This window comes from Ailuropoda melanoleuca, chromosome 7, assembly GCF_002007445.2.
Source record: "Ailuropoda melanoleuca isolate Jingjing chromosome 7, ASM200744v2, whole genome shotgun sequence".
In the NCBI taxonomy this organism is placed as follows: Eukaryota; Metazoa; Chordata; class Mammalia; order Carnivora; family Ursidae; genus Ailuropoda; species Ailuropoda melanoleuca.
The window spans coordinates 47900856-47971413 of record NC_048224.1 but is presented as its reverse complement, the minus strand read 5'-3'; the positions used below and the strand labels follow the sequence as shown (position 1 = coordinate 47971413).

At 55.8% G+C, this 70558-nt stretch overlaps 1 protein-coding gene across 1 annotated transcript; it reads right to left on the bottom strand.

Annotated features, from left to right (window-relative positions):
- Positions 1 to 20657: 20657 nt before the first annotated feature.
- On the bottom strand, positions 20658 to 63851 carry DAB2IP (DAB2 interacting protein). Its single transcript, XM_034664445.1, is given in 17 exon segments — positions 20658 to 21104; positions 21958 to 22045; positions 26714 to 26907; positions 29010 to 29162; positions 29869 to 30138; positions 30140 to 30274; positions 30276 to 30414; positions 30416 to 30640; positions 32456 to 32634; positions 34266 to 34467; positions 36045 to 36281; positions 38507 to 38651; positions 38738 to 38882; positions 41853 to 42407; positions 43212 to 43310; positions 44974 to 45127; positions 63392 to 63851. Coding segments are annotated over 17 exon segments (3258 nt in total). The 5' UTR covers positions 63562 to 63851; the 3' UTR covers positions 20658 to 20936.
- Between the last annotated feature and the right edge of the window lie 6707 nt (positions 63852 to 70558).

The following is a 70558-nucleotide window of genomic DNA, read 5'->3' as shown; positions in this document are numbered from 1 at the left end:
AGTGATGTGAGCTAACGCGTCCTCGGGGAGGGAATCTGAAGAGCAGAAGTCAGCGCCAGCCCAGGGGGCCCTCTAGGGCAGGGGCTTTGCGCCCAGAGTCCACAGTGCCGCTCAGCTCTGAGCCGCTTTATGGACGGAACTCGCAGGTAAGGAAAAAGCTTCACATGCCACCATCATCTCTTCCAACGTTTTTGCCCACGACAATGCTGGGGACCTTGGAGAAATAACTTGTTCAAAGTTACAACCACAGCAGCACCTCCATCACCACCCCCCGCCCTGCCACCTGACCAGCCGTGACCCCACCACCACCCCAGCCACTTGGACATGCGGAACATATGCGTGTCACACTGGCAGTGCTGCTTGGTCTCTGGGCTGGTTCGCACGATGGCCCCAGGGAGGTTCTGGGCTTCCCCGGATAGACCGGCTTCTCCCACCCACCCTAGAACGGTTTGGGGGTGGGGGGCCCTTGGAGGCCGGTGCTGGGCTCGTTTCTCACTTGGCTCTAATCATGAGACACTTGAGACGTGATCGGAAACACTCCATCTCAGTAGCCCTTGGCTGGTAGTTTAAATCCTTGCGCTATTCCTGGAGCCCGCTGCCGTGGCCTCGGTGGGTCGCCGGGGCTGTCGCTGGCCGTGCTGGGATAAAACACAGCCCAGACTTCGGCCGGATGTCTGCGGGTGTGACCCACAGAGCCCAGCGGGAGGCAGACACTTACTTGAAGCCTCGTGTTTTCGCTTTAAAAGTCCTGGAAGGACTACCTTCTGTGCCATATTGTACCCTGTTTTAGGGTAGGCTGGGCGGTGCCGAGCTAACAACGAATCCCCCCATCGCAGCGGTGGAAGCAGGCGGAGTGTGGGTCTTCTGCACGTGCGAATGTGACATGAGGCCGGAGGCTCTTCAGGAGGGCTCTCCTCCAGGCAGGATCCCGGCTGCCTCCTGCCTGGGCTCTTTCCTCTCGGCCACAGCTCGCGGGGTGTCTGCGAGAAGAGAAGACAGGAGGACTGCAGGGGTGGTGGTTCAGGGGGCGCTGACCTCAGCTCTGCGCACAAGCCCTTGGCTGGCCCCTGATCTCACGGCCCCAAGCTGACTGCATGGGACACTGGGAAGTGTGTTCTTGCTGCCCTCCCGGGTGGAAGAAATGAAATGGGACTCGGCCGGCGCACAGTATCTTTTTTGCTACAACTCACACTTGGTTTTCTTCCTCTAAATCTTCAAATAAAATGGCTGCTCCGAGAATGTCCCCGCCACCCGCACTTTCTGTCCCTTTGAGAAGCTCAGCACCATGGTGGGCGTGGATTTGCCAGACTCCGGAGCCACGGAGAGTATGAAGGACCCCATGTCTTCCCACCAAGAAACCCAGTCCCAAGCCCTGTCGTTTAGCCACAGCTTGCCTCCAAGCTCCTTGGGAAGCTCTCCCATCACCTGGAAGGTGCCGTCCTAAGCGGGTCAGCCCTGAGGTTTCCCCTTGAAGGGCTGGGGGCCGGGCCCGGCTCCAAGCTCAGCCGAGGGTCTCAGGCAGGGTAGCCCTTCCCAGGCTGGAGCCGCACACTCAGTCCAAGGCCCTGGGGCCCTCTGGCCTGGAGACAGGCGTCCAGCCAAGCCGGCTGCGGCCACCCCTGCACACGGGCCTGCTGAGGAGAGCCGGCCCCGCACGGAGCAGCCTTGGTACGGTGAATCGAATGTCCTCCCATGGCCAGCGGCAGCTGCACTACCGTGAGCACAGGGCGGGGGGGCTGGGGGTGCCAAGCGCATCCTCGATTCACTACACACACACTGGCCAGACCATGCCGGGCACACACTCTGTGTTCATTCATCTGAGAAACGAGCGCTGCAAATGGCCACTCCTATCATCAGCCCATTTCACAGTGGAAGAAACTGAGGTTCGAAACCGAGGTGAAGCGGCTCTCCCGAGGTGGCCCAGGTTGCAAATGTCAAAGCCGGTTGGGGCTCCCGGCCTCGTGGGGCTGGCGTTCCAAATGGTTCCTCTCTGTGCTGCCACCTCGGGGGGCTCCCCCTTCCCACAGGGCTGAGTCCTGCCAAGGAAGGTGTCCTAGAACGTGGAAGTGGGAGGTTCTGGGGGAGGCCTTGAGCAGTGCCACCTCCACAAACGTTTCTCTGAAAAGCCCTTGTGTGTAGTAAAGTCCTTGAGGAAAGGCCTCGCTGGTCTGTGCTTCCTGGAGGCCGCCCCAGTCCAGCCAAGTTTGCAGAGCAGGAGGCCTGGGGAATTGCTCGGCTTGGCAGCAAAGCCGCCGAAGAGGGGAACAGTGGGACGGAGGCCGGGGGCAAAAACGGTGACCATGCGTGGAGGCCCGGCTTCATCCCATGCACCAAAACCATGGCAGCCATGGTGGGGAGGCCAGCGGCCTCACTTTCCTTTTATAGCGAAGGAAACGGAGGTTCAGAGAAGCTTCACGCCTTGCGTAAGGCCACGGAAGGCAGCCTTTTCCAGGCCCACAAGGCCACATGAGAGGCTCTGAGGCGGGACAGCAGGGGGAGGGAAGCAGCTGCCCACACTCCTGCAGATCAGAATGTTCCAGGCCCCCTCCACCCAGGGCCCCCAGTGCGTGCGCACACATCATCACGGCATCCAGAACGTCTCCCCCGGAGCCCAGGGTCTGGCTCCACGGCCTGGAAAGAGGCCACTGACTTCGGGTCTGGAAATGATGGTCCCGTCTCAGTGCCCTCACCTGCTGCGGGTGAAGGGGCATTTGCGGAAAGGGGAAGGGGCCAGGGCCTCAGCAGAGAGGGGACTTTCAGTGCGGGGGGCAAAGAGCCCTTGGCTTGGGGGCCAGCCAGAAAACGTTTGCCCACATTCCACGTTCTTTACCTGAAAAAAAAATATGGAAGAACGTTGTACAATTTCCATAGGCTTCCTTTAAAAATGGTGCTTAAAGAGTTTCAATTCCTGTAATATATCTGGAAAATTTACTTTCAGGAAAATCCACTCCCCAAGGACACTAGGTAAAATGCAAACCCCACCACATGAGAAAGACACTCAACCCATCTGGGCTTCGTGTTTTCGTTAAAGGTTTTAAAAAATTACACAATAGAGATGTATATATTATATATATACACACACATAAATGCACATATGGCATGAATGCAGATATATGGTTAAAACAAACAAAACCAGCACAAAGGTATACAGTTGTATGCACTCTCCCTCCACCCCGTCCCTCAATTCTCCAGCCCATCCCCAGAGACAACTATGGTTCCCGGGTTTTGTACGTTCTTTCAAAGACGGAACGTGCCTACACAAGAATTCTTGGGCATGAGTGTGTCTACCCCTTTTCCTCTCTTTTATACACTGATCTGCACTCTGTTTCTACCCCTGGACGTTATTTCTTGGACACTGTTGTTTGACACCGACATGGAAGCGGGCCTCAGTTTCTTAACAGCGTCAGGAGATGCCTTTATACGACACACTAGAACTCCTTATAATACCGTGCTTTGCCGAACTGGTCCCCAGGTGAGGCGTTCCGACTGCTCCCATCTTTATGTACCCGTCTGCTCTACCTAAGAGGATGAAATACCAGGTCGAAGGAGACGTGCATTTTAAATCGCAATCGATAAATTGTCCAAGTGGCCTCCCAAGAAACCGGACCAACTTTCTGTCCGTCCCACCACCAGAGTGTGAGAGGGTCAGGTCCCCCAACCTCCCCAACAGAGCGTAGTATCAAAATGCCAACCTTTGCCAATGGATGGGCCAAAATCACGGCCTTGTCTGATCGTCTGACTATAGATCTCACTTCTGTTTCTCTCATCACGAATGAGGTTGAGAGTCGTCTTTTCCTTTTCCTTTTCAATGAACTCGTTGCTCATGTTCTTTGCCCATTTCTCTACTGGTCTTTTTCTTGTGAATTTGTAGCATCTCGTTGCAGATGAAAAGAATTGGCCTTTTGTCGTATTTTTGCAAAATATGTGCTCTCTATGGGCCATTTTCCGGCAGCCAACTCTCTCTCTGCCTCCAACGCATTCTCCGCAGGCTGCCAGAGTGGCCTTTCTGAAATGCCAATCTGATCACGTCACCCTCCTAGCTCAAGGTAGAAGACAGCTTCCCACCACCAGGATCCAGCTCAAAGTCTTCACCTGGTTTGGGAGGGTCTCTGTGTGGGGTGCAGCTTTCTCCAGCCCTGACCACAGGGCCACCATGTGCAACCATCAAGGTTGCGCCTGGCACAGGGGGCAAGGACACATGAAAGGGAACCCAGGGCGCCCCCTACAGGCGAACAAGGGGGCTGCCTGAGAGCCTGTACCTGACCTCAGCATTCACCAGATTTTTGCCATTCTCCACAGTCCCTGTGTACTTCCATTCCTCCCTGGCTTCATCCGTGCTCTTCCTTCTGCCCCTATGCCCTTCCTCCCCTGTGGGCCTGGGGAGCTTCCTCCTCCAGGTGCTGATGGTCACCGCCTCTGTCGCTAGGGGGCTCACCCTCCCCTGGGGCCCCACAGCACTTCCTTTACCCCTTTAACCCAGGTCAAGGCGAATCTCTCTCTAGCTCAGCGCTGTGCTTGTTGACATCTGAATTCCACGGCCAGCCAGGGCCCAGAAGAGGAAATGTGTGTGGAATGAATGCATGAGCGAATGAATGAACGAAGGCAGTCTCTGACTGCCAGACTCGGGGGCATGAAGCAGGGTGCAGGCCCAGGACCTCCTCAGCCTTTCAGCCTACTGTGAAGTCCTGCATCTACCCAATAGGTGGTTCTTTTGCATAAATATCCATTAAACACTTTGCAAAATGCAAATTTTTAAAAAATGCAGCAGACCAGTTCTTCCCAGGTAATTATAGTCTGCCCTGCATCTGCAGTGAAGGCCTTTCATTTAGTAGGTCTACTGCTCTTTTCGGATAATAAATGAAGGCCCATTCAGGAAGCATGTTCTCCTCCCTCCCCTAGTTTCCCCAAAGGGGCATCGTAGGCGGACGCAGGAGGCGCCGGCTGGGCACAGGGGAGGAGGTGGAGCACCAGGGACCCTTCTGGTCTGTCGTGGCCAGTGGGTGGGCCGTAGGTGCTCCAGCAGCTCCTTCTCCCCAGACCCCAAACACCTGCTCGGGGGCCCCATCCAGGCCAGCCCTCCTGCCAGTCCCTGCTCTGATGGGGAATGTGTCCCCAGCCCTGCCTCCGTCACCCCCTGGGCGCCTGCAGGGCCCCCTGCAGCTCTGCCCTCCATCTGCCAGCAGTCCTCCCCCTGTGTCCTGGGGGCCTTCAAAAACAGAAGTCGGTTACGGGTCCTCCCAGCTACACTTTCCTCCGTGGTCCCTGCCTGGCCCCTGGAGCCCCTCTGGCCCCCATGCCCTGCAGCTCGCGGTGTCTGTGCCTCTGGCAGCCCCACTGGGCCTGCTCAGCCGTCAGAGGCCAAGTCTCTCTGCTCCCTTTTCTTCCTGCCCCTACTCGGTGGCCACTGAGCACTTTCTGTGAGCTGACACACGCCGGGCCCTGGGGACACAGTGGCCACAGGAGCAAAACCAGACGCAGTAGCCTGCCTGCTGTGAAGGGCCAGACAGGAGGGAGCTAAATACAGACAGCTGGCGGTGGGGGGGCGGGGGAAGCAGGGGTAAGGAGGATGAGGCAGGGCAAGGCTGGCAGGGGGAGGCCAGGCTCCGCAGCCTCTGCTGGCCCATTGAAGATGTCTTCTTTGCCACCGAAGAGTGTTCAGACGGGCTTGTGTTTTCAAATAAGCAAGCGTCGAATTTGGTGGGTGGTGTGTGAGTGCGAGAGGCTGGCTGGGAGGGAGGCCGGCGTCCAGGCAGAGGGAACAGCAGCTGTAACCCGGCCATGGCTCTGGAGACACGGGGCACAGACTCCACGAAGCTTGTAGGAGGCAACACGGGTGGGACCTCCCATGGCAGGTGCTTAATGGCTGCCTTTCGTCCCTCTGAGAGGGCAGGGCCTGGGCCAACCTGCTGGCATGTCCCAGCACACAGCTCAGCACACAGCAGGTGGAATGTTCTGGGAATGAATGAATGAACGACAGGTGGGAGAGGAAATGCTGAACGAATGAAGGATTGAACACACAGGGAAACTGACACGCTAAGTCGAGGGCTGGGGTGTCACCTGGGGGAGCCGGTGACCACCCCGGGCTGGGCCAGACCCTGCTGCAGGGCCAGGAGGGAGGCCACAGGCTGTGTGCCCAGGCCCTGGGGCCGCGTGGAAACCCCGGCTCCTCCCACCTGCTCACAAGGACTGGTCCTCTCCCCGCTCACCCACAGGTGGGAACATGCACGGTCCCAGTAAATAAATCTGGGCCACTTTTCAGCATCGTTTACTGTCCCCGGGAAGGTTGGGTCATGTGGCATCCAGCAGCAGCCCATTAGCTGACAGGCTGAAGCATATCATATTGAATTCCACGGCCCGCAGAGCCCACGAGACCCCGTGCTGCTCTGAAATCTGGAACGCAAGTGTGCTGCTTATTTCCCGTCATGAACACGAGCCCCCTCCTCTTGCCAGGACCCGTTTTCCAAACTTCCCCCCCGCCACCCCGAGAAGCAGGTGGGGGAGGGTCTGGAACTCACTCCTTGTCTACAAGGTTGAAAACAAGAGGGTCCGACATGCAGGGGAGCGTGTGGGGGGCAGGCACGGGGCTCTGGGGGCTGAACTTGGGTGCCGCTCGCATGGAGATGATCTCCAGGGATTGTGCTGTCCTCCCGTCTTGCCCTCTGCCTGCTGCCCTGGGTCTGTCTGCTCGTCGCCCTGTCCCTGGCTTTCCTGGCCCTCGCCCACTGCCATAGAAGGACCTAGAGGCAGGCCAGCCAGGGGCTCAGCCCCCCGAGCTCACAACCTGGCCATAGTCCAGTATGCATGCCTGTACCGCACCTCCAGGGGACCGAGGGCCTGGGCTGCTGCCTTCAGCACCTGCCAAACACAGGCCACAGTTCTGCACCTGCTAAGATGGGGGATACAGCCACGTGGGCGTGCCAGCCACACCTGGACAGAACCACACATGGAAACACACCCTCAGATACCCGCTCCCATCCCAGCGTGTGCGATACACTTAGCCCGCAGCGACACACAGCACACCCCTCACAGCCGATATACCCGATATTCACACACTCACACACACACAGTCACATACACACCTATCGTACATTTTTGATTTTGAAGCAGCAAATAAACTTTGCTTTTTATTGGAGGATAATTGACATACACTATCCTATTAGTCTCAGGTGTACATCACAGCGATTCGATATTTTTATAGAATATGAAATGATCCCCTGGATAAGGCTAATTACCATCTGTCACCATACAAAGTTATTACAATACTATTGACTATATTCCCCATGTTGTACATTACATCCCCAAAAACCTTTGTTATTAATTCCTACTTTAGTTGCTCTGTGGTCAAGAAATAGGACTCTTCCTTTTTTGAACCTACTCTGTGCCAAGCACTATGCCAGGTGCTAATTATACAAACTTGAATAAATGTGGACTCCAGAGCCTAATAATGGAGAAGACAAATCCACACGGGCAATTTGATGCATGTACGGCAGAGGGAATGCCAGGACATGTCTTTTCTTTAATATATCATATTTTTTTTTCTACGTAGCTTGATTCCTTTTTTTGTTAATTACCTAACCACCTCTAGGCAAAAGAAAAAAAATAGACATTTCAGTACCACACCCATTTGCTTTTCTTGAATCATTAGCATCGATCCCATATTCCATATTCTCATTTACTGCCATTTGTATTCCTTCTTTGCAGCCTGCTATTTCATATCTTTGCCTGTTTTTCTGCTGGGATAATCGTTTAATTCTTCAAATTTCCAGTTATTTGTCTTTTGCAATATTCCTAGATAACACTCGTAGCCGATATTTTGGGATGAAGCATGACTTTGACTTCCAAGCACACGCGTTCTGGGTTTTGCTCTTGGCAATGATACTCTTTACCCCCAAGTTTTTGTCTTCAAGCTGCTCCTACCCCTTGGCGGCACAATGCTGGGGATCGATGAAGCATTATGTGAATTAGCTGAGTGTTCATTCCGGACGGCTGGGGCACTTGCTCAAACCTGACACGCTAAGGCTTGGGGCACTGTGGGGAGCAAAGCAGGACTCGCCCTTGCCCTGGGGAGAGGACAGTCTGCAAGAGAATCTCCCTGAGAATCTGCATTCCAGGTTGGCAGGCTCAGCCAGTCCCTCCACGAGGTCCTTGCCTGTGCCCCCCTCCCACTGGGGGGCTGGGATGAGGAGCAGCCCCTCCTCCCTCCTGCAGGTGTCTTTCTCTTCTGCTCAGCCTGCCTGCTGGATGCAGGAGCCCCCAGGGCCCTGCTAAACTTCAGATTCCATGAAATCACAGGCATACATGCCAACTCCTGATACCTGAAAGGCGGATAGGTATGTCTGTGTGCACATGATGAATGTATATTTGCACTGTGAGTGTATGTGTATACATATACACATATTTATATACACACACAGAATCACATTTATTCATCTGTTTCCTGGTTCTGCCTGCTGAAAAGGTAAGACAGAAAGGGTGTCCTAGTAGCGCTCAGATCTCGGTCTGTAACTCCAGTCCCCAGACTTACTCCGTCGCTGGAGTAAGTAAGAGTAGGTACAAGGTAAACCTGCACCTCTTATGATGCTAGAAATTAGGAAACGGTCAGAAAAGACATTGACGGTGTCACCAGGACGTGGGCCCCTGTGTGAAGGGGCTCCCTGTGGCCAAATCTGGGACAGTTTGAGCACCAAAATAATTAAGTAATGAATTATAAACCCTGAAAAATAGGACTTTGTGTGTCCAGATACTGATAATAAATAAATACCCGAGGAGAAGGGAACTCCTTGTTAGCAGCAAAATTCTGAGAGTCACCTGGTAAGGGAAGAGGGTGCTAGAATTAGAAAATCATCTTTTGCCACCGTGCTAGTAAAGGCTGAATCCATCAAGAATCATTAATGGTTGCTAAATCGAGGGGGACATTCTGAGGAATAGCAGGATATTTGCATGGTCCCAAAATGTCTTCCCATAGACCACTTAATTGCAACCAAGACAGAAAAAAAAAAAACCCAGTAATTATACGATGGAGAAATAGGACCACACCTTGATTAGATGATCAAAATTAACATCACCAGTGAGGGACAGATGAGTACTGTGTGCCCTCAGATGGGTTACACTGAGAAGGACACAATATGCTTCCTGCAGTATTTTGGCCCAGAATAAATAACCAGAAACTAGTCACAAGGAAACATCAGACAAATTGCAACATTATATTTCTATTAAAGAAAGGGGGGGCAATAGTTGGCTGCAGTCTTCCAAAACTCAATGCCGTAAGATAGAGAAAAGCCATAGAAATATTCCAGATTAACAGAGGTTGAAGAGACGTGACCCCTAAATGCAGTCTCTGACCTCGACTGGATCCTGTGCTGGACGGAAAAATACTGTAAAAGAACATTGCTGGTTCAACAGAGAAGATGGGAATGTGATGTCGGATTCCAGCTTGGACCAACGTGAAATTGACTGGGGTTGGTAACTACCCTGTGATTACTCAACAGAGGATTTCTAATCTTAGTGAATGCACGCTGACGTTCTTAGGGGTAAAGGACCATGACGTATGTCACTTATCTTCAAAGAGTTCAGAAAAAACATTGTGGGGGCGTGGGGGGAGGAGAGAGAGACCAAATGATAAGGCAAATGGGTAACAGCGTTAATAGGAGAACCTGGGTGTTTTTTGCACTGTTGATTTTAGCAAATTCACTGTAAGTGTGAATTCTTTCCAAATCGGAAGGTTTAAAAAAAAAAAAAAAAGAACTGCAGATGCCAGGGCTTGAAATTGTAGATAATGTGCAAGCATAATCATTAAAAAGCAAAAAGAAAGAAAAGACGGAAGGAAGGAAGGAAGGAAGGAAGGAAGGAAGGAAGGAAGGAAGGAAGGAAGGGACAGCTTAAAAAAAGAATTACATCTGTTGTGAATTGGTGTCCATGATATACTGATGCGTGAGAAAAGCAAACTGTCCATCGGTAGGTAGCGTGATTGCATTTTTGTCTTAAAAATGTTAGTTTGTATGCACAGGAGTAAAATCCATCAGAGACCTCGATCAACCGTTCACAAAAGATTTCCAGAGAGAGGGGGATTTGTGAAGGAGGGAATCCCTTTTAACTTTATATGTTTCTGTCGTTGTTTTTCACAGGTGTCAGGAAAATTTGTGAAAGATTTTCAAAATAGGGAACAAGGATTACCAGGGCTCCTGGACCCAGAAACTGCTTTTCATTGTCCTTGAGTTACTTTACAGCTCCGTGAATCACAAAACCCTGATTAAAAGGCACGTGATTTGGGGGCCTGGGTGGGTCTGTGAGTTAAGTGTCTGCCTCTGGCTCAGGTCATGATCCTGGGGTCCTGAGATCGAGCCCTGCATTGGGATCCCTACTCTGTGGGGAGCCTGCTTCTCCCTCTGTCTCTCTCTCTCTCTGTCTTTCATGAATAAATAAATAAAATCTTTTTTTAAGAAAAGGCATGTGATTCTTATCCCTATTTGTAGAAGTACAAATAAGTCGTGTCCAGTGGAATGCACTGTGGATAGACTAGTTTCACACCTATTTGTAACATTTGTTCAGCATTTGTGATTTCCTGTATAAATGTGGCTCTTTGAATTCTCCGAGTGGGTTGTGACAACTGGCAGGTTTCCTCATTAATTAATGAGTTAAAAAATGCTAAACATAACATTCATTTTATATTTGTGTGAGAGCCACGGTTTCCTCATTTTAATAAAACGTATCTTTTAACACAAGCATTTGTTACTTTCATCACTAAAGGTAAAATCTAGAAACATTTTAAAAGAAAAGCAGTCCAGGATTCTCCAGAGAGCTAAATCAGAATCATGGGGAGAGCCCCCCCCTTCCAGCTGCAGGGCTGAATTACCCGAGGGGCAGGAAGCCCAACTTCATGTACCAGCAAAGTGTGAACACCACCAAGTATGGGCCCCCTGGGACCCCACCCAGCCTTCCCCAGGGATCCTGGTGAGTGGGGCTCTCGGCCCCCTCGTTGTCACTGACCCAGAGTCACTGGCTAACGGGGATTGCGTGGCCCAAGTCAGACCACTATCCTCTGGGAAAGGGATTCTTTCTGTTTCTGACCGGCTGGGCCTCTCAGAGAACGAGACATCCTGGTTAATTTGTGTTCTGGACGTTTCAAGGATATATAAAAACAAAGAAATGCCAAAAGAGAGTCATAAAAATAGCAATAAATTTTAAGCATTTATGTTGCATACATGAATGTTTTAATACAAATTTAATAAAGAGTGCCGCATAATTGTGCTGTTCATCAGATAGTAAGTCCGGGAGCTGGTGCACTGGGGGGTCTGTTCTGGGGACAGGACCTCTTCCCCTTGCCGGGGTCTGGTCACGGCCCAGACTGTGGGGACAACCTCACTGGGAAGTCCAGGTGTGAGCTTCCCTGCCACCTGCCTCTCCCGGAAGCCACGGGCCCTCTCTGTTCACAGGCCCCAACGGGTGTCCGGAGAAGGAGTTTCAATGTTGTCTATTTATTGCGTATGTAGACACTTGACTGAATTGTGATCATTTTTTGGCTGATTTCCAGTGAAATTCTAAGACAGCCCCACCTTCCGCCTCCTCTTGCCCAGTGGTTAGAGCTAACTGCTGGCATTTTGCCCCTGACACGCGCGGGTCCTACATCCGAGCCTCGCTTCTTACTCATTGGGAAGGTCTCTCATGGTTTACTCTTCAGGGTGATTGATGCTGGCCATTGGCTTGAGGTAGTCTGTTTTTTTTTTAATGTGTTTTCATTACAAAAGCAAAAAATAAGTTCAGAAAATACTGATAAGCACAGAGAGGAAAGGAGAAATACAAGTCCTCTCCACCTCGTGGTCCGTTTTGTGAATAGCTTGGTGTATGTCCTTAATAACAGTAATTTTTATCTTAAGATATTATGGGAATGGGTATTATTCCTCCCAAAACAGGTAGCGTTTATTTCTGCGTCAGCACCTGTGGAAGGACCGGGGCGACAAACAGCATCTCTGCAGACAGTTATAGAGACGGTCGGCCCCACTTCAGAGTCAGGGCCATCGAGACGGAGCGCATTTGCCCCAAGTCCCCCAGGCTCACACAGCTCACTGCAGACACTAAGACCGAAGCCCAGCGTCCCTCACACTCAGGCTCAAGCCCTGACTTACCCTCCACTGTCTCTTAATCCAGATTTGCTTTTGCAAATAGATTTTAAAAACCAAACTCCAATCCTCCTGGACACACGGTCCTGTTATCAGCTTTTACACCTAATAGAGTATTAACAGCTCTCATCGTCCCTTGTCATTCTGTGGATTTAACGGCTGTACAGCCTTTCATTACATGGATATGTTTTCCTTGTTCTTAAATGGCTCCAGGTCAAAACAAGCAATGAGGACCGGTTGCAAAATATTGACACAATACTAGGAGTACGGAGTCAAAAGCGCCCGTCCTCCTGTCCCATCCTGCTGAGCCCCCCTCGTCAGAGGAAGTCATCACTGGATAGGAGCACGTTTCTTCTATGGCTCAGCCGTGTCACTCACTGTGTAATTTGTTTTCCTTGAAAGGCTTGGGGGCGTGCAGTTCTACTTCCTGCGGTCCACACGCAGTATATCGTGACCACCGTTCCAGATCCATTCGTCCTTTTTCATGCACGAGCATCAAGAAGCACGTCTGGCTCCTGGCATCAGCAATGGGGCGGAAAAGTCCAGAGCTCCATTTCGGACACCCGGAACCTGATGCCGAGCGGGCGATGCTAAGTGGGCACGTGGCCCTGTGAACGTAGGGCGCAGAGAGAGGTGGAGCTGGGAGTAAAACCATGGGGGCTAGTGAGAAAAGCCGCGGGTATGTAAATCCATGGCTGTGATCCCTGCAGGTGCAGAAAGGGTATGTGCTCTTTAGTTCACCCCGGGCCCCACCTGATGCTCGGGCTGACAGACATCCCAGGTGGGCCTGCGTCAGGCACTCACACTGCCTGCCCAGTCACGGGGCCTTTGAGCGTCACATTGTCAGGGATTATGCAGAAAAATCATCCAACTTTGGAATTAAGGCAAAAGAGGCCAGCTTGTCATTCCAGTGTCCCTTAGAGTATTGGGGTTTGGGTGGTTTTTTTAAAACTTTTATTCTTTTTTTTCTTTCTTCTTTAGAGAGAGACAGAGGGAGAGAGAGCCCGTGTGCATGCATGAGTGGGAGAGGGGCAGAAGGAGGGGAAGGGAGACTTTCTTTTTTAAGTATTTTTATTTATTTATTTTTGTGAGAGAGAGAGAGCACATGAGTTGCAGGGGGAGTGACAGAGAGAAAAGCAGGCTCCCCACTGAGCAGGGAGCCTGATGCGGGACTCCATCCAGGACCCCCAGATCATGAGCACTGAACCACCCAGGCACAGGGGAGAGAGACTCAAGCAGGCTCCATGCTCAAGGCCAGGGCACATGGGGCTCAACCCTGACCTGAGCAGAAATTGAGCGGGACACCTGACAAACGGGGCCTCCCAGGCGCCCCTGGAGTACTGTCTAGGAGGCCTGGCCCCCCAGGACTCTTCCATCACCAGGGGGTATGCATTTCATTTGCCTTGCTGTCTGCTCTTTACGGATGCCTGCCGCGTGGGAAGTTCCACAATGACTTGTCGATTTGGGGCAGGAAAGAGGCAACCCCACTGCCCACGATTGTACAGGCCTGCAGGGCATTCGCCAGTCTTGACTGTGGCCAGACGGTCCTGACAGGTCTTCCTGTGACGTCACCACTTCTCACCGGGACCTCTCACCGCCACCCCCCACCAGGACGGCGCAGCAGCGGCGGTCCATCTCCACTGTCTGGGGCCATGGCTCCCCAGCAGCTCCTCATTTAGGCCCGTGGACTCGGCCGCCCCCTCCTTCCTTGGGGCTCCTGGCCAAGGCCAGTGGATCCGCAGGGCTCTGGCCCTGCTGGGGAGCCTCTCGCTGCCTGCAAGGGGCCGTCATCGCCCGCTGTGCCGCCTTCTTTCAGCACAGACACGGGCACCTTTCTCTGCTCCAGAGAACTTGCTTTATTATTCCTTTGCTCATTTCCATCCTTCCCGCTACTCTTTTTGCTCCTTCAGGAATTCCCAGTAGTTGGATGTTGGGACAGGCTGGATCAAACTTCTAGATTTTCTTCCTCTCTCAGTCCCATTCTCTGCTTGTGTATTTTGTTGTACTTTCTGGAAGAATACCTCCACTTTGTATTCCATCACTTCGACTGGATATTCTGTTTTTGTAAAGAATCTAATATATTGTTCCAGATGCCTGGGTGGCTCAGTCAGTTAAGTGTCTACCTTCGGCTCAGGTCACAATCCCAGGGTCCTGTGATCGAGCCCCGCATCAGGCTCCCTGCTCAGCGGGCAGTCTGGTTCTCCCTCTCCCTCTCCCTGCCGCTCCCCATGCTTGTATGCTGTCAAATAAATAAAATCTTCAAAAAAAATTAAAAATAAATAAAAATAAATAAAATGTTAAAATCTAAAAAACAAAAAAAGAAACTAATAGTTCTTTCTTGATCTTGGTTTCTTTTTCATGATACCCTGTTCTTGTTTTAGCTCCACGATGATATTACAGTTTGGGGTTATTATTATTTTTTTTAAATGATCTTCTCTTTCCTGCATTTTCTCTATTTCCTGTTTCCTTTCTTGGGCTGATTGGTTTAGTCTCTCTTTCACATTAGAAGCTTTGTTTCTTTTCTTCTCCTCCCTTCTTTCCTCCTTCCCTCCCTTCTTTCCTTCCTTTTCTCTTGAGCTGTTGTATTCGCAAATGGGGGGCCTTTATTGCCATATTGAAACAAAGGCCCAGAGAAATTCATATCTAGTTCTTTTTATTCACTGGAAGCTTTCCTCACTGTCTGGGGCATGGGGGGTGGGGTTTCCTGCTGTCCACGCTCTTCTTGCACATGTGCACGCCCACGGGATATGTTGATCGCTGGGTGTCATTATGGGATGCTGGGACCATGATGCAGTCTTTGCATTGGGGAAGCATCTGGAGGTCTTTTCTCCAAAGCCAGTTTTCCAAAGAATGTTCCAGTCGGCTGCCTGGGGGTAGGGCTCCGGGCATTCTGGGAGCAGTGCAGGCCCCTGTGGGGCAAGCACTACTGGGGGCACAAGCTCACTTTACCCTGCCACCTGCTCGCAGACCTACACCTCACAGAGCCCTCTGCTCTGCCTGCTGTCCCCAGGGTTTGATTCCTCCAGAGGATAAATGTCCAGTTCCTTCCAAGGAGATGAGACGATAAAGAGAAATTTCCTGGCTCTGCAGGGCAGGGGAGGAGGCTGGGGTCTGGTTCTCCTGTTTCCCCCACCTGGTGCCCTGGCTTACCCCCCATCACGCTGGGACCTCCCAATCCCGAGCCTCTCAGGTGGGTTGGCTCAGCGCACCCCGTTTGCCTGTCCCCCTCCTCAGCTCCCAACTGCCAAGGCTCTTCCAATTCTCCTGTTTACTAGGGTCTCCTCCCACATTCACCCCTGATAGTCTTTGCAGTCCTTCTCCATCAGGCTGGCGGTGTTTGGGGAGTTAAAGAGAGAAATGTGTGCGGTCAATATGCTTTATTTAATGAGAAGACATTTCTTTAAAAATCTAATTCTATTGACTCGATATTTATTTTTTTGAACTTCCTAATGGTAGCTTTTTCTTTTTCCTGATTAAACATTTATTAGTGATTTCTAGTTTTATTGCTTCAAGGCACAGAATGCGGTTCCAGCTGTGTCTTTGGGCAACTTTCTGAGGGTCTCATGTCTCAATATATAGTCGACGGTGGGTAATGTTCCAAGCATACTCAGAAAAAAGGTAGGCTCTCTAGGGCGAGAACAAGGTATCCCTGCTTATTAAACATTATAAATTATTAAAAGCCTTGGGGTTCTTATTATCTCCTTGATCTGTAATAAACTAATAGCGGTGGTGTGTTCGTCTCAAAGGTAATTGTATTTCTGTTGATTTCTTCCTTCGCATTTCCAGTTTTTGCTTCCTCTGATGTTCCTTAATGCACACACGGAGGTTCACGGCTTTTGTGCTTTGTTCCAGGTGCCCTCTGCCAACGTGCTTTCCGGCTCGTATCAGAGCCACTTCCTTGCGTCCTATGGTGTTTAAGTGGCGCTGCACAGCAGAGGGATGGTGGTCCTTGACCTTGAGGACCAAGGACAGAGGTGCGGAAGCTTTGCGGGGAGGCATGGGTTTGGCAACAAGGTGGTAGCGGTGTGGGAGGTGAAGCCGGGTGATGCTGGGCTGGAGGAAGAGAGGAGGTGAGGAGGTGGAGACGGGGTTCCCTGGGCAGCACAACTTAAAGAAGGTTGGCTGGAGGGGAGGCGAGAAAACTCAGCCCGGAGCAGGTGAGCAGCTCTGGGGCTGTGGGAAAGAGCAGCGGGGCTGCAGTTTTAGGCGTGGGGAAGGCAGCAAGGGTGAGAGTAGGGCCCTGGCCAGGGGCTGCCTTGGGAAGGAAGGCTGAGGCTGCGGGCTGTGAGAGCTGGGAGTGAGCCCGGGAAGGTCAGAGGGTCAACACGGGAGCCTTCTCCTGGTGGGGCAGGAGGACGGCCCTCTGGGCAGGCAGGGCATTGGGCTGGGAGATGGGAGGAGGCGCAGAGAACAGGAGAGGGACACAGGAACCCACAGGGGCTCGGTGCGAATGGGGGTGTTTTCTTCTGCTGTGCACAGTCACCCAGAGAGCAAAGGCCGTGGGTAGACTCAGGGCTAATGTGATCAAAGAATATCGGCAAAAGGGGGCTAAGGAAGGAGATCACAGGGGCTACGCTGGGTGGGGAAGGCAGCAAAGACGCCTGGGAGGGAAGGGGGTCTAAGGCCGGGGGACTCATGTAGACCATGGGGAGGGGTCGACAGAGGGATGGGGTCCTCATGGGAGACCAAAGGCTGAGAGTCAGAGGCCGGGGGGCTGTGGTAAGCTGGCTGAGGGTAGGAGGGGCAAAGTCGGAGGGGCGCTGGGCAGGCAGGTGGAGGTGTGGGGCAGGGGAGGGGGCTACTGTTTCCTCGTGGCCGAGCTGTGAGCAGCATGGGTTTGGGGAGCACGAGGCAGCCCCTCCCCCACCGGAACCCCCTGGGTTTGGAGGCACCCCAGGGCTGAGAGGAACACGGGCAGGCTGGTGCGGTGGACAGTGATGTGTGTCTGTCCTACATTGTGCCACGCTGCTCTCGAACCAGCCCCTCCCATCGTCTCCAAGGACGAGCACAGGCCTTCCCCTGGGCTCTCTCTCTGGGAATGCTGGACGGCAGGGGTCTGAGTCCCTGGCGGGGGCCAGAGATGCATGTGCAAGTGACAGACTGAGGTCTCCATCGGGGGATCTGATGAGACACATCCCTGCCCCCTGTCGTATCTGGGCCCTGTGCCTGTGTCCCTTCTGAGGCACTGGACTGAGGCCTGGACGTGCCCCCTCTCAGCCCTGTGTCAACAGGACGGCCCCCTTAGGGTTACTGGGCGGTGCTGGCTCCTGCTGGGTCGACCCCCGGCTGCAAAGCCCCTGTGCATGGGAGCAGCCGAAGAGGTTGGGGAGCTGCTTTGTTCCAGAGGCCCTGGGGAAGGGGCTTGCAAACGGGTCTGGCTCGTGAGACCCCAGGAATTGGGGTCTTCCAGGCATTTGAAGCTTGGTTTGGCCCCCTCAGCCTTGACCTGCTGGTGACAGAGACCGAACTCTCGCCCCTACCTTGGAGCCAGATTTTAGAGACTGGAAGGCATTTGACGCAGAGCCTGACAGGAGATGGTGCCTGCTGCAGGAAGTGTGGGAGCCACACCATCCCCCCGGGGCTGGGGGACCCCAAGAGCTCCCTTTGGAGCTTATCTGATGGGAAGGGCCCTGAAGAAGGCCCTGCTCCACTCCCAAGGCCGAGAGAACCCACTCAGCCTGCTGGCGGAGGCAGTCCCAGGTCACTGGGTGAGCCGAGGCCACCACTCCCCCCATTCTAGGGGTATCCCCTGTCCATGACTGCCACCAGGGTGAACCCTGTCCTGCTGCCCCTTGGTAAAGGACAACATAGGCCCACAACTCAAGAGTCACCCCTGGAAAATCTCCCAAGACACAGCTGAATTGAGGCGAGTCAGGCTTAAAATAGCTAAATAAATCTTTAATATTTCTAATTGCAAATGTACAGAAATTGCACAGCCACACGTCTTAGAACACCAACAACTTTCTCTGTACATTATTACATAGTTAAAGTCACAGCTGGAAGGAGGAGCTCCAGCCAAGACTCCAACGTCTGCATCTTTTTTTTCACATACTTACAAAAGGGGGAGCAAGGAGGTGGTGTGGGGCCGGGGGCAGCTTTGGGGCCGAAGGTGTAGAAAAGAGGGGCTGTTTCCCTGGACAGCCTGCCTTCCGCAGACAGGCGGGTGGCAGAGAAAGAGGCGTACCCCGGGGCAGATGCTCTGTAAGGGGGGGGCGGTGTGTGGAGCTCTGGCCTTGGTTCCCCACCCCCCTACTCTGGGCAGTCAGAAAAGTCTTCACTTATAGAAGTTTGGCAGTTTCCTTCACCCTCAACATAAAAATTAAGCAAGAAAGTCAGGCCTGTGTTGACAGGGGAGCAGGAGAGCTGTCGCCAGCAGTCTGGGCCTGGGGCCCCGTAGACCTGGGGCCTTATCTTCCCACAGCAGGGCCTGCCTTCCCTCACTCCCCCCACCTCTGGCCCCCCGGCCAACGGGCCCAACACTGGGACACAGGTCCTGTGTGGCCAGGACAGGAGCCCCTTTGTGGTCCAGTCAGGGCGCACGTCCCCAGCAGCCCGCCCAGGCCGCGTGCCGCACAGCCAGCAAGTACATACCGCGGGTAGGGAAAGTCCCCAACACCCAATCCCCAAACCTTTTCCTCCTGCCCAATACTGTTCTCTAGAATAAAAAATAAAATACACACCATCGGAGAGCAGCGGTCCCGGGCAGCCCTCAGCAGCACCAGGACTAAAGGATTATGTACAACCATTAGGTGAAATAGTTACATTACAGTCGAACACCAAGAACATTTACAAAAATTGTCAGACTTGCAATTCAGATAAAAATCTGTGAAGAGTCTGTACACTTTTACAGTTTTTGCACTAAGTAGATAAGGCTCTCGGCCGGAGAGCTCACAACCCACGCCAGGGGCCGCCAGCACCAGCCCCACGCTGGCCTCCTGCACCCTGCTGTCCGGGCCGGGCCCGGGAACCTCCCCCATATTGCTAAGAGGCACTCAGTCCGAGGTGAGGCATGGAGGCATCAGTGGGAGAGGGGTGGGGGGGAGGAGGGGAGGAGACCGAACCAGAGGACGTCACTGGGGCCGGGCCCTGCCTGTGAGGCCACGAGTGAGGGCAGGGCCACAGCTCCCACGGCCTTCCTTCCTGAGGTCTGACCCTCGGAGGCTGCCCTCTCCTCACCGGCCAATCTCCGGCCTCACTGAACTGCAGGCCGCATCTAGGAGCCCCTCCCGGGGAACGGGCCAGGACGGGGTGCTGTGTGGTCTGGGCGACCCTTCCCGCACTCCCCGACCCGGTGGGCTCTGTGGTGACCTCAGCCCCCCGCAGTGGCAGGCCACCAGCCCCAGGGGCGGGAAGGGCTCAGTGCTCTGAGGGTCTCAGCTCCCCGAGGCTGAGGCTGAGGCCGAGGCCGAGGGGGTGGCTCCTGCGAATCGCCCAGCCCCGGCTCCGTTGCCCTGGCTCCGCTGCAGGGCGAACGCTCAGCTCTCGCCCGAGGTTACCCAAGGCTGGGGGTGGGAACTGGGAGGGAACGAGACAGACCCAAGCTCCTGCCCACCTGTCCCGCAAGGGGCGGGGAGCAGGGAGGGCTGAGAAGCCACCAAAAAGCCTAGAGCTGGGGAAAACTGGCCCCAGCCGTGCCCCTCTCCTGTCTGCAGCGCCTGGGTCCTCGGCTGGGGCCCTGGGAAGGGTGAGGAGGAGGCCGGCCGTACACACGGGGCCTGGTGCAGGCCGCTGCTGTCTTGGAGAGGGAGCAAGTCTAACATCCTCCAGGGCCGCTATTTCCCATGCAGTGCGCACGCTCAATTTAAAAGGCCCCTGTGTTCCAGCAAGCGAGCAAGCGGGCTTTTGTTTCTAATGCATACTGTGAAAGGAAAAAAAATCACAGTTATCCACCTTCTCAGGGCCTGCTGGCATTAGACTTTCTTTTCACCATCCATCAGGGAGTATCAGCCATTCTCTCAGGGTGAGCACCAGCTGGCCCCCCTGGAGGGCCACCGCGGCCTGGTGCGTTGGCCCAGGGGGAAGGGCGGGTACCAGGCATGGTGCCATCTGGGCCAACTCCGCCCAGATCTTTGGCTTTGGGGAGCCCTGGAGTGTCAGCCTGAGCCCAGGTAGCAAGTGAGGGAGGCTCTGGATCCTCCCCCTGGAGACGAGGGCCCAGAAGAGCGAGCCAGGATCCTCGCTGGGTCTATTTGGTAACACAAATCAGAAAGGGGGGGGTGGGGAATCTGGGGACAGGTGCAGGAGGGAATCCTCGGTTCCTCACAGCCAGGAAGGGTCCCCGGACAGGCCGCATGCAGTGGCAGGTGCTCAGGGTGGAGCCCTGCGGAGGACAGGAACTCCAACGGCTCCATCCTTCCCACCCTCTCCCTGCCTGCCAACCAGCTGATCAGCCCCTGGAACGGAGGGCCAAGTCCCCCAGGACAGGGGCCTGGGCCCCCACCTCTTCAATCCTCCACCTCTGCGGGGGTTCCCTCCCTAGGGAGGGCGTGGGGGGGTACATGCACCTGGCCAGATCAAGAAAGAAAGGTGACACACACCAAATTCAATAACCAACAGAGACATATTTTGGCAGCCTCCTGCTCTCCCCAGGCTGTCCCACCCCCCCCGTGTGCAGTCTCTTTGGCCTGCACCGAACTCGCTTCTTGGGCCAGAAGAGAGGGCAGCGGGCCCCCGCTGCGTCAGTCTGTTGAGGCTCCCTCCGTGGCACCTCCTGGACCGCAGGTGGAGGGAAGGGGGGGGCCTGGGCCTCCCGCCCCCGCGCTGGGGCTCCCCGGGCTGAGGCCGGCCCCGGGCCACCACAGTCCTCCCTCCTCGGGCAGGTTAGCAATGGCTGCTGTTTCGGAACTCGCCGTTCTCAGTGATCTGCAATTTGGTGGGGTTGGTAGGGGAGACGCCGTTACGGGCCTGCATGCTGTACCTCTCTTTCAGCTGCGTCAGGGCGCTCATGAGGCGGGCGTTGGCGGCATCCAGGGAGGCGATGCGCTTCTCCTGGGGGCAAAGAGGGCATTAGCTGGGACCAAAGGGGGGGCCACACCAGGACAGGGTCTCCCCGGGACTGTGTGCGCCCATCAGGGGTGCTGGGAGGAGACGTGGGGAGGACTGGGAGTCCACGGCGTGCGAGGGACGGGAAAGGCGCTGAGGTTGTGGGGCCGCAGGCGGGCCAGGGAGGAGGCTGTGGGAACGGGTGGCCTCAACGCCATGGCCAAGACCTCCTCGAGCCTGCCTTCCTGGGTCTCTCACATCACTGCTTCTCCCCAAACAGCAGCCTAGTGCTGTCGCCCATCAGCCAGCCGCCTGAGTGCCAAGGGTACGAGGTGTGTGCCCTCGTGTGTGTGTGTGTGTGTGTGTGTGTGTGTGTGTGTGTGTGTGTAATGCAGAGGTCATAGCTCCTGGCTGGTCCATGCTGTTTATAATCTGAGCAAGGCCTGGACCTACTCCTGGGTGAGTGAGAGGAAAGAAATGCAAGGAAGGAGAATGGAGGCCAGAGTCTCTTACGTACCCCCTCTCTCAATGCAGCCGGGAAGCCACAGCATCTGCCCAGGCTGCTGTCACCCCTCCCCAAAGCTTCCCCTCTTTGGTCAGTACCCTTGGTGAAAGACGGTACCCACCAAGGTGCCCGAGTAGGGAAGGAGTTTGTCCCACCCTTTTTGTAGCCTGTCCTAGCGAGCTTGCGGTCCACTGAGACCTCCAAGCCTGACTTCTCAGATCAGAGATCCTGGCCTCCTATTCCTCCTCAGCTTTTATAGTGGGGGTATGACTGAGGATGTAGAGATGTCAAAGTCACCCCCTCCTTACCCCAGGTCCTTTAACCCCCAGGGGTGACCAAAGGGCCAGAACCCACCTGGGCATCAATGATCTTCTGTTTGGAGTCTACAGCTGCTTGCATCTCAGCATGGTCCTTCTTCAGCTCCTCCTCCACTGACATCAACCTGTGACCAGACACAAGGACAGTCAAGCTGGCACTTGAGGAAGCAGCTGAGGAGGTGGGGTGGGGCGTGTGGGAAGCAGCCATCACACCTGCACAGAGGGCACATACTAGGAGAGCCCCTCCACCTGGGCTCCAACCACTGGCATGAGATCTGCTCCTTCCTTATACTTCGCCTGCTCCAGACTCTGTTCCCAAATCCCCCAGAAGCCCTTGGAGCTGCCCATTTCCTGATGTTCTTCCAGAAGCCAAGGTGGGTGGGAGTTAGATCTTCACTACCTCCCAGAACAAGGCAGGGGGTGTAACGTCAGAAGGATCTGTGGCATGAGTGGGAGGGTGAAAACCCTGAAGGGCTCTATGGCTTTCTCCACCCACTCGGCATTCACCAGGGCTATGCCATGATGTGCCCGGCACTGGACGTAGCGAGATCTCCATCACTCAAAAAGTTACAAGGCAACAGGGATCTAGACAGGCAGGGAGTGGCCATACCCTGCATGGGAGGCCATAGGAACAGAGACCAGGAAGTAGGTAACTGTCCTAGAGGGTGGGGTGGGCAAGGTCTGAAGATGCCATCATGAGTAGGGAAGACGGGAGGAACACCGTCTGCAGAAGCTCAGAGCTAAAGCATGTGTGTATCTGTCACCAGCTGCTCCTTCCCCGAAATCCCTCCTGGCCTCACCTCGCCGATCCTTCATGCACCTGTCAATCACAGCAGCTCATACCCGCCCTTCTGATGCTCTTCCATTAGTTTCTGGACCCCGCACTCTCTGGGTTTGCCTCCTAGCTGGCAGGCCACCTCTCTGCAGAGGCCTGTCTTGCCTGCCCCCAGCATGTCAGGGCTCCGCAGGGGTCTGTCCCAGCCCGTTATTCTTGTTCTCCACACTCTTCTCAGGCAAGCTCGCGGGCTCCCAAGGCTTCATGCCCATCACTACCTGCACAACTTCTCCAGGCCAGCAGAGCACCCCCCTAACCCCTGGGTAGGTACTGAGCCCCTGACACTGAAGGTGCACGGGGAGGTCAAGGGTGCTACGGCAGGTACCCACAGGGGCCTTGTGAGAAGTCAATGGGATCAGCAGTCAGAGGGCACTGATCAGGAGGAAGGGGGGAGGGGCCATGCCAAGGGGGGGTTCCTTGTCACAGGAAGATCAGACATTGAGTAAAGCCTGTAAGAAGCGGAAAGGGAGGACCAGGGAGCAGAGGGGCATTGGATGGTGTCGATCGGAAAGGAAATTACACTAGGGGAGAGAGACTTGTGCTTCCAGTTGGTGGGAAAACAGGGACCGGATTTGCCTTCCTGCCATGAAACAATGACAATAAGAAACTAGACAATCAAATGAAATATATGAAAAAATGGTTTCCTGACACTGAACAACAGGCAGTGTGTCCTAAGAAAAGGGAACACACAAGCTGAGACCTGCTCACTGCCTGGAGTGTCCAGGCCAAACCGAAGAAGGGCAGTAACATCACGGAGTTGAGGAGACCCAGGGAAGCAGTGCCCGAGGAGAGGAAGACACAGGGAGAACTCCACGTTATCTCCTGAAAGTTCCCTTTGAGTCTTTGGCTGGGGACGGGTCTGCAGGCCTGTGAGAACACACCAGGCTGGGGCAGGAACCACTGAAACATGAGAACAAAACAACTCCAGGAAGAGTTTATACTCCTACCTGGCAGAATGGAAAGACATACTAACACAGAGACATAAAGTAGAATCCCCAGAAGGAAATTGCCTCAGCAGTGGAGCCAGATCAGGCTGGATTAAAGGCTGTTCAGACTCACCCCAACAAAGCTTAAACGTAAGCCTCTGAAGAATCAAACTCATTCCAAATAACCTCATTGTGTCCCAGAACAAAGCCTCAAAAATATTTAAAAGAACACAAAACATCCCGCACCTACATAAAAGTCACAATGTCTGGCATCCAACCAAAAATCACCAAACAAAAGAGAAGCAGAAAAACAGAACTGATAACCAGGAAGAAAATTAAAAAAAAAAAACAAAACTCAGAAATGTCACAGATGACAGATTAGTAGACACTTTTGAAACAACTATTGTAAACATATGCCACATGTTTGAGAAAATAGAAAGCATAAGCATGATGAAAAGAGAAATGGACAGAATTTAATCCAAGCTGAAAGTCTGAAGGTGAAAAATATAATATCTGAAATGAAATGAAAAAAGTACTAGGCAGGATTAATAGCAGATTAGACACTGAAGAAGAAATGATTATTCATCTTGCAGACATAGGAACAGAAATTATCCAATATACAACAGGAAAAAAAAAAGGTTAAAGAAGGACACAACAGAGCGTCAGTGTAATGTGGGACACTATAAAGCAGCCTAACGTATGTGTGATGGGATTCTCAGAAGAGAGACTGGGGAGGCAGGACGGCATACCTACAGATTCAAGAGCTCAAGCCTGAGAAACTTGAAGAAAACCATGCCAAGGATCATCATAGTCAAATTATTGGCAATCAATGATTACAAAAAAATTCTTAAAAACAGCCAGAGAATAAAGATAGTTTAAGTACAAAGGAACAAAAGTAATGACAGAATCCCTACTATTACAGCCCCCAAGTGGGCCCACTGCCTGTTTTTGTCAACAGCCACACCACACACATAGTTCTGCTAAAACAGCAGAGTTGAACACTTACAGAGGCCACATGGCCTGCAAAGCCTAAAGTATTTATTATCTGTCCCTTCAGGGGAAGCTTCCAACTCTTAACCTAAAGTGACAACAGAGATACAGCTAATAAGCCAATAAGAGAGATAAAATGCAATCATAAAAATGCGCAGTCCAAAAGAGTACAGGAAAAAAGGGAACAGATGGTATGAATAGAAAACAGTAGCAAGATAAGAGATTTAAACATAATTATATTGATAATTACATTAAATGTAAATGGTCTAAACACTCCAGTTAAAAGGCAGAAACTGCCAGTTTAGATAAAAAGCAAGAACCGACAATAAGGTGTCTATAAAAGAAACTCATTTATATAGAAAGACACAGATAGGTTAAAAGTGTAAAGATAAGAAAGGACCTACCTGGCTAATACTAATCAAAATAAAGTTGGGATACCTGTAATCAACATCAAACAAAGTAGATTTCAGAGCAAAGAATATTATGCGGGATAAAGAAGGTGATTTTATAATAATAAAGAGGTTAGTTCATCACCATCACATAACAATCCTAGATGCGGATGCATAGTTTCAGTGTACATAAAGCAAAAACAAGAGAAAAGAGAAATATAGAAATCCATAATTATGATTAAAAATGTCAATATCCTTTTCTTAGTAAGTGATAGAACAGTAAACAGGTAGACAAAAAAACTAATAATAATATAGAAGGATTCAAAGAATGCTATCAACTAAATTGACAACTGACATTTCCATTAAGGAGGAAATACAGAGGGATGGGTTAGTAGAAATAATGTGTTAAGAAAGCCACTGAACTCAGAGACCACACACCCTTCAGAGAAGAGATACGAGGAGGAGGTGGCAGTTAGTTTGAGAAGCATTTCCGTTCTTGGAACCACACAAAGTGAGCCGAGAACAGAGCTGGCGGTCAAGTGAGCAGTGGATTTCCAGTCACCCCAGTTATAGGCCCTCTACTCACACTAACCATTTTACAACAAACAAACCCACAGGGAAGCGAAGCAAACAATAATTAGGACAGAGAAACAGGCAGCCTAAAGAGGAAGAACCTGGAAAGGGTTTCTGTAGTGGACGAAGCATGAGGCCAGGTGGGGGAACTTCCTGGCTATGGCACACCTGCTGGACCCGTCCGGATGACAGACTCTTGTACCGTGCATACAAACAAGCTGTAAAACCCACACTGTCTCCTCTTCTCCCTGGTATTACTGTCACAAGGAGGTGAGCTTCACGACCGGGACACCACGGGAGGGCTGGGATGTTACACCTTCACCGTACTCCCTGCCTACAGACGTGCAGGAGGCCGTACCCACGCCACCCATGGGTGGAGACAGAGACAGAGAACGAGAGAGAGAGAGAGACACACCACAGCATGGGACATCCAAGCCAACAACAGAGATGAGAGTCAGCAACAAGGCTCATGGTCCCCTGGAAATCTTTCCTGGATAACCCACAGGCACCTTAACACTCAACAGATCCCAACCTGGCATGGCTGGGACACCTAAACTCCCAAAGATCCCCATTGCAGCAACTGGTACCAAGACACCCAGATGCTCTTGGTAGAAATCTGGGGGTTATTCTGCCTCCTTCTCCTTCACCCACTGAATGTAACTGACACCTATCCCTCCTTTCCTGCCCTGAACTGGGTCCTCATTATGTCTCCTGGCACCTCCAATCCTAGCTCCCCTGACAGTGCTTACTAAGTGAAGAGGACTCCTTACAGGGGTCACAGGCCCTGTGTGAGCTGGCCTTGGTTGCCCTTGCTTCTGCCTGGCCCAACTGTGCATTCTACCATCAACACACTACACCAGGGCTCCCCATGCTCCAGGCTGCCTCCCAGCTCTGGGCCTGTGACACAATGTCTCCGCTGCTGGGTACACTGTCCTCCTTCCTCCTGCCACTCTTGGCTCCTCCTGCAGCTGCTCGGTCCTTCCTTTGATCAGGAGGGCAGTGCACAGGGCTGCCCACTGTGTGTGTGTGTGTGTGAGGGGGGACCAGCACTGGCCCAGAGCAGGAAAAGGCTGCCCTCACCTGCTGATGATGCCCTTCATCTGGATGTCCTTGTCTTCCTGCTGCCGCCGCAGCCGCTCCTCACCCTCCTCCAGCCGTGCCTGGTACTCCAGCACCAGCTTCTGTGTTGTCTCCTCCTGGCACTTGAACAGGGTCTCATACTCCTCCAGCTTCTTGGTAGAGATTCGCAACTTGTCCTGCAGCACCGCCAGGTCCTGCCAGCAGGGCAGCGTGCCACGGGCACAGCACCCAGGACAGAGAGCACAGCCTGGTGAGCCTGGGCAGGAGCACAGCGTGGGAGGGAACCCAGCTCGGAATGTACCAGGTTCTTCACCACCTCAGCCCACTACACACAGTGAGGAGACGCCCTCAGGGCCCAGCCAGAAGGGCCAGGGTGAGACTCCAAGCCTGTCCCGATCCAGGGCTCTCTCCCCTCCAACCTCCCACCCTTGCAGCCTGACTTTACAGCCATGAAAGAGTGAAGACTCAAACACAAATCTCAGAAGTTGTTTAACCAGGGCACTGAGTTTTTATAATGAACAAATGCTAAAAACACTCTTGGATATATTAAGATCTGATAGTGCCCTGAGAGACAGGGACTCTATAGGACAGGAAACTGAGGCCCAGGAGGCAAGGTGACCCAGTCCCATGGAGAGTAACTGACCAGTGGGGTGAGATCCTCGCCTCCACTTGACCCTAAAGCAAGGCTGGTGTGGGGAAGTGAGGGGGAGAGAGAGGTTAAAGGTAAGGTGGGGCTGACGCTAGAATCAAGGGTTTGGGGGCCAAGGTGCTGTGACAATATGGGATTGGGAGGCAGGAAGAGCCTCTCTCCTGGAGTCCTAGGCAATGGAGGCCTAATTCAGTTCAGCAAATGACTCCCCAAAGGTTAGGAGGCAGCAAATCCAGAGACTGGTGAAAGGTCCAGCCCCAGCCCCAAGCTAAGCTCCTAAAGCAAAGCTGGGCCCACAGGAGAGCCTGGTTCCAGGAGAGATGACTGTGGCCCATCCCAAGTTGTGCTCAGCTAGCCAGAGAGGGGTAGAGAGGCTCCCCGCTGACAGAGGCAGCACCAGGTCTCCACGGAGCTCGAGAGAACAAGGCCTCCCCCGGATTTGCCTGTGAGGGTTAGTAGCAGAGAGGACGAGAGCAGCAGTAGCTCATTCAGCCAAGGAACAGCAAGGAAAGAGGGCACTCCAGCTGCAACCTGACCCTGCAGTCATTCGGATGGTCCTCGCAAGTCATGAATGGGACTCGGGGTCTCCAAGAGGTGCAGAGCTGGCCCGACCTGCTGCCCAACCAAACTCTGGCTCTTGGAGCACTGTGCGCCATGTCCCCTTGACATAATTATGGTGAAAGCAGGTGGATGCAGTGGACTAAGGGGATGGTGGAGGGTGGCGGAATGCAGCATGGACATGAACCTCACCCCAGGCCAGGAGGAGGGAGAGCTGCCACCCTGACCTCGGTGCCCTTGCCTGAGAGGCTGCTAAAGGCTTTCCTGAGGCCGAGGCGAGGGCATCTAGGTGAGAGGAAGAAGTGGCTGCCATTCTGAGGCAGCCTTGCACTGGGTCCTGCATCCTGGGCTCTGGCCCATAGGAGGACATGAGAACCAGCCATGGATCCAGGGCAGGTGCCTTAACAACAGGGAGAATTTGGGAGAACAGAAGCCCCCCACTGCCCCACTAAATGCTAGATATGTGTGGTGGGTGGAATCTGGATATCTTAGAACCATTTTCCCCCCTAGGGGGAAGAAAACTTCTGAGTATCAGTCGGACCCTTCACCCGGCTCTTTCTCTCTCACACCCTGGTGGACACAGGAACTGGGCAAGAGCCAGGCTCCGGACAGGCACAAACCCAGAGTGGAGGGCCTGGCTGGGGGCAGCCCTCCCAGCTGTCTCGGGGACCCACACCTCTCTGCCTCCTCATGCACAAAGCTCCCCTTGACGGTCTCCATGTGCCTCTTTGGCACCCCCAGTCCTCAAGTTCCGGCCTTGCAGCATCTCAGTGGCCCGGTCACTGAGGGAAGGGGTCTCCCAGAGGTCTGAGGACCAGGTACCAGGAGTCCGGGTTCAGTACGGTTTCCAGGTGAGTCTCATGCACGGTGCCTATAGGAACTCTCAGCTCTAAGCTAAATCCCTCTTGCTGCCCCTCTTACAGAGTCCGCTGGCTGATATCCTCATGGGGGACCAGGGGTGGAGAGGGGACCAGCCACACGCAGGGAACAAGCAGCATCCCTCATCCAGGCCTCGAGGGGTGAGAACGTTGCCAGCGGCCACTGGCAGGCAGCCCCGCCCTACCCCAAACTGCCAGGGTCCGGCTTTACCTTTTCTGCTTGGCTGAGCTCCTCCTTACTCCTTAGCCTATCCCTGTGGGGGGGGTCTGGGCCCAGGCCCTCGTCTTCTAACAACTGCGCGTTCATGGTCAAGAGCCAAGCGGCTGTGCGGTCCAGGGCATTGGGGCTCACAGGTGAAGGGCCCTATAATGAAACACAGCTGTGAGGGGCTGGAGGGAGGCAAGGGGGTGGTACCAGGTGAGTCACAGCGACAAGTGGCTCAGGGACATGGCAAGGGTAGGGGACCTCCAAGCTGGCCAGGTGGCTACTGATAACAGTCCCCAACTCAGGAATTCCCACTCCCGGATGGCAGCCTGGGCGGAGTCAAGAGCCCAGGTGCCCTGAGTGCCCCTCTCTGCCAGCCAGGTGAGAACAAGTAAGCTTGGCCAAGGCAGGCAGGCATTCAACCCAGAGCACATCCGTCCCAGATACTGTGTGCAGCCCCAGGGTGACATGAAAGCCTTGGAGGCCAGTTCAGAGCAGGAAGGTGGGAGTGCTGGGGGTCTGGTCGATTCCTACCCTGGGTGGGGCTTTAACAGGCCTGGAACTGGAGATGGATGGACCCCTCCCTCTTTCTCCCTGTCCCAGCTGCCCGTGGGGGAACTGGCAGAGAGACCCTAAGGCCACACTGTCCCTGGTTCAAAGGATTCAGGCAGGGGCCAGTGGGCCTGGGTGGGGGGGCGGTGGTGATGTGTGGTGGGCTGGTGGGATGGGGCCAAGTGTGGCCTTTTTCAGCATGGGATGGCAGCTTAGGACAGGTGAAATGACCAGGAGGAGCAGCACGACATGGGTGGGGTATGACGGCCCAGCGGCCCGAGAGCGCGGGCTGCCCTCGGACAGAAGCACTGACCTGCTTGTGCACTGCACGAGGCTTCAGCTCCGGGCTGTCACCCTTGGACGAGGACGAGGGCTGCCGAAGCCGGGCTCCGGGGCCAGCCCAATCAGGTGAGGCCGACGCCAGGGTTCCACTTGAGGGCCGCGGGTACTGCAGGGTGCTCAGCAGGGTGGGTGGCGTCCGGCCACGGGGCGCAGGAGGAGGCGGTGGGGGGGGTGGCGGTGGCTGGTCGATCCTCCGCTGGGGGCCGGCACTGTTCTGCCGTGGCACCGTGGGCTGCCCGCCCCTTCTCAGTCAGTGACATCTGCCGCCGCGCCAGCTCCCCGGGCCGCCGCGCCAGCTCCTCCGCGGCGCTGCTGAAACTTCCCAGCTTGGCGGCAGCTGCCAGCTCCTCACTGTTGCTGTGGGAGCTCAAGGAGCTTGTGGCCCTCGGAGCCCGAGTCGCCAAGGCCACGAGGTGAAAGTGGCAGGCCAGCCGCCATCTGGTACACGGGGTTCTGGAAGGAGAGCGGCGCCAACAGCTGGGGCCGGCCGGGGGTGCCCTCAGAGGTGCCCGGCGTCGTCGGGGCCCGCCGGGGAGCCCGCCTCCCCATCCAGCGTGCGGGCATCTTGGAGGTCCACCATAGACAGGCTCTTGCCACCATTGGCCATCTGAAGATCAGGCTCGTTGGCTTCCGAGTAACTCGAGCTGCGGGCAGGTGAGGGCTGGACCCCGGAGGACCTTGTGACAAAAAACAAGTCCTTGTTTTCGGGGGTTGGAGACGGTAACCGGGTGAAATCTATCAGACTGCAGGGAGACAAGCACACACAGGGAAAGAAGGGGGAAGAGAAGAGCTGTGAATGCGGCCAAGGCGGGTCCAAACCGAGAGCCCCGCCAACCTGCCGGGGCCTGGCAGCCTGAGCTGGGAGGGGGAAGGCAGGGCAGGGGGAGGAGGTGCGTGGGCTGCAGAAGTGGGCGGGTCTTGGGACCAGTGGCCCAGCTGCAGCACCAAACCACAGCCCCAGCAGAGGCCCCTGGCAGAAGCCACCACAGGCACCAAGCGGCCGGGACAGCTGCTCCTGCCCAGCACCTCCCTTCTAGGGCCGGTGCTGCTAGTTTCCGGCCAGGCTGCCCGCACGCCCGTTCCTGGCTCGGCTGCACCTTGGGACACTGGGTGCTGCGGCCTGGAGGGTTCTGGAAAATTCCCCTTAGCTAACCCCAAACCCACAACGCAGGGGCTCTGCTATCCAAGGGTCCGACTTCAAAGCCACAGGGGCTCCCGCAGCCTCTTCCCTGTTGCTCCTCATCAGACTGACAACCGGAGTGGGGACCTAGAAGCCTCCCCCCCCACCCAGCCTCCTGCTGCCACCTTTGTCTGACTGGCAGGCGGGGGCTGCTGTTCCTGGCGAAAACAAGGGATCAGAGGAGGATCCAAGGGTGTGACTCAGGCAGGGAGGGCCTGCACCTGCACAGGCAGGCCGCACCCTCCCCCAGTCTTCCAGCCTCTCCCTGGCCCCTCCCCAGAAGCTGGCTCCTTAGAAAGCACAACGTGGTGGGTCAGGTGGGCTCTGGAAGGAAGGTTGTGAGGGTTGGGGGTAAACAGGGCTCTGAGCAGGTGGGGGTTCAACAGGGGGAGCTGGAGCTGGCTTAGCCTGAGATGGACAGGATGCCTGGCTACCTCTTCATCAAGATGTGTCTTCCACCTGAACTGCTTTGCTTCTCTTGGCAGGTTGTGTGAAAGGACCCCCAAGACTCAGAGGGAGCTGGGAAGTGGCATCTAGGCCTCTGCATCTCTGGCCTCCTCCGGGGCCTCCAGTCCTGTGTACCACATACCTAGGTTCTTGATCTCAATGCCCTTGCCTGCGTACAAGCCTGCTGTCGCTACCACCTCAGAACAAGACTCAACTCCCGACTCAGCGGCTCCAGCATCCTTACCAGCTGGCCCAAAACAGGGGGGCATGTATGACCGGGGCAGAAATGGTTCACTATAGACCCAAGTCATTCAAAGGAATATTCTCATTTTGACATTAACAATCGAGAACATTCTGCCTCCCTGTCCACCATGTGCTTTATTTACAGGTAACTGTGCCTTGGGGCTGAGAGCTCTGACTATGGTCTGGACCTCAATCTCTCTCCTGGTTTCTGGAGCTCCCAGACTCAGAGCCTTGTAGTCAGTCACCCAGGCTCCTACTGAAAACACACATGCTTTAGTGCTGCTTCTGGAGATTCTGATTCAGACGCAGGAAATATCAGGAAAGACCCAAGTTAACACACACCCGGGTAATCTAGAAGTGTATGGGACCAAATGGTTCTTCAACAGAGCATATTTCTCCAAGCCTTTGTTTGTGCTAGTTCCTCTACGCAGAAGACCTTTTCCACCAATGAAAATGTTACTTTTCCTAAAAAGCCTCAAACTCTGGCACCCCCTCCTCCAAGAAGCCTTCCCTGATTTTTCCCAAATGGAGGTTCACGCCTACAGCCTGCATAACACAATTCAAGTCTCATCTAGTTTATTTTATGAACATTTGTGTAGACATCCTCCTCCCCAACTGAGGCTGCAGACAGGCTGTACCTTGCCTGCACGGGCACCCCATAACACCCGGTACGCCTAGCAGGTCTTACCCAGAGAGATCGTTCTCTATCACCATCTTCTGCAGCCCGGCCGAGATGCTGCTACTGCCCGAGCCAGGAGTGGAGGCCAAGTCATTGGTCCCTGGCAGCTGCCCACTGCCTGGGGTGCTCAGTGCTGTGTGGACATCTCTCAGGATTCGAGGCAGGGGCCCCAGTTTGGATACAATGCTCTGCAAATACACAGCAAGAGGCAGGTGTGATCCATGGGGGTCACTTGGGAAGGCCAAGTGCTCTGCAGCTGCTGTGGTTCAAAATCGCCGAGGATCCCCTTGGAAAGGCAGGCCCTGCCCTCCCCCACCTGTCAGATCCAACAAGTCTGGGAAGCTGCTGGGAAGGCCAGCAATCTGCAAATGAACATTTTTCCCAAGCCTCACGGTTATTTCTGGGAGTGGGGGAGGGGCGCAAGGCCCAAAGGGAGAAATGGTGACCTAGCCCAAGCCTTCAACCTGAGTTTGTCCTATCCCCGTGCCCCAGAGAGGGGGGCCCAGGTGGAACCCCAGAATTTGCCACCATGACACCTCTTATCTGAGAGGCTTCTGGGATGGCCCTCTGCTTATGCACTGGCTTCCATGACTTTGTGCAGAAAGAAGTGTGAAAACTCAGGTAGTCAACAGAGCACAGACTTGAGAGGCAAACAGCTCGACTTCAAATCCTTGCCGCACCGGCCTTGGCTGTGATGGCGGCTGCCACCTTCCGTGCTTCCGCCTGCTCGTGCGGATGTGGAGGTTGGAGGCTGGCACAGGGGCTCAGCAGGCAGTGGCCGTTAAGAGCGACCCGTGCTGGCAGCAGTGAAGCGACCCCTCTGCTGCCTCTCGCAGCCAAAGGGCAGTGGATATCCGCAAGCAGAAGGGAGCGCAGCAGCAAAGCGCCGGAACTAACCCGAGCGTCCAGAGACAGTGCAGCGGCCCGTGCGCTCTTATGCCGGACAGCGTGCAGCCGTCAGAAAGCTCGCGGCGGTGGTGCAGTATTACTGACAACAAAGTGAGAGAGAAATGCACACTGCAGGCCCACCAAAGTTCTCACTTTACCACAAACAAAAGAGGCAAAGAACTCTGTCTGCGTGTGCACTTCACATTTGAGCAGAAGTATCCAGAAAGCTGCACACCGGAGGGCCCTGAGTGGTCACCTCTAGGGAATGGGACAGGAGCAGGGAAGCCTTCCACCCCCGTTTAGGCAGTAACTACTTTTGTAAGGTGGTCTCTTGAGGCCCTGGAAAGCAACAGATATTCTGGAAGTGGATCCTGGCAGGACTGATCCTTGCTGCCAAAAACCTGTTCACGGTGTGGGCTGGGGCTACAAGGGCGACAGTGGAACCCAAGTCACAGAGGGTGCATGCCAGGTGGCTGCAGCACGGTCAGAGATGGCTAGGGGAATAAGATTTTCAACTGATGGTCACGGGCAATTCTGGAAAGGTCTGCACCTTCCTGCAGAGTCTACATTTTTCACATCAGTGGCCTAAAATAAGGACATTTTTGGAGAAGCAGCTAAAGATGATCCGATTTCTCACAGGTACGGAGCACAGCTTCATGCACAAATCCGTCCACTCAATGCTGAGTGTGCAAAGGCACAGCTAAAGCCCCAGTGGGCAGAGGGGGCTCCCATGGCAGGTGCTGGCAAATGAATGGGACTCTCCCCACCAAGGAAATAGGGCACAGGGATCCCTAGTGTATGCTGATAGGGCCTGGGTTGGAACTTTGGGCTCCAGCACCCGGGTGGGCGACACTTTTACCCCCACACTTAGTCTGGGGGAGCACCCTCCAGCCCAGCCCCTGACCCCCTGCAGCCCCACGGGGCCAGGCACCTGCTCCAGCTGGCTGACAGCCTCCCAGAGCAGCGAGTGCAGACTAGACAGCTCACGGCCCAGATCAATGTAGCCCTCGAAGCCGGCCGTGTTGGAGATGGTCTCGGGGTTGGAGATCTCTAATAGGAAACGCTGCATGTTGGTCCACTCGTGCTCCAGGAACTGGTTCATGAATGACATGTACTCCTCCTTGCTGCCAAACCTGGACAGAAAGCAGACAGGGTAAGTGCCCGGGGCCCCAGCCAGGAGCCCCCTCCTCTGAGGCACCCTGCCCCCTCAACTCCCACCCCTCCTCGCCCACGGCGGCTGCCTCTCATGCCACTCACTCCCCCAGCCGACCAATCTATTCTGACTCAGGGCCCTCGTTCCTGGCTAAGCCCAGAGACCCTTTTTCGGGACCTTTTGTCACAGGACCTGGAATGCTCTGCGGCCCTCACCCTGCATTCACTGCTGGTCAATCACCTTCCTCTCTTCCTCCAAGTTTCAAAGGCTTGGTGCACAGATGCCTTTCAATGCGTTTGGCAGGTTGTCTCTGCTGAGCTTTCAGACATGTACATCCATGGGCACCTCGCCTGTACTTGGCCTGGCCAAGTCTGGCGTCAGCTCTGTCGCCCCGGACCCATGCCCCACACCAGGCTTCCTAAGTGGGGATACCACCATCCCCCCGAGAGTTGAGCCAGAAGCCTGGTGGTGTCTAGCTTCTCCCTCTCTCACCAGTGAGACCTGCTAACTTTATCTTCCAATAACCTCTGACCTCACAGCCACCGCCTCCTGTATCACCCCCAACTCTTCCACTGTAGTTTCTTTTGTAGGAAGGAACCATGGCTACGCTCTCGGCCCTGTCTCTCAGCTGCCCACTGTGCTCCCTCCAATCCCCATGCCCCAGGCTTTCAGGCTGGCCAGAACAGATGAGAGCCAGCCTCCCTCTTGCTTCAAGCTCTCCGGTAGCTCCCCCTGCCCACCTGCACTTCAAGTCCCCACTGAGCGTGTGGTGAGTCAGGAATGCCAGGGGGCCTCACCCGGCCAGCACACAGCCCTTCTGGGGCCTGCCCCACATCTATTCCTCTCTCCTGTCCTGACACACAGCAGGGAGCACATCTCCCAGGACGATCAACCTGGGGCCCTCTTAAAAGGCCTGCACATCTCTCTCATTACTCTGCTGCTTATCCCACATCTCTCTCCCTGCGGAAGTGTGGGACCGGGAGGCTGGGGCCAGATGTGACTCAGAGCCCAGCACAGAGAGTCCTGCAGCAGGGCTCCGTCCACACTCTGAATGAGCCCTTCCGTTTCCACCCACTCGCTCCAAGGTACAGCTGAGAACACTGAAGTGCTTTATGAGCAAAGACATCCTTCATGGCATCAAACAAGGACAGTCTGAAACAACCTAGGAGCCCAACCACGCGGGACGGCTAAGGAAATATGGGCCATTCTCCCCTGAAGGCATATTAGTCATTCATTGCAAAATGAGGCTTATGAATGTTAAGTACACGGGATAATCCTTATGATAAAATGTTACTTCGAAAAAGCAGAAGGAAAAAATATCTCCTCTTCTCACCTTTGAAAATGAAGGAAACATACCCAAATGCCATGTACTTTTTGTAGGGGGGGGATGAGGTGTGGGGATCTTACTTTGAACAATGGGGAAGGGAAGAACTGAGGATCACAGGGCCAGAAGCAGGGGCTGCATGCAGCCCAACTCCAGGGCAGAAAGACCCCCCGCCCGTCCCCACGGCTCCAGCCAGCGCCCGCACTCTGCCCTGAGGGGGGCCCGGCACTCACTTGGCAAAGTTGGCCAGGTTCTGGGTGACCTTGGCGATGAGGGTGAGGGTGCGGGCGGTGCGGTCGTCAGGGTACTCCTGCAGCAGGTTGAAGAGCGAGGGTGACATGATGGCCGGGCAGAGGAAGCGCAGAAACAGGGAGGCACTGATGAGCCGCTCGCTGATGTCGGGCCGGCCGCGGCTGCTGCACTCCTGCCGCCACGAGGCAAACACCTCTTTCAGCTCCCGGGGGAAGACACTGCGGGGACAGAGGAAGGGGGGCCGGTCATTGGGCAGGGGGCCTGGGCAGGAGGGTGCAGAGCAGGGACCCGGTTCTGGGCCTGACAGCGGGTGAGCTGGGCTGCAGGAGAACTAGCCAGCATGAGGGCGGGGGTGCGTGACGCCGCGAGGGCAAAGGGAAGGCTTGGTTGGAAGGAGCAGGGATAGCCGAGCTCCAGGCAGGGCAGTGGGCTCTCCACAAAGGGGCCAAAAGGGGAGGGGCACAGGTACAGAGAGGCCAGGTCTCTGTCCCGACCAGAACCAATGGCAACGGCCAGCCTGCGCCCGGGCTTCACCCTCTGCCTCCCAACACCAGGCACGAGGCTCTAGGGGAGAATGAAGAGAACACAACGATCCCTGCTCCCTGGACACCATCACTGGCTGCTGAGACTCACTCCCTCCGCTTGAATCACGTTCAGGAATTAGACATCTTCAGCAGAGCTCAGAATGATCAAGTCGGGAAGAGCCTAATCACAGGATGAGAACATAGCTCTCCACTTGCTCGGCGGGAAAGGAAATGGAGGGAGTGACCCCCCCCCCAGCGGGGTCCAGTGGGGATGGGCAGGGTTCCCAGCACCCAGCTGGGTGCTCTCTCTGCTGGGCATCCGCAGCCTGCCACAGTCAGGCCCCACTGGCTAATCTTGAAGTGCTTTCCCTAAGTTTTCACCCTGAAAAGACATGCCCCCCCACCCTGGGGCAGATCAGGCCCCCGCACTCCATGGACTCTATGCCTGGCTCTATCACTAGCTCAGGGTGCTCTGAGCAGGTGCCTGGCCCTCTCTGACCTTCAGTTCCCTCACCCTTACAGTGATAACAGGGCCTGCCCTGCCAAGTTCACACGGCCATCTTGATCACCTCACAAGGCTTTTGCCCAACAAACCCAGCACCTGCCCCGCAGGCCCTCTGCAGCAAATATGGCTGGACCAACAAGAGCATGCTAGAGAGACAGTGACGGGGGCGTGGGGGAAGGACCTTTAGCCCTGGCCCTTGAAACGCCTGACCCAAGACCAGGCAGGCGGCAGCTGTGGACGGCCCTGTCCAGAACAGAAAGGTGCTTCTGGGCCTCTGACAAATACCAGAAAGAGGAAGTGGAAAATTGTTCACGGATATGTTTTCCTGTGTCCCACACCCAGTCTGCCCTGGGAATGGGGGACAGAGGGTGAAAGCACAGCCCAGCCCAAGGGTGGGAGGTAAGTTCCCGAAGAGTTCAAGGCTATGCCTCCAGCCCCAGGCCCAGGGGTCATTTCTGGCCCAGCCCGGGGGGCCAGGCTGACCCTAGTTGAGTACCCGGCTCAGCCCAGGGGCAGGGGGATGTGGTAGGGAGGACATCCATTCTACTGGCTCTGGCTATTCCCTCTGCTCCCTACCCAAGGCTATCTCTCACCTAGCAGGCCTATCTCAGCCTGTCTTTCGGGAGCAGCAAGCCACTCCCGGGCCCTCCTAGGTCCAGCCCTGAGCTGCTGAGTTCATCTGTCCCCAGGGTGTTCCAAGTATATGCAGGAAACAGATTTGGACACAGGCATAATCCCACCCTGACGGGATCAGGGGTGTGACAGGGGTGCCCAGGAGGGGTGAGACCACCACGTCCGATACCATGAAAGGGGGGCCACTGAGGGGAGGCAGGCATAAGGCCTTAAAGCAGGGAGGGAGGCAGTGTGTGGAGGTGGGGTCGTGGGGTGAGGTGGGGTCGTGGGGTGAGGCAGGCCCTGCCAAAGAAAGGAGTCAGGTATGGTGTGGGGGACAGGTGGGGGGTGGGGCAGCACCCCTGTGGGCAGCTGAGAGGTCTCGCGTGAAGCCATCCACCGGCCCCAGGAGGGTGCCTACAGGGCCTTGTCCGCCTCGCTCCCTCGTGCTGCAGCTCCAGCACCGACGACAGCGGCCGGCACACGGATGGGGCCGCTAAGAAACCTGCAGATGCGCGGCCACGTCCGGATCGTCACATCGCGCCCCGCAGATCCCGACACCCCTTTACATCGGAGAGCCCATAGAGGACCAGGACGGGGGCCACGCGGGGTGGGGGGTTCCGATCCCAGAGCCACCCTTTGGAAGCGATGTGAGGCTGCAGCTGGGCCACCCGCACCCTCGTTAAAGCTGCGCCGCGCCGTGTAGCAGTCAGGGACAACGGAGCCCAGGGGCCGCGCCCTGCACCCTGCAGGCGCCCTGACACAGAGGGGCGAGACGGGGCAGGGTGCGGGCGGCACTGACCAGTAGGAGTTGATGATCTTGCAGAAAGCCAGCTCGCAGCACATCTTGAGGTTGCCCTGGTGCTCAGGGAGGTCGGCGGCCGAGCACTTGCTTGGGTCTACTTCGCAGTTCTCGTCCGACTCATACAGCGCTTTGATGAACTCACCTGGGGCCAGGAGGGCGCGGAGTGGGTGTAAGGCCTGGTGGGCGCGGGCCACCCCCTGCCTGCCCGCTAACCTGAACCCTCCCTACCTAGTGCATCCTGCAGGTACTTCTGGCCCACCAGCTTGAGGTACTCCTCGATGGCCTTAGTGGCCAGCGTGTTCTCCCGGAAGATAAGGTGCTCGTTGTCCCCGCAGCGGTCCACCTCTGACATCATCAGGTCCGTCAGGAAGTCCTGGGAAGGCGAGAGATGAGAAGAGCGGATGTGAGCAGGCCCGGAAGGCAGGACCCAAGGATCTCAGCCAGAAGCGCCCGCTTTTTGAGGCTGCTCTGCTGCCACGCTGCTGGAGCCCACCCTTGGGGGCTGCTGGCGGGGAGCACGGGCAGCCCATGGAGGTAGACACCCAGAGGCGGTGACGTGAGAGCTGGGTCCCGGGATTGGGGAGGCAGGCCTGGGCAAGAGCATGCCGCGTGGAGCCATGAGCCAGCTGCACCGCGGTCAGACCTGCCAGACTCAAACCCTGTTCAGCCCTGGCCAAGAGACCAGAGTAGAACTTTCCCATCGCCAACAGCACTAAAGAGGACAGATAGGCCACCCTCCCTCCATCATGAGCAGCTGCCACCATCCACCCGCCTGTGACTCTGACAGGGTCTCCCATACCAGACAGCTTTGTTCTGCACCGCCCCACAGAGGGAAGCTGTCCAGATGCCCTGGAAGGCAGTGGGCCAGGGCTCCGATGGCGAGAACACAGTCCTCGGCTTGGGTGGTAAGGCAGTCCCTCACTGCTGTGGGTCCCAGACTTCTGGAAGGCAGCTGTGAAGCTGATGAGTCTATGGGTCCCCTACACAGGGTCATGGGAAGACCCTGGGATCAGCCTGAGCCCACGTCCTCCCTCCTGACTGCAAAGATACGGTACGGGGAACCTGCCTCCCTCAGGAGCCCCTACCTCCTCATGCCCTCAGCCAACCCTGTGACCTGGGGGAGGGGAAGACAGGGAATCGGAGACCCCGGGGAGGGTGATGGAGGTGGCAAGGTGGCCAGCATGGGCCAGGGTTGCAGGTGCTCTGGAAATCCCTCACTCCAATATGTACAACTTTAGGCCATTTGAAATCACAAGTGGCCCTTGAAATACAGAACTGAGTTCTAGATGCAGAAAACCTACTGGCCAAAGGAGGAACGGTAGGGGCCACAGGGAGTGAGGGGAGCAGCCAATGCCTCTCTGGGTACCACACAACCTGAGGACCCCTTCCTGCCCTGCCCATGACCTGTAGAGCCCCCTTCTCTGAACAAACAGAAGTGGAGGCAAGTACTGCATGGGGCCCTGCAGCTCTACTGGGCTCCTGCTCACGGTCACAGGTCTTCCACAACTCCTGGGGTGGGTGCTAGGCCCAGGATGCAATGAGGAGGAGCTTTCTTTAGAGCTAAAACCCAACGAAGGGGAACAGGCACAGAATAGTAAAGTGACCCGTCCAAGTCCACACAGCTACCTGGGCCAGATCTGGCGTGGGGATGGCAGGGAGAAGCCTTGGAGTCCAAGGACAGGAGTTCTGCAAAGCCACGGCCCAGAAGGGCAGAGCCTGGTGAGAGGGCAGGAAGGTGCTGAGATGCCCACTCATACAACCTTTACCTTGGGATTGCAGGGTCCTTATCAGACACGCTGCCTCTCACCCAGAATGCCCCACTAGTTCCCAAGAGCTCAGAGAGGGGGAGCTCATATGCACATCACCCCAGCATGAGTTACTTTCTATCCTTTTGCCTAATGATCCCCCAGGCCCACTGAGGGCGGCTGGAGCCTGGCTTCCAACTCCCTCCACGGTGAGCACCTAAGAACAAAGGTCACTGCAGATGGGAGTTGGCTTTCCAGGCCAGGCCAGCCCTTGGGGGTCAGCAATTGAGAGAACAGACACAGCCGCAGAAGAGGCCTCCCTCCCTCCCTCTCTGCGGGCCAGGGGCTCCCTTAGTTCATTCAGTTTCCCGGCTGCCTGCCAACACTGACCAGGATACTAGGGACCGTGTAGCCAGAGCCTGTCCTACCTAGTCAGGTCCAAAGGCTGGGGGAGGGAGAAGGAAACTCAGCACTCCCTCCCCACATGGACTTTGCTGAGAAAGTCCCTCTCCTTGAGGGGGGCCACCAGCCCAATAGGCAGGGGGGCTCTGGAGGGCCCAAAGGGGGCCAAAAGACTTCTGGGAACAGGTAAGGGAATAAGGGGCCCTGATGGGAGTCATGCACCTGGGCCCCCAACCTGCATCTCCCCCCGCCCCAGACTGTGAGGGCTCAGGACCCTGACACATGGCAGTCCCTCACCTCCATCACAGGCCACTTGGCTCTCAAACCACACCATGTCCAGAGGCCAGAGGCCCAACTCCTTCTTTTTTTCTCTTAAACATAGGTAAGACATTTGTGTTTTATTCTCCTATGACACAGGCCAGCACCCAAAGCCCTCTCCAATGCCCAGTCCTTCTCCACTGCACCCCCTTCAGGTAGCTCCCCACCAATGGAAGGGGCAGGGTGAAGGGGGGGGCCACCTTGGAAGCCTACAGAACCACGCTCCACCATGCTGGGCAAGTGAGCGGTGGGGAGCCTTCCTGAAGGAGCCTACTTTTCTCCAGAACCAGCCGGGAGGAGCTGAAGCGTAGTCTGGAAGATGAAAGGAGGTGGGGCCCTCCAACCCTAGAGGAGGGCTGCGGATGGCTCTGGGACAATCCCCGTTCCATGGGCTGTGGGGCTGGGGATAGCTGTCGCCAGAGCTGGCTGACTGCTGAATAGCACAGGCACTGTGAGCACCACGTGAAAGCCTGTGCGTCTGATGTGCGACAGTGAGGCTGGGGGCTAGGACAGGCCGTCACATGTCAGGGATGTCCCCTGAATCCTGCCTCACTGGACGTGTGTCTGGGAGCGGCCGGCCCCTGGGTGCAGCGGGGAGGCTCCTCAGACCCACTCCTTCGCTCTAAGCCACAGCCCCCCATCCACTGGCTGCATGTGTGTGTCAGCGATCAGCTCCAACCACGGAGGAGGGACACAAAGCCCCCCACTCTGTGACACAACTCTTGGGTTTAGGGAGCCCACCTGGCTGTGATGGGAGTCTCCAGGAGAGCTGAAATCCGAGACTCGGACACGGGAACAGCGGGTAGCCCAGTGCACATCCCCAGGCCTCCACGTGGGGCCACACAACATGGAGGACCTGCCTGTGCCCACACACGCACCTTCACCTTGCCCGTGCTCTGCAGAATGTGCACCAGGGCCGATGCCATCTCCTCCTTGGTCTTGGCACTAAGGATGGGCTCGAGCGCTGCACAGAGCCCTAGGTAGTGGTTGGTGATGTGCTCGGCAAACTCCTTGTACATTTCCATGGGCAAGATGGTGATGGTCTGGTAGCGCGCCTTGATGCGGATCATGGGCCCGGGGCCCTTGCCACCCTTGGGGTTAGGCGTCACCACTGGGTACCACTTCTCCACGAACTGTCGCCCGGCCACAGAGGCAGCCGGCAGGCTCACCAGGCCCAGGTAACTATTGCGCTCCTTCTTCTTCTTCTTGTCAGTCTCCCGGTACAGATGGACGGTGACAGTGCGCAGGGGTGGCAGGTTGTGGAACTCAAAATGCTCCCCCCAGAAGACATTGTCGGTCTTGAGCTTGCCCGTGGTGCGGGCATAGAGCACGTCGTCCAGGCATAGCTCACACAGGTACTTCTTCTTGGCCGGCAGGTCCTTAGCCTCGATCACCCACAGCTTCAGGATGTGCTCCACACGCCGGCTGTTGTCCTGCGCAATGCACAAGGAGGCCATGCTCACCGTGGGGCCCGCGGAGAGCTCTTAGGCCCAGGAGGGGCCCGGCCCCGACATGGGATCCGGAGGAGGCGGGGACAGTTCTGGAGCTTGGCGGACAAGGGGCTGGGTCTCTGTTCTGCCTTGTACTAGCCCACTGACCTTAAACCCGTGTTTAACCTAAGCCTCAGGTCACTTTTCTGTGAAATGGGAATGAAACAGAGTGACAGATCAAGTAAGAGGTTGGCACGATGCCTGGCACCTAGCAGGTGACTGTGCCATTGACCAGCTTTTCTGCACTTTGCCAGTCTGTAAAGTCACTTAGGAGGTGACCGCTGCTAAAGCCCCTTCCTTACTGAGGTCACAGTGACCAGGACTCAGCCTGAGCCCTGAAGGCAGCCATGGAGGCAGACACGGAAGCAGCCAGTTACAGCGGGTATCCATGAACCTGATGGGAGAAGCCTGGGGGCCCAGCAGCCTAGGCCAGTGGTGCTTCTCTGAAGGAGACTGGAGTCCAAGCTGGAACTGGATGCATAAGGAACATGAATTCCAGGCAGCAGGACACTAGCACCCAAGTCCTCAGCAGCCCCATACTCCGTTCTCTGGCCCAGCCTCATCAATGTGCAGCTTCAAGGACGAAGACCCATGGCCCGCGTCACCCTGGCCAACTGGAGCTCTCCTTCAGGGCCCAGCACCACTGCCCGCTCGGCGCTGCCTCCATCCCCCATCGCAGCTGACACCAGAGATCCCTACCTCCGCCCCTCTTGCCAGAGTCTGCATCCGCTCTGGGTCCCGGCCTACCTTGTTGGGGTGTACCGCTCGCCGGAGGTTCTCCATCCACTTATCCCGCTCGGCTGCCGATCGGCACGAGAAGCACTTGCTTCCGGACGACGTTGTCACCTGTGGGGGATGGGCAGGGCAATGTCACAGAGGAGGGGAACACAGCAAGGCTAGTGTGAGGGAAGACCTCTGGGCCTTGTGGGACTTCAGCTGCCAGGTCTGCACCACAGCCACAGGGAGGGGGCAGAACAAGGCTCACAATGATCACGTTTGCAGGTGACGCACTGAGACCCAAGGTCCTGGAACAGGTCCACAACAGTAGGACAGCCCAGGCCTGGCTCCCCACCCTTGCCTCAGCACCCCTGTCCACAGGAAAGCATCTTTCTGGCTCCAATCTCACTCTCCCAGAGACAGGAGGAGAGAAGGTGAGGGGACCCCCTGCCCAGGTCAGAGGGCAATGCTTAACCCGAACCTCCCTCTATAGGTAAAACTACAGGTACCAAGGAGATAACGACAGGTAAGCACAAAGGATCACCTCAGTCCTCAGCTGACACCCTCTCGTGGTTCTTTTGCCAACTGACAGCGACAAAAGTGATGGTCACAGAAACTTAACATTTTGGGGGCCACATTGGAGAAATGAAAATTGGGCTATCTCGGCCTGCTGGGCCCTGGGGTCCTCCTGCCTGGATCCCTTACCCCCGCTGTCTCTTATCCTTTGGTCTCCTCCAGGTGAGGGAACCTGACCCAAGCAGGTCTGTTCTGTTCCTGCTGTCCCCAGCACCAGGCCAAGGACTCTACAGGGGGAAAGCCGACTCCTTATGATCCAGCCACTAAAGGGTCTGCACAAAACAGCACCCCCTGTTGTGGACAAGCAGACAGGCATCATCTTCAGCCCATCCCAGGAAAGAAGTCAGAGCCCAGCTGGACCAGGAGTCTTGAACCAGAAAAGGCAGCCAGTGGGCACAGGGTATGGGGCAGGTGCCAGGCCCCACTCCATTCTCTCCCCATGGCCAGGCGTGTCTGGAGGTTGTCCCTGGGTAGCTGATTTTCATTACCAGGCTCATTCCTCTATCAGAGAGCTCCCCTAATCATGCCAAGATTGGTGGTAGGAAGCTTCCCAGAAACAGAGGTGGGAAGAAAATATGAATTGGAGAAGCGATTAGGAACTCCCAGGAACACCTGCAACATTAACTACCCTGGTCCTGGTTTGGCCTCAGGCTTGCTGTGTGGCTGCTGACATCTTCTTGACCACTCTGGGCCTCGGCTTCCCTATCTACAGTGAGGGACTGGGCAGGTCAGAGCCTTGCACACCCTGCAGAGGTTGGGTGGCCGTCCCTTTGCTCTCAAACCTCAGGTCACAGAAAGCTAGGGTAGGAAAGGTTCTAGCTCTCCTTATGCAGAAGGAGAGATAAGCCCAAAAAGGGGGATACTCTCTACTATCCCACATTTCATTTGAGAGGTTTCTAAGGAGGAGTGAGTAAGCTCTGGGGCTTAAGCAATTCTATACAGGCTTTCACTCCTTTCACCCACTGGGACCTTGTGCCCCTGCACACGGAAGACAGTGCTGGCCCATTTGCAAGGAGCCCACGGAGCAGGAACAAAGCCCCCCATCTCCCAGCTCCACCTGGTCTCTTAAGAACCAAAAGGTATGAGCAGATTCCAGCCTTGCCCCAAAGAACCCAACCCCCACTGAGGCCGGAGCACTCCAGAGGGGTGTCTGGATGCGACCTGGCCTCACCGTGACGACACCGGTGCCGCCCCCCACCCCTGCAGGCGGACCCACCTCGAAGCAGTAGTCCTGGCCCAGGATGCTGCTGTGCACGGGCTTGATGACCACCTCCTCTTCCATGCTGAGGTCCAGCGCTTCCACCGCGCTGCTGGGGCTGAGCAGGGACTCGTGTGAGCGAGACTCCTTCAGCCTGGGCATCAGATGGGACCTGGGGGTGAGTGGTTCTTGTGTCAGGCCCAGCCTGCCACTCCCCTCCCTTCCCCCTTCTCTAGGAGGCCTGCCTAGACCTCCCAGCGAGAGAAAATCACTCTTCCCAAGAAGGGAGCATGACAGTACTGGCGTTACAGGGACCCGCCAGGCCCTCTTCCCCACTGAGGGACTCTGGCGAAGTGGCTCAGCCTCTAAGGGAGCAAATGGCTGAGGATGAGGCCACCACTCAGGAGCTGAACATCAGCACTGAATTTGGGGTAGGATCCTGGCCCTCGAGACCCACAGGACCCAAGCAACCTTCCCCACCTCCTCTCCTTGGCCCTTGTCTTCCTCCAAAACCATAACAGTCACCCATTTGTCCAGAACATCACTGTCAACAGATCCCTTTCCCACAGAGCATCCCAGTCCACCCACCAGCCCTACTCAGGGCAGGAGAGCCACAGGCACTTCTGTTGCTCCCCTCTTACACATGAGGACCTGAGGCTCAAACCAGAAAGGTCGCAGCAGTCACTGCACAGTACCTGAGACACCGAGACTCAGACAGGGCCCATGTGCTGGAACTTGGGGGCCAAGGCCAGGGTCAGTGGGCCCAATGCAGGTACAAAGAGCAGAGGTAGTTGGCCACCTGGTGCCCAAATGGAGCCCAGACCAGGATGGGCTCTGACAGACCTGGCCTTGGACCTGGGCCCATCGCTCACTTGCTGTGTGGCCCTGAGCAAGTCACTTCCCCTCTCTGAGCCTTGGTCTCCTCAGCATCACATGGAAAGCACCTCAGATGACACCTGCACCAGAGCTTGGGGGAGTCCTTCTCAAGAGAGGTGACTGTCCCTTCCAGAGCCAATGGCACACAGCACTGCCCCACCAAAGCCCCCTCCCACAACCGGGACCTGAGGACTAGCAGGCCTGCTAAGCAAGCCCTCCCCTAGCATGGAAGCTGGGCAGGCCTTGCCCCTACTCTTGTCCACAGCCCAAACCCCTGCAGCTGGCATAGAACCTACCCGGGGCTGAGCTCACCCAGACTTCCTTCCCCCAATACCCTCTGCCATTCAGCTCCTGCCCTCTAATGGCCCAAGGCTCACACAGTCATTCTCTCCCTGTCTCAGCAAAGACCCCACCTCAGGCAGGAAGATCTGGCAGGGTCACCAAACACTTCCCGCAGGCACAGCCCTGTAGCCCATATCTCCATGACCACTGGAGGTAAGGGGGAGCTGAGGCCCACTATGTGGGGGCTCCGGAATCCAGAGCTGAGCCAACAGGCCCTGCGCAGAGGCCCTCACAGGCTGCAAGAGGCCACCCTCCACACCCCCGTCTCTACATGTCCATGGCAACAGCTCTAACATGGAGTCCTGTGCTAGGCACTCCATGGGAGTCAGAGCTGGAAGTGGGACCCCAGCCCTTCGGAACCGCATAGCCTGACCCAAAAGACCCAGTCGGCCTCCCCACAACTGTTCCCCATGCCCAGCGTGAAGCTGGCACAGGGTAAGGCTCAGATCACTCAGGCTGAACGGAAGTGTTTAGGTAGGACTCCCGAGAGCTTGAGGGGAATGCACAGACAGAGGGAAGCTGTGAGGCAGGCTGAGGTCAGGTTACAGGCAAGCCGAACCCCCAAACTCACATGTGGAGCTTAGTGAGGCTCAAGCCCACGGGCACACTCAGCAACACTGAGTCTGATGCTCCAGCACCCTCTCCCCGGGAAGCAGCTTTGACAAACGTGCTGTGGCCTACCCTGCCACCCCACTTCGGTGCTAACGGGCCCCTTCCCTTAACCAGCTCCCCAGGCCCTGCTCCAGCAGCCCATTCTCCGCCCCCTTCATAGCACTGGCCCAGGCTGTGGGTAGGTCTGCAGTCCCCTCGGCTGCGATATGCCACCCCGGGCTGCCCACCACATGGGGCAAACTCCAGGCCTCCCTCCCAGAATGGGGCATCGTACCTCAGTGCAAGAGACGCCCTGCCCCAGGTGCTGGAAAAGTCACCCCACCTAGGAAGGGCTGGGACCCACAGCTCCCTATGCTTGCTGTCCAGGACTGAAAACCCAGCCCACAGGCCAGGATCAGGCTGCTTTCTGGCCCAGCCTGGAAACCCCTGCCAGGTAAGCATGCTGGGAGGGCGGAGTAGGGACCCCGGAAGTGCAAAGGGAGGAGGTGACGACGTGCTAGGGCCGCCTCCTGCTCGGAAGGCCTGGATGAGGTGGCTGGGGAGAGGAGAGGGAGGCATGGTTCAGCCGACTGATCCTGCCCAGGGAGAGCTAGGGGGGCTCTGGTGTTACAGCCTGGGAGCCCCGCAGGTCGAGGTCAGACCAGAAAGCAGCAAGAGCCTGGAACCTACAGCTGCAGAACCCTCCTCTTCCTTCCTCACCATCCTGCTCCATAAACATGCCCCAGCTGGCCCGGGCCTCCCTGGGAAGGCTCCTGGCTGAACAGAGGACCATGGGGAAACTCACGGTTAAGGCATCCCAGCTCCAGTTGGGCAGCCATGACCATCCCAATCTCCCGTGGGCTTCTCCAGGCTGGGGACCTGGAGCAGAGGCTGCACCCCATGTGCCTAGACTCACTGGGAGGAGGAATGGGGGGAGGCGGCACCAGGGCCAGCCATTAGCTACTCCAAGGTCTGCCGGGCTGTTTCTGCACAGTAGAGGGCCAGGCTTGAAGCGCCGCCCCGTTGGGTGGGGGCCAGACCAGCGGGCCTGGGATCCCGGATTCACATGCAGACACATACCTTTCCCGCTCAGCCTGGAGTCCACCTGTTTCCCTCCTCCCCAAAAGGCTCCTGACAGGAGAGAAAAGGGGCACAAGAGCCCCAGAGGGAGCTGTTCTGCTGTGACCCTGCCAGGGTGAAAGCTGCTGGCAGAGGGTGAGTGTGCCCCTGGTGGTGGCTGATAAAATGATGAGGGCTCGGGAAGGAAAAATGGTCATTTGGTCACTTCCTAAACCCAGAAGGATTACCAAATGGCCTAAGAACCACCTCTTCCAGGAAGCCAGCCCTGTCCCGGGCCTGCAGGACCCCCTAATACTCCACAACAGCCCACCCCATCAATTAGTCAAAGCAGGCCTTCACCCAGCCCTGACTTTGCCTCAGGACAGCATTTTGGGGCAGCATTTTGCTCACCTATAGCTCACATACAGGCTGGGCAAAAAGCCCAACAAGGCAGGGAGGGCGGGCGGAGGTCATCGCAGACTGCCCAGGCTCCAAGGGGGCAGCGAGTAGGCTCTGTCTCCCTACCCAGGAAGCTCAGTTAAAGGAGGTGACCAGGTGCCGGCTGCTGCCTCACTCCCACTCCACTCCCAGGAGGGCTCTGCCCGTAAGCGCCTGCCTCCATTCGGCACAGGACACCCAGCTGCTCACTTTCACTCCCCTTCACCAGGAATAGTCATCCACCCATTTTACAGAAAGGTCAGAGGCTCAGCAGCAGCAGTTAACGTGATCTGCCCAAGACCCCTGCTGCCATGGGGCGAGCCTCGGTTGGTCTGGGAGCCCTGCCCATGGCCGCCTTGCACGGCGCGGGGGTCGGGGGCCTGATGCCATTGTACACAGGGTCTCTGTGACCCCCAACCCCTGCATCAGGTCCCTCCCTGCCACTCCATGGCTGGGGTAAGAGAGGTGACCCAACACTCCCACCGCGTGGCCTCCTCCAGTGCCCAGATCTGTCTCATGATGGCTTACCCCGATGACCTCCTGTGGTCCCTGGAGAACAGAGCCACCACACCAAGGGGAGCAAAGGCCTTCACACTGCTACAGCCCAGGTCCAAGCTCATTCTCACAACAACCCTACCAGGGGCGCCAGGGGACTGCACTGGGCTCAGAGAGGCTGGCTAGAACACATCTCAGTCGGGACTGTGTGCTCCGTGCATGAAAGCAGAGTTGGCAGCCCTGGGCCGTGCCCACAGGAAATGTCACATGTATCTCTTCGCTGCATCCTCACAAGGCTGAGAGACAGACACTGAGCTAACCCCCACTTTACAGGGGGGAAAGACAAGCCTGCTCCGAGAGGGCAGGCCCAGGGGCTGGTCCTCCCCTAGTGTCACCTCCATACCTCAACCCACTGGGGGCCACTTCCTTACCTGAAAAAGAAGGGTCTTATTTCAAACAAAATTCAACAGTCATGAGCATACGCTGAAGAAGTGTTGTACAAAGGATTTTCAGAGAGAGGCATTTCTCTGGCCTTGGAGTCCAGAAGAGGGGTTTCTGGTCAGGAATGCACAGGACTCAGTACCAGCCCCATTAGCTGGGGGTCCATTCCCCAGGGCTCACAGCTCCCTCAGGCAGGCCTCCAGGCATATGCCATCCCCTCATCCTATCCAACTTCAACACTCAGCATCAGCACCCCCTCCGCCATGAAGCCTGCCAAGATTCCTCGGAGACAGCAACATTGCGAGTGGTCCCAACAGCCTGGCAGTCATCAGGCTATGCTGGGAAGGTCTGTTACAGACCACCTTCCTGCCTGGTAGGGGCTCCTGGTGGGTAGGGCTGGGTCTGGCTCAGAACCAAGATTCAGGCCCCCCGAGTTCCTAGACCAAAGTCTCAATATCCCAGCAGCCAAGGTCAGCTAAGCTCTGGGAAGGGGAAGGAATTTAGCTGGGATGAGGGCACTCTTCCCTGAGCCCTCAACCCTGGTGACTGGGAAAAGGGATCAAAGACAACTCAAGCATCGGTCATCACAGCAGCTGTCTGCTCAAGGTCAGGTCCCAAGAGCAGCACCCCAGTGCACACCCAGAATCTGAGAAATGCCCCTGTTCTGGCTTTGTCCAGTTATGGGGAGCTCCCTCCATGTCTCCCAAGGCCAGAAGGCTCATTGTACCCTCCATGACTTCACTCCCCCACCACTGCCCCATCCCTTTGAGACATCCCTGAGTCCTAGACACAACTGTTTCTCTAGACCCTCAACAGACTCTAAGAGCCAGAAGCCCTGTGTCCCCTCCCCAACTGAGGCCACCTGCTCAGGCCTTTACTGCCATAGCACAGAAGCCTCCTACTTCCTGGGAAGGGGACTGTGCCATGGTTCCCAGGTCACAGATGGGAGTACCAAGGCCACAGGACAGGGAGACCTGCCCTGGACGCCTCTGCTCCAGAAAACTGTGTCGGCCAGGGCTTGGAGGGCAGTGCGGGAGGGCCTCCCCACCAGCCTTCTCCATCTGGACCACAGCAGCACCATCCTGCCAGATGGGCCCCTCTCCCCAGCGTTGTGTTACCCCCACCCCTCTGCCATCCCCTCACAGGCTAAAGAGAAGCAAGTCACTGTGCTTCGACCTGGTGCTGAAGCCCTCCCTGAAATGCCCCCTTCTCTACCTCCCCTCACACCAAACCCTGACAAGTGACCTAGACTGTCCTCCCCAGCTGGTCCCTGACCAGCCATGAACTCCTTCCCTCTGGGGGCCCTTTGCCCATGCTGTTCCCTGAAGCCCTACCACCTCTCCCTGCACCTCTCTGCCTAACGAACCAGCCCAAATGCTGCCCCCACCAACATGCTGCCCTGGGCTCCCGGGCAGACAAGAGCTCACATCCAGGCCATACGGCTGAGCCCCACGCCACACCGCTCTCCCACCTGTCTCCTCACTGGATCCTCAGGACAACCCACCAGGACTGAGGTGCTGCACCCCAGAAGGGCTGGGTGGCTCACCTGAGATCGCATGGGTGGCGGGCAGCCAAATGAGATCTGAACCCTGTTCAGCAGAGTCTAAGGCCTGCTCCATCCGTGCCTCCGTCAACTTCCCATCAGCCCACAGGCAGCTGAGCAGCCAAAGGCCACGGCCAGCTGACCTGCTCACCATGACCCACTCACTCCAGGTCCAGAAGAAGCCAGGGGGGCTGGTGAGGGTGGGAAAGCCCCTGCCCAGGAAACGTGGACACGGCACAGGCACGGGTAGAGCCGCCACTGGAGATACAGGCAGGCCCCAATAGCAGCTCATTGTGAAGGCCAGGGAGCAGGAACAAGAGGACATTGTCCCGGCTCCCCAGCCACAGCCTTATCTGATAGCCTTCCAGACAACCCACGAGCTGTTTTTCAACTCCAGCCTTTTTTCTCTCCAAAGGTTACTAACACAGAAGTTTAGCAAATTCCCCATTATTTCAAGGAGGGAGGAGACCCAAAAACAAAACTTGCGATAAATAAGAAGCCCCACCTGACATGGGGAGGATATTCCCAGCTATGGGTGGGGTGTGTTGAGGGGTTGTATAGCCTGGAAAATGAGAGGTTCAAAATCTCCTTCGAAGTCTTAAAGGGGCAGAGGGAGCTGCCCTGCATGTCCCCAGAGGGCAGAGCCGGGACCAGGAAAGGCCAATCACTACTCAGGCACAGCTGTCCCCATATAGGCCAGGCTGGTTTGGTTTTAGAGGAGTGCGCACCCTGTCTGTGGGAGTGTGCAAGCAGGAGCTGGAGCCCTTCTAGGTACGCTGTGGAAGGGATGCCTGCCCTGCGGGAGGATGGCTGGGTAACAGGCTGCGCACGCAGGCAGGCGGTGGAGTAAGCCCTGGGAGCAAAGGCAGCTGGGAACAGGGCAGAGGGCAGAAGGGCCTAGTGTCAACAGTGCCCAGCTATAGGGGCAAAGCTAGTCCCCATCCTTAAAAACCACTCAACAGTGACCATTTGTATTTAAGTCATTTAACTCTCCAGGCCTTAGTTTCCATATCCATATATGGGGAGAACGACCCACCTCCCTTGCAGGGCTGTTAGAAAGATCAAGTGAGATGGTACAGAAGAGCGCCAGACACCACTGTAGGAGCAGGGGTGCAGCTGGGAGCAAGGCCAATGCAGGAACTACGGATTTGAAGGCTGTTGTTTCCATAGTGGGTGATGAGATAAGGACATTCCAGGCCATTTTCTGTTCCTTTCCTCTGACCACTCTAGTCTCTCACTTTCTCCAGGCCTCAGTTTTCCCCATCTATAAAATGAAGACAAACTACATCTACCCAAATGCTCTGGGATGCCTCAAAAAAGGCCCTTAATTTCCTGAATGAAAGGAAGGGGTGGTCAGTAGAACCCTTGAGGGGGCCATTTTAGCCCCTCTGCCCATGACTCCCGAGCACAGCATCCCCTGAACCAACCTCCCACTCATGCTTGTGTGGTCCACTGCCACTGCCCGCGGCCACAACCAGGCCTGGGAGGGGTAGAAATCCCAGACAAGGTTGGTCTCAATGGAGCAGGTGCCGACCTGAGGGCTGGCATGACCTGAGGACTCTGGAGTCAGGTCAGAACATGCCAAGCTCACTTCTGCCTGTCAGAGCCAGGCGGTCCACACAGCTGTGCTGGAAACCTCTGCCTTCCGGAACTGGAGCACAGTTAGCGTGAGGGCGCCAACGTCCTGGGAATCGAGGGGCAGGACACAAACAGGGCAGCGCCCCACCCAGAACATCCAGCAGAGCCATCTCTCCCCAGGCCCAGCTGTGCCCTGCCGGCCTGGGAACCCGCTGCCGAGAAGGCCAGTGCTCACTCCTGGCCCAGCTGCGGTCCCAGGGGAGGGGAAAAGAATGCAGCTGCCTAGTGGCTCCCATGGCCCAGGGGAGACAGAGCCTGTCCTTAAAAGGCAGGGAGGCTGACTGCTCTGCCTGGGAAGGCTTCCTGGGATGACAGGGCCTGGAAGCATGGTCCCTCTCGGCCCAGGGTTCTTTCAGTCCAAGGCAAGGGGGCAGGTCCTAGCAGTCACTGGAACCAATGTGACCCCATCTCCATACACAAACTGAGCCCTGGGCTGGGTGGTGCCAGGGTCTCTAGCCTTCACCCTACCCCTGGGAGTCTGGGCTTCCCCTCCACACTGCAGCCCGAGCTGGCAAAGGAGGGCCCACACCCTGGCAACCATAACAGGAGAACGGGATGGCTTGTCCATGTCATGGCTAGAGTGCAGCCCGAGGCCTGGCTCCTAGGAAGTGCCCCATATGCTGCCTGAATGATCGACACTGTGGCCGCCTGGACTTAATAGCCACTTACTAAGTACCTACTGTGTACCCAGCTGTGTGAAAGATATTCCTACCAAGGTGCACACATCAAAGTACGGCCTTCTCCCAATGGCCCCTCACAAAAGGCAGCATCACCCTACCAGAAAGGGGGAGCATGAACTCAAATAGGTCTGGAGAGCCCCACCTCATGGGGCAACATCTCCCCTACAAAGCCAGTTAATCCAAAGGATTTGATGAAGGAAGCTTCAAGACACCAGAGGAAACAGACTGGGAGAACGGAGTGGCTTGGCTGGGTCAAACAGTCCAGAAGTGAGAGTTGAGAACCTAACAGTCTCATCACCCTCAGCCGGCCGGTCCCGGTACTCAGCTCACAATGGGCCAGGCCTGGAGGCCCTAAGTGAGAGGGAGACGAGAAACCTACCCAGGAGGGCTCCTGTTCTGGGCAGCCCTTAACCTGCCTGTGACGCTGGTCTCCCCCTTTCCCTCGGACGCACAGACCTGCTGCTGAGCAGCCTGAACAAGCTCCCTCCTCTCTCTAGGATACAGCGCCTCACCTGAGGGGCGACTTCCAAGAGAACCACAGAAGCCCCAACACATCAACGACCCAAGAACATAACGGACCAGGTACGAAATACCACAATGCCTCCCGCCGCCGCCACCACCTACAGTGCCTTTGGAGTGACATCTCATTGGTGCCTGTTGGTGACCTGGGCCACGGAGCTTGGGCCGAGACCAGGGATGTGAGGGGTGCTGGTTTTGGTCCCCTCAGCATCCTGACCAGCCCCATCCCCACGCTTTCCAGTGTGATTCCGCAGCCTAATGGAATTTTCAAAAAACACTCGGGAACACATTTACCTCCCCACCTCTTATTTCTTTTTGGGGGGTGGGGAGGCAAGGGGCACACAGAGTGAGAAGAAACAAAAAAACTTTCCGTCTAATCCCCCAAGTCATCCTGCAGCCTGAATAATTTCGGGTTTTTAATCAATAGCTGTCAGACTTGTCAAATTACTTTGGGGACCGCAAAGCAGTTTTTAAACATTCATAAACCTCAGTAGAACAGTGAAGTGCCCTGAATTTTAAAAGAAGAGAATCTGAGGAACACTCATTGAATCGGATGAGGGCTGGGCAAATCCAAAGTGAGCTGAGGGCCAAGTGCCCCTCCTGCTTCTGAGTGGGGACAGCTCTCTGGCCCCCTCCCTGGTCCCCAAGAGAAATGGCCAAGAGCCTGCCCAGGGCACTCAGAAAGATTACGGAGGGTGACACCCCCAAACCTGAAGCCCCCCTCAATCTCCCCCAGTGAAGCCGCCCACTCCCAGCCCCAGAAGCATTGCCCCCAGCCTCATGTACTGCAACCCTGACACTACAGGTCCCCCGGGACCCAGACGGCACCCCACTGCACACATGCTGGTCCTCTGCCGAATGCCCTTCCCACCTTCTCCACTTGGAGAACTCTCGAGAATGGTTCAAGACCCTGACCGAGGTGTTCCCTCCCTGCAAGCTCAGTCTGTGCCCCTCTCCTTCTCATATATGTGAAGGCACCCGTCCATCCCCTTGGTCCCACAGATCACACCACTAAGTTGGGACTGGTTTCTGACTTGTTCCCCAGCAACCCTGCCACCCCCACCCCCCCCCGTCAGGGCAGCAACCATAAATACCTCCAACAGCTGCCTCAGGCCCTGGGGACTCATGACCCAAGGGGGAGGGATGATGAAATTAAAAAAAAGAAAAAAAAAAAAAAAAAGAACTGAAAACCAAGGCCTTCCATTCCCCAAGGAAGTCACTTACCCCTCTGGCTTATCTAATTCCTCCCAGCTCTCCACCTTCAGGAAGCCCTCCTAGGCTCAGCTGGCCCCTCCAAGAAATGTGAGGGTGGGGGTGGAGGCAGCACCTCTCCCCTCCTAATACCCAAGGGCTATGCCATATGGCCACCTGTTCTGTGCAGGTTGTTCACGTTAGGGTGACAAAGTGATGTGTCCTTCCCCATCCCTGGGCCCCAAGCTTCCTGCCTTAACCGAGGACCAGCCACTTGTCAACACAGCCCTAGCTCCTGGCATCATGCTGGTTGATGACTGGTCAACGTGGAGAGATCTCCTTCCTTAAAAACAAACACACATGAAAAGAAAGCTCTGGGACTTTGATCACATTAACCCATATGTCTCCGTTTCTTTCATCTGTAAAATGGGGATGACACCACCTCTGACACGCAGTGAGCCCTGCGATCAGCCCTGGTTCTGCCTTTGCCGAGACACTCTACCCCTTTCTGCCCCAGCAGCACTTTTCCGGATGTCCCTGGCTTCTCCCTGGGCACACAGGTATTTCCAAGATGCCTCTCATTCTGCCCAGCATGCAGGGCCTGCCCGGCCCTCCCTGTACGTGGGCTCTCGAAGAGCCTCTCTGCCATCTGACCCCAAAGAACCTTAGCCACTCCACCTACCACCCCCAACAGCAGGATCGAGAGTACTGCCATTTTAAGTAGGCACCTCAAGCCCCCATTTGAAGAGAGATGGACAGACACCTCTGGGAACAAACACAGGCACTCTAGGTTCCAGCCCCAGGGCTCACCTCTAGCTCTGCTGTCTTTTTAATTCCAGCCACTATTTGGGACAGAGGGGCTCTGTGGTCTTAGGGAGACAAAGAGTCAAAGATGGGACTAGGCACTGGGCCAAGAGAGCAGAGATCTCAAGTTGGCCTCTCCTAAACCTCGGCTGCTTCACCTGACAAACGGGCTGCCCTTACCTCCCGCCAGAGCCTACTAGAGGTTCCTTATGCTTATGAACCTCATTATGCGCCCCCAACTCCTGGTTTGAGTTAATCCAGTGCCCCAGAAGAGAACTACTAAGAACCTCCCTATATGCCAACACTGAGCCTGGGGGCCTTGGAACCCGGCCTCCCTATTTCTCCCCAAGCCTAGCATCTGGGTGTCTCAGTGGGACATCAGAGCTCTGTTTCCCAGGCTGTAACTAGCGGGAGACAGCCTGGATCATTCAACAGCAGCAAAAAGCAGGAGAGGGTGGCCACCAGTGAGCCACAGGTTTCCAGGCCACCAACAAAGGCAGGAATTCCAGATGTCAAAGAAAAGTGGGGTGTAGCTGCTGAGTTTCTCCTGCTCCCAGCAACCATGTAGCAGAGCGTCTATGGCTCCACAGTGCCTGCCTCACCCGTGACACCTCGCACCTGGGAGGTGCAGGAGGCAAGCAATGGGTCCACTAAATGTGGGCTTCTGACGCGTATAAAACCCAGCCACCTGACTACAGTTAAGGAAACTGAGCCTTGAGACTTCAAGGGGCTTCCCAAGGCCAGAGAGTGTGCCCGACTCCGAGAGCTCACCATCTCCCCCCCCCCCCCATCCCCACACTGGCCAACTCTAGCATAAGCTAGTCCAATCTGTCATTTGCCACCCGGCCCACGGGATTCCAACCAATAATGCCATACACTTTAGTATCCAAGGTGTGTCCCCACCCAGCAGCACGGACTGCCCACCAAAGCTTGGAAAGCTCCCAGCAGCTAAGTCCACTTTATCCATGAATCCTGGCTCGAAGACCCCCATCTCCATGACCTGTGCCCCAGCAAAACTGACAACTCCCTCCAAGGCTTGACCCGTGCACCCCACCCCCCCGAGGCACTGGGAAGTGGAGGCAAGGAGAGGTCTAGCAGCTTGCCCAAGGTCCCTGTTCCCAGGTACCAGGGCAGGGCTGGAGGCCTGGCATTTGGGCTCCAGCTCCAACCTATCGTCACTGCTTGTCAAAGCCTCAGGCTTTCCCCAAAACTACAGAAATCATGTGGTCACATGCACCAACTATAAAAGAACTTACAGAAATTCTGGGGGGCCAGAACCATACACTGAGCCCTGCCTCCGTCACCTCCGGTGTGACCCTGGGTAGATCGTTTCCCCTGTCTGGAAAATGGTGAGAACGACACCTTGCTGGTAGGGTCAGATCCACCAGTAGCCCCCGGAAACGGCAACGAGGGTGGTTGGAACCAAGGGTGGAGCAAGCCTGGCACAGTGCTTGGAGCTTCACAGCACTGGCTCATTTATTCTTCCCAAGCCCTCCACCAGACAATGTGCTAACAAGCCCAGTTCCTGCCTTCTCTGGAGACAGAGTTACTTCCCCAGGAAAGACTGCCACATCACAGTGACCCGGCTCCTAACACGGTTTCAGATTCGTACGCTGGAGCAGAACACACTCCAGGCCCGGAGCAGCCTTCCTGGTCTTCCACTGCCCCCAGCCTGCAGACTCATGGATCAGGGGACAGACACGGGTTGGGGGGAGGGGGGCAGAATATAAAAGAGCCCTGCTGGAGTGTTGGGGAGCTAGGGTGGAGATGACATGGCCCCCAAATCCCAGCGCAGCCCCACCCAGTCCAGCCCAGGGTTGGGCGACTCAGAGCAAAGGCCAAGATCCTCAGTTCAGAAAACTTTTCGGCCATTCCTAGCATTTCCCGGTTCTCAAAGGGGTAGGCCATCGAGGCCTGGCTGTGGAAAGGAGCACTGGACACCGAACTTCCTCTCTTTAAAAACTAAAACCAGCAGCAACATTTCTGTTTTTTACTTTTTGGCGGGACTAATCTGTTTCCACATTCTGGGCAGGCGGTAGATGTCTGCAGAGACACCATCTCTGGAGAAAGGAGTCCCTCCCAAGACTGAGTACCTGTGACAACCCCTCTCTACCAGCCTGCTCCCATCAATCTCACGTGGGTCTCCCTGGGCCCAGGAGGTTGGTCAGGGGCCCTGGGGCTGGCCCACATTCCAGCCTCTGCTCAGGCAGATCAGAACATCACGCCACTCACCATCCCTCAGCACGGACACCAGGATCCCCAGGTCACCAGGATCACCAGGCCAGGGAAACCGAGGGGCCAGGTCAGCCACTGGTCTGCCCACTGTCCTCCACTGGGCCCAACCAGTCCAACCGCTCCGGTCCTAGACATACCACTCCAGCCCTGTCCGCTGGGACTAATCACTGCTAGTTAAACAAAGGCTAAGTTCCAACTCTCTGTAATGTGCTTTTAAAGGGCCAGAGTCCCACTCAGGGCAGCCGGGGACTTAAAGGCACAGATCCCTTTTTCAGTACAGGAGACAAGACAGCAAAACCCAAAAAAACTCCCCCAAAGTCATGATCTGAATGGAGGGCTTGGGCTTTTCAGGAAGATCTAAACAAAATGCCTAATACTAAAAATCCAAATTTCACCTGAAGAACCTCCAAAACCCCCAAACGCAGATCTATCTGCAGAACGAAGAGCAGGAACCGCAGCCACGTTTTGGCACTCACTATGTGCCAGACACAGCGCCTAGCAAGCACTTCCTAGCACTGCCCAAGACTGCTCACAACCCTCCACGGACACGAACCCCAGACCCCATCTCACAGCTGAGGAAGCCACGGCGAAGCTGGGGAGCCCAGCCCAAGCCAGGCTTCTGGCTCCCACTGGCTCCCTCCAGAGGTCTGCCTTCCCCACCCTGCCCCTCAGACCCTACCTGTTCCATACCCACTAGCACCTTTCCTTCATGGGAAAAATGTAGAGGGTAGATGGGGACTCACTTGTTGCAGGTGCCCAACCACTGGGCTTTCAGTATGGGCCTCAAAACCCTGTGAGATCCCTTCTATTGTTTCCCCTTTCTTACAGATGAAAACACTGGAAATCATGCCCGGACACAACATAGCAGGAGACAGACAAACGCTAGGTAAGGGTGAGATATAGGAAAAGGAGAGAGGAGGTGAAGGAGGGAGAAGACGCAGGTCTACAGGTCTGCAGCCCTGCAGGAGTGGGGTACTTGACACTCAGGCCCTCATCCCCTTCTGGAGAGCTTTATGGCCAGAGGAAAGAAAAGGTGAGGCGAGTCCTTCCAAGTCCAGGGCTCAGGCAAGCTGGCTGAGGCCCTTCCACTGTTCACGAGAATGGAGGACACAGGGCTGCAGGGCTGGGGGCTCCCCTGAGGTCCGCAGGCTCCAAGGGTGGGCAGGGCCTGCCTAGCTGCTAGAACAGGAGTGGGCAGGGGTGGGGAAAAAAGAGACTTGATGGCCTGGTACCTGGTCTAACAAGCCATCCAAGAGAGGTGGACCGTTTCCTGGCATCTGGAGTGGCTGGGCACACTGGAGGTGCTGTCTGGCCATCCTCCATGAGAACAGCCAAGGCCAGGCAGTGTCCTCAGGCCTAACTCTGCAAGGGCCAGGTCCTTCAAGGACTGACCATTCTGCTTCTGATTCGAGGGAGGTCAGCAATCAACCAAGTCTGAGCTGGGCAGGCTGCTGGTTAAGAACTGACTGAGTTCAAATCTGGGCTGTGTCACTTGCAACCTAGGTGTTCCTGGACAAGCCACCTTTCTGTAAAATGGGCAATAACGGTACTTAAGCTCACAACAGGGTTGCTAAGAGGAATTGATGAGTTACAAAACAAGGCCTGGCTCAGCGTGAGCACTTAATAAAGAACGGCCAGATGAGCTAGGTTGAAGGAGGCTGCCCCCATGATATGCTGCAAGACACAAAGTGGGAAACCAGCTTCCTGGGTAGTGACCCTGAACAAGTCACTTCTTTCTCGGGTTGTCAGATTCCTCCCGTAGAGAGGGGGGATCCAATTGGAACCCTCCGTGAATACCATGCAAAACCACTCTGTAGCTCTTCCCAGGTGCCTACCCTCCCCCAGAAGCATCCAGGCCAGAAAGCCATGGAGATGGGAGAGGGGGAGAGCTGGGCTGTGGCCCAAATCCTTAAAAACCTGATAACAGCCTGCCTCTGCCCCGCCCCGCCCCCAGGCTAATGGGGGTCAGTTGGGTAGGAGGAGGGAAGCAAGAGTGCAAAGCCACCTGGCCTACAGGGAGGGAGGGCAAGGCCTCACTGTTACCCCTCCAGGGGCAGCCCGGCCCCACCCCTGCTCAGGTGTCTCCCACGGGGTGTTGTGAAGCTGAGCTGGCTTTCCTGTGGGGAGTTCTGCAACAGCCACACAAGCCGCCCCATACCTGCTACACGAACAGCCTCCCAGAAGCTCGGAGCCCCCAAGGCTTGAACAGGCTCAAGGCCTGCCTCATTCTATCTTCCTAGAGCCTACAGCCACTGGTGTGTGCGCTAAGGGAAGGGAGGGTGTGGAGAACCAGAAGAAACAGGTGGTCAGGAGGAATGCCCTATAGCCCTGGCAGAGCAAAAGGCCACTGCTCCTAAGGGATGGTGGGAGACCGGGCTCCCTACACCCCACCATCACCTCCTCACCCCCAGGGTTAGTCAGTAAGGGTGGCCTCACTGGTGGGTCTGCAGGCCTTGTATGTGGTTCTGGTGGTGTTACTTAGCAACTGTAACCTCTGGGCAAGACCTTTCACTTTCCTGGACCTCAGTTTCTTCAGGTATAAAATGAGGAAATACTCTCCCCTGTGCAGATAACAGATGTGAACACACTGGCTAACCAGCTGCAGAGGAAGCATTGAATCAAACAACCTAGGAGACCAAAGACGCATATATCTGAATGTCATTCATTCAACAGATACTGAGAACCCACCTGAGGACCATTAGAACTTAGGTTGTCCCCAGCCCTATGCTGTCCACTCCCCAAGCCAAATAATTCTAAACACCCCACACAGCCAGGCAAGCCTTGGGGGAGGTCAAGGTTCTGGCCACCAAAATACCCTGAAAGAGACCTCAAACTTCTCTGGACACCACACACACAAAGGAGCCTACCAGAGAAAGCTATCAGTGTAAATGAAGCCTAGCCATACTCTGGGAAAGGTGGAAAGATCCTCCAAGTAAACCCAGCTCCACAATGCTCTTCTCTAGGGACCTTGGGCCCAGGGAGAGATGAAGTAGGGAGATGGGGAAGAACAGGGTCAGATGGTCCCGCAAACCAGAAGCAGTGAGCCACTACAGGGCGGTTAGCGAGCTCTGCTGAGAAAGGGAGAAAGAAGAGCCCAGGGACCTGTTCAAGAGCATGTCAGGCGGCTCCTACAGCCCTCTGCATCGCCTCCAAGGATTCTGCTTAGAGGATACGGATGGGTACACAGGGCTGAGACCAATGGGCAAGCCACTGGTAAACCCAACGAAGAGGATCTGAACCCTCACCTGATGCTCCTGTTTCCCGGATTGGCTGTTTCTTCCTGCCCTTCCCTGACACCACTGCCTCCTCCTCTTCTATCCAACACACCTGTCTTGAGCCCAGTGGTTCTCTCCATGGTTCCCAAGGGCCTTCATGGGGCCAAGGCCAACCACCGTTTCCATCCTCCCTTTACTGACAGAGGGCAGCCCACACCCTCCCCGAAACCCAGGCCACCAGACCCTCTGGTGTTCCTCCTCCGTCCCTGCCACCACCCGATGGTCTCCCATCTCCTTTCCTGCTACCTCATCCCCTGCCCTGGGCCGGGAGTGGGGGAGTTGCTCAGGCTCTTACTTGGGGGCACTCCCCTTCAGCAGAACACCTTGCTTTGGTGACTTCATCTGTCCCTTTGCTTTCATCCCCTCTAGCGTGCTCAAGGCCCCTCTGAGTTCCTACTCCCAGCGCTCCCCTCCTCTGAGCTCCAGACTCTAACGTGACATGCTGGGCCGACATCTTCTCCTGGAGGCCTCATAGAACTTCAAGCACAAAATGTCCAAAGTGAAGACTCGGGAGCCAGGAACACTCCCCCCTTTCCCTGGCCTTCAGAATCCAATCCATCAGTAAATCCTACTGCTACCCACCTCTAAAGTTTCCCTTGCCCACCCCAGCTAGCAGCCTCACCCCTGCCCCTACCAGGGAGGCAGAGGCAAATTGGATTATTTAATGTTGTGGTGAGAAACTCTTCCAAGTACTCCCTACAGCACTCTGAATAAATCCACACTCCTCCCCAAATGGAAGAGGTAGTCAGGTGCCTACCCTCTGACCTCATCCACCAAACCCAACCCCCTCCACCTGCAGCCTCTGCTTTTCCACCTTGGGGACTTTGTACTTGCTGTTCCCTCAGGGGGAGTTCTCCTTCCACCTGGTCCAGAAAGGCCTTGGGGAAAGGCCCGCTTCTGGAGCTCAGTTATTCCCGATGGATGGCCCCGTCTATCACAGGTCCTGCCCCACCCCATTACTCCCCACTGAGACACTTGGTTTCCTTCATAGTGTTGGCTCATTGAGCCAGCAAATATTTATTTAGTGCAAACTCTGTGCCAGGCACTATTTTAGGCACTGGGAAACGAGTGCCGAACAGAGGAGACAAACATCCCTGACTTACACTTCAGCAGGGCAACTTCACCCAGTCTGGAATTACTTTGTTTTTCCGCCTATTTATGATCACCCTCTCTCCTGACAGAAGGTAAGCTCTCAAGGCCACGGCCGAGTCTATTTCTGCATCCTAACGGAGGCGCTGGCAGGGTGTCTGAGCTCAGGAAGTATTTATGAAATGAAGAACAAGGCAGCAAAAGAACCAAATCCAGAAAGCCCAAGAAGACAGGAGGCAAACCTTCACTGTCTCTAGGGCAGATGCCCTTCACTGCCCTCGAGGTCTCAGGCTTCTTCTGTAACCCCCACCCCCGACCCTTCCGGGGAACAGACCAGATGTGCAAGTGGCAGCTTCTGTGAACTGCTGGAAAACCGAGAGATGACTACAGGCCTGCACAGTCAGGGAAGACTTCTTGAAGAGGTGAAATGTGAACAAGGCCAGACCTCACCCTCAGCCCCAAATCTAGGGAGAGGAAGGAAAACAGATTTGTGTTTTAGGGCTCTGATGTTCTTTGCTCCAGTAGGAAAAAAGAAAAAAAACCTTGCTCCAAAAAACCCTTTACTTTTTATTAGTGTCTGGATCAATAAAAGTTTTAGGAGTAAAGCTTCTCTCCTGCAATACTAACCGCCAGAGAGACAGGCTAGGATTATTAAATCTGTCTCCAAGAGGCCGTGCTTTGCCCTTTTCCTCACCTGTGCTGGGAGCCCCAGGCTAAGGGAACAGCAGCCCAGGGCCCTCAGTGGCTCCTCACTGGGCAGCCTGGGGTCAAAGCCCACTTCTCTCAGCCCACCCTGCCATCCCTGCCAGTTCCCTGGGCCTAGATTACCTTCCAGGTACCCCACAGTCTTGCCTGCTTCGGCCTCCTTGGTCCTGTGCTACTGAGCCTCTCTCCCCACCGTGCCACCCAGACTTGATGCTCCCTCAGAAGAGCGCCTGATTCCCAGGAGAGACGAGCCAGCCTAGCAACCCTAGCCCCACCTTTACTCTTCCCAAGCACCGGAGGGGGCCTCCCATTCAGTCCCCATAGGCCAGTAAGAGAAAGGGCTGCTGTTGCATACCTCCTCAGAGCACCAAGGAGGCCCTGGACTGAGGCAGGGGAATGTCCCAGGGCTGGGCCTCCTTCAAGAAAAAGCCCCACACCCTCCAGCTGGATCCATGCCCACCCACCAGGGAGGAAGTTTCCTGTGCCCCCTTCCTCCCACACAGCCCCCCACAGACCTTGGCAGTGGAAGCGCAGGCCTCTCAAATGACCCCGGTCTGGGCACTAGGTGCCTGGGAGCCAGATCTGGTTTGCGAGGATGGCGGGATCTCCACAGAGCGGGTGCTCTGGCCCGGCCCAGAAACTTGCCAAGGTTGTCACCAAGGAGTCCGAGGCCACAGAGGCTCATTCCTGAGAATGGCGTGCAGCCAAGTGCCTCTCTCAGCCAAGTCAGGGTACCTCTCAGCCCGGGCCAGCAGCTAAGAGGTGTGCTCAGACGTGCTTCCCCTTCCCGCAAAGCACATGCTGAATCTCTCTTCCAAGTTGAAATTTCAAAAATGACTTAAAAAAACACAGCGATGACAACATCTAGAGATTTCCGGGTACTCCAGGGAACAAGTGGAAAATTACAGTCTTCCATACAGGTAACCACATGGCACAACCTCCAGGTACAAGAAGTCTAGAAAGACTCCTGAAAACCAACAGTTGCTTCCAGCCACAGGCACGTCTTTCTCCCAGAGCACCTTGGCAGGGTGCAGACCTGGCTCCAAGCTCTGGGTCCAGGAAGCTGGAGGAACATCAGCCCGAGAGGTCCGTTGCAGGCTCCTCCCATAAAGTGCTGACTCCGCCCTGGGTCATATCTTGCCCCAGTCCCGCCTCTGGGCCTTTGCACTTGCTATTCCCTCTGAGCGGCCCTGGCTCTAGGCAAGGCTGGTTTTGCCTCATTCCGCTCTCATATCAAGTCTCGTATCAAGTGTCCTGGGAGAGGTCGTCCCTGGCCACTCCGGCTAAAGGAGTAACTTCCACTCCAACCCCCAAGTTATCCCCCCGCTTCACTTTCCTCGTAGCCCTGATGTGCAATCATCTTGTTCGCCCCCTCCCACGCCACCTTAAGAAAGTCAGGTCTGTGAGAACAGGGACGTGTTCACGCTGGTAAGCCCGGAACACCTCGGACCAGTGTCTAACACAAAGCAGGCAGTGGCACACGTGCTGAATGAGTATCCTTCGGTACCTCTCTGGCTGGTGTGTGACAGGCCAGCCACAGCTCTGTAAGCGGAGCAGGGGAACTTGGGGGACGCACCACAGCGGCTCTCGGCGGGCCGCTCCCGGCGCATTCCTTCGGGCGGCGCCACGCCCCACTCCCCCAGGCCGGAAGCGCCCGGCCCCGCCCCCAGCCGCCGGCCCGGGAGCCCGCCCACTCGGAGCCGCACGGCCCGCCCTTCCCAAGCCCCGCCGCGGGGGCCGGTCTTCGAGGCCAGCTGTCCGCAGCTGCAATCACTTTCCGCCCCGCCGGGCCGCCGAGGAGGTCACACCCGGGTTCCTCGGCTCCGAGCGGCAGCCTGGAGCGTCCCCAGTCCCCTGCCACCCCGCACTTACCTTCAAACATGTTTAAAGTGTGAACAAAGGCAGAGGTACCGGCAAAGCCAAGGATTTGCTTACCCAAGTCACCCGCAGATAAGGGCTCTGCGCCGCCGTGGGGAAGCAGGGCTCCCGGGCAGCAGTCCTGGGTTCAAGTTCCCTCTCCCAGCCGGTTCCTCTCCGGTAGGGAGGGAAGGACCCACATCCTGGATGGGGCCAGCAGGACAGGGGTAGGATTTAACTGCCAGGGCGGAGGGGACGCTTGGATAAGCAAGGTCAGCTGCTGCCCAGGTTTGTGAAGACTATGGGGGCAGAGAGACCCAGTCTGACCCATGGGGCCCAGGTGCCACCCCACCCTCTGGCATAGAGATTCATCTTCAGGTCACACTCACTGAACCGCAAATCCCTCTGGGAAGGGCACACCCAATCAACCCAACATTTTTGCCTGGAGTCATCCCTTTTCCTTTCTCCTTGAGATGGCTCCGTATTGAGCCTCTACCACACAGGGAATACCTCCTTCTCTTACAGCGACCACCCTGAGCTTTAGTCAAGCTGAGGCCCAGCACCCAGAAGCTGGGTTGGCTGCTGCACAGCTTTCTGATACAATGAGATAACGGCATCCAATCCCACCATGTAAACATGCACAGAGAGGCCGCTGGGAGAAAAGAGACCTTGCCTGGAGGTCCTGCCTATTCCATGGCTTCTATATCCAGAGACATCACAAGCCCCAATTCAGTTCACGGTGGTTGCACCCTGCTCCAGTCCCTCAGCAAACAACTGAGCTCCTACCAAGTGCCACACTGCCTGGGACCTACTGTGCGCAGACACGCAGGACTCTGGCTAGAGCACTGAAGGCTGGCGAAGAGGTCTGACTGTGGCCCCAGGGCAATCCCCAAACTGGGAAGTCTGTAATTCACTCCATCCCCTGCTGTGTCCTCACTTGGTTGGGCTCAGCTCCATTTAGGCACTGGTGATCTGACGACAGGCCAACGAGGCCTACAGGCATACCCCCTACATCAGCATCTGCCCACACCCACACAGCCCAGGGGGCTCCCAGCCCAAGATTTCATCTGACTCTAGCCAATGTCAGTAAAATTTTCAAAACGGGAGAGGTAGAGAGAGAGGCCTTAGGGCAGAAGCAGCCCCTTTGGCTCCCAGGGCAGCCAAGACTACAGGAAGGAGGGACAGAGAACATTTCCCAAGCCCCTCCACCAGCGTGCAGGCCCCACACAGACCTCCTACTTGAGGTTAGTCTGGCAACATACAGGCAAGGCCACTACTGTGACCACTTTACCGATGAGGAAACCGAGTCCAGAGAAGCCTGGTCGCTTGCACAAGCTGACCAGCTTCATCTGAAAGTAGATATGCCTCACCCCAGGCAACCGTTTGCACCTACTACCCATCCCGTCCTCTCAGTCTCCCTCTCCAATTCTAACACCCCTCTTCTCCTGGAGGCCTTCCCAGATTTCCCCCAGGCAGGAAGCCACCCCACTGGTGGGTCCACCCAGTTCTAACATTTTGTTATAACAAAATAGGCCCCTAGCCCCTATGACAGTGGCTACAGGAGGGGGTCAGAAGCTAAAACGAAACAAGCTTTTTCATAACATACATAACTGTCAAATCACTATGTTGTACACCTAAAACAAATACAATACTGTACATCAACTATACTTCAATTAAAAAAAATAAAATAAAAATAAATATTTTTGTATTTGGGGTCAGAACATGTACCATCCCAAGTCAGGCTCCCACACTCACCAGCTGCTTGACCTTGAATAAGCTTCCTCCTCCATACCCTTCCAGCCCTAGCTCAGAGGACTGCATAACCTCCTGTAAGCTCCTTTCAGGGTCAACTTGAACAATAAAAGTACAGAGCACACAGTGACTTGGCCACAGATAGCCGGGGGAATTCCGGAGGCTGCCAGGATCCAGTTACTCCTGCCTGGTTCCAGCGCCTCTGCTGACCCAGGCCTCCCAGATCATCAGGGCCCCACCTACCCACTGCACACTCCTACTCCTCACCTTCACACCAGCAACCAGCCACAGGCTTTCCTTTCCCACTCTGCCCCAGGCCTGCCCTGCCCTTCCTCCTGGCCACACCTTTGCTCCCACTGATCTCCCTGCCACCACCTCCCCTTACTTCCAATTCTCTTTCAACTTCTCAGACTCAGCCTAACTGCCCCCACCTCAGGGAAGCCTTTCCCAGTGTCCCCAGGCACAGGAAACACAAAATCACCCCCTCCCTCTTCCAGAATTCCCAGCATGCCTCCTGCCCCCCTCCCCTGGGGGTCCTGCTGACTGCCCTGTCAGGCCCTCCTTGGGATCTATTCATCTTAGGTTCTTTATTCAGGTCCCGGGGCTCAAACAAATGTGCAATGAACACGTACACTTGCAGGTCAGTCTTCTCCCAAAAGCTCAGAGCCCAGATGTGGCATCATCTTTCAGATTTGAAGATGTCTCACCAACTGGGCTAGGCTCTCTGGAGAACTCTGGAACCATCCTCCCTCAAGCACCTTCCCATTTCCTGGTGTGCAAGAGTCAGCCCCAAGACTGTCAAGGAACACCCCCTTGGGAGGGGGGGGGACCTTGCTTGTGCCCACGGCTCTCTTCTTCCTAGAGGCTGTGCAGAGGATGGAGGCCCTTTCTGACCTGTCCAGAGCTGTCTCAGCTAGAGGACAGAGGTGGGCACAGGACTGGAGACAGATGCCCTGTGGGAGAGTCAGCCCCAGGGACTGGCTGTTCATGGACAAGAGCTTCTGAAGAGACAACTGCTGTATTTTGTGGAGGGTGAGAATCAAACTTGATATTAGACGAGGGCCAACTCTGGATAGCAGTTTCAATGCACTCCAGCTGTTAATTTATGTGAGCACATCTATGCTTATGTGGTTTTATAATCACCAACAAACAACAAATGTGTCCTGGCACCTGCTACGTGCCAGGCCCAGTGCTAGGCATTCTACATTCATTATCTCGATGAATCCTCCAGAGAGTCATAAGCTGTGTATATCCACTGCTACATTTTACTAAAATGAAGCTGAAGCACAGAGACGTTGGAAAAGCTGCCCAAGGTCACACAGCTTGTTAGTGGTGGGAACTCGGATTCCAGGCCCCTCAACAATCTGGCCCCAGCCTGTCTTTCCGGTCTAAGCTGCCAGTGCTCTCCATTCCAGAGACTCTGTTCTCTGTCCCTGTCTCTGTGCTCCCTACTCACCTTATTTTGTGATGTGGGGGGGGGGGCGGTTAATGTACAGTGTCAGCCTACAACCTCCCAACACCCTCCCTCCTCTCCACCTGCTCAGACATCCCCCCCACCACCCAGCTCACAGGCCCTCCGACCTCCCATTAGGCCAGCCAGGCTCCCCACTTGGCCACCTCCTCCCCCACCGACCAGCCTGTTTCTATCACCCTCATGTGCCAGGCCGCTGACCAGCGCCTTGTGGTAATGACTTCAGCTGGCAGAGAATCATGGAACCTCTTTCCCCTACAGCGATGTTGACACATGTTCACTCAAAAAATGCAATGTTTCCATCAAAGCATTGTGTGTGTATGGGGTATGGGGGGGGGGGAGCAGGTAAATTCCCACCCACGTGAAGCCGCCTCAGAAAAACAGCAAATTTACTCTTGAACTTGCATTGAGACCTGGTCAGCATTTCTTTCTTGGTTGTCACAGTGCCAAGTGCCGGGCAACACTCAGCATGGTGTTCCAGGGACTGAATGCTACCAAGGGGCAAGGCGGAGGGAGGGATGGCTACAGTTTATGAGACTGTGGCCGCCAGACCCCTATCACAGTATACTGGGGGCTGGTGGTCAGGCCCCCTCATCCCTAAGTCCTGCCCCCAAAGGCTCAAGTTCCATTCACTGTGTTCCCACCAGAGTCGAGCTTCTGTGCCTCTGACTAGGTCACCGGCTGCCCAGTCCCCAAGCGCCATCGCTACCCCATGAAGAGTGGGGCCCTACTCTCACAGCCATCACCACCGCATGTCTAGACCAGGCCTGATGCCCCAGTTCACAGACACACCCTCTGATTTCACCAAGTCCCTAAAAGGTCAAGGAATTCAAACCTTTCCTGAACTGTCCTCTTGCCCACCCCCCTACCCCTGGGACCAGCAGCAACACCGTGGGAGTGGACCGGAGGGACCCTGCTCTACCTCCGGACCCAACACTGCCGAGAGTCCCAATGCCAGGCACTGGGACCTGGGCGCCTTCCTGGAGACTGGCGGTGGCTGCCTAGGTCCTAATTCATCCCAGCCCCACCACTGGACAACTGGAGGCACTGCTCTGTGAGGCCAGAGCACGAGCAGCCCTAGCGTGGGAAAGACGCTGCAGAGCAGACGGGAGGAGAAGAGGGGAGGCCCACAGACCACACCCTGTCCACACTTCTCCGCATAAGGAGCAACTCTGCAACAAGATGGCACTCACAGCCCCCCCAGGATTGCCCAGAGCCCCGATCTTAGATGTTCCCGGCTTCAAGAGGGTGCAACAGAAGAGTCTGACTGAATTTCCTCCAAATGTTTTTCCAGGAGTCTGTCGCAGGTGTCTATGCACAAAATGCTGGCAGCCTCTTTCCCGGGCGTGTGTCACAGGGAGACACCATTGTCCCATTTTACAGACAACAAAACAGGCCTGCCAGTCCAAGGTCACCCAGCTAGAAAGGGTATGACATTGGTGCACAAGCAAGTGAACAAGACACGCAATCTCTGCCCTCGGGAAGCTGGCAGTCAGTGCGGGGTGGGGGTGGGGGGACACATTTAGACATCAGTGCCAAACGAAAGCACGCCTAGCTACAAGCCCAGGAGAAGCTGAGAGAGTATCCAATGCAGGGCTGGCCCAACAGGGGACCTGTGATGACTGCAGAAACATTTTCAGTTCAGACGCAGGGAATCAGGAACAGTTTCAGAGAGGAGGGCAGCCCAGCCCGTGCGCCTTCTGAGATCTGGGTCCCTGACCAGGCTCTGTGCCTCGCACACAGTGCAAGGGAGTGAGTATGGATGAGTGGGTTAACTGTCCACATTGCACGTCACGTTTCCAATACCACAGCCCGGCCCCCGCAGGTACATCAAGTGCTCGTGCCTCGTTTACAGATGAGAAGATGGAGTGCCCAGCAGTCACACTCTCTGCTCCAAGTCACACACCTAGAAAGGTCCCAGCTGCATCTGAGTCCGAGGCCTGCCTCTCCAACAAGCACCTGATTTCTCTGGACCTTAGGTTCTTGACTGTAAGCACCTCTACTGAGAAGGGGGTTGGACATTAAATGCCCCATGCCTGCAGCCTGGGTCCAGGAGCTGGTGACCACACACTCCAGACCCTGCTCCCATAGCCTGCTGGGTGAATGAGCACAGGGTGTCTCTCTGTTCCCGAGCCAAGCATGCTAAGGAATGGCCACCGATACAGAGTTATAATTGGTGAGCCTGGCGGCACGGAGCCCGGCAACATGCCCGGTGGGCGATGCTGTTACAGGGGAAATAGCTGAGCACAGCAAATATAGCCGTTGACCCAATTCAGTTCTTCTGTCTTCGAGAAAATAATTGAGTTTAAATGAATAGGTTTCCCATGTCCCCTCCGGCCTCAGGAGGGTAGAAAGGGAGAAGGGGTGGCAGGAACAGTTCTCCAGGCTCACTGTTTGTTATTTTTGAGTCATTAGGCCTGTGAAAGGTTTCTTTCTTTCCACGGTGGCTGGTGGGACTCAGATACATCTGGGGGGCAGTGAAGATAAAGTCTAAGTCCCGGCCTCACCAACACCAGCTTTGTGGCGGGGCCCAGCAGTGCCACTGGGCCCCAAGCTCATAGTCTACAGAATGGGAACATGACCCACCAACACACCCACCACA